The sequence below is a fragment of the Camelus ferus genome, chromosome 23 (genome assembly GCF_009834535.1).
Source record: "Camelus ferus isolate YT-003-E chromosome 23, BCGSAC_Cfer_1.0, whole genome shotgun sequence".
NCBI lineage: Eukaryota > Metazoa > Chordata > Mammalia > Artiodactyla > Camelidae > Camelus > Camelus ferus.
The window spans coordinates 16,065,987-16,126,934 of record NC_045718.1 but is presented as its reverse complement, the minus strand read 5'-3'; the positions used below and the strand labels follow the sequence as shown (position 1 = coordinate 16,126,934).

General features: G+C 41.0%; 2 protein-coding genes and 2 non-coding genes across 6 annotated transcripts; 2 read left to right on the top strand and 2 right to left on the bottom strand.

Annotated features, from left to right (window-relative positions):
- Window positions 1-560: 560 nt before the first annotated feature.
- Window positions 561-6,880, top strand: RAB29 (RAB29, member RAS oncogene family). 2 transcript variants are annotated; one of them, XM_032467034.1, is made up of 6 exons: window positions 561-676; window positions 987-1,229; window positions 3,189-3,260; window positions 4,080-4,261; window positions 4,550-4,671; window positions 4,965-6,880. In XM_032467034.1, the coding sequence occupies exons 2-6, from the start codon at window positions 1,106-1,108 to the stop codon at window positions 5,074-5,076; spliced, it is 612 nt and encodes a 203-aa protein (XP_032322925.1). In that variant the 5' UTR covers window positions 561-676; window positions 987-1,105; the 3' UTR covers window positions 5,077-6,880. The 2 variants fall into 2 exon arrangements, with proteins under 2 accessions (XP_032322925.1, XP_006182343.1); XM_006182281.3 differs by having other exon boundaries at window positions 582-676; window positions 982-1,229.
- Window positions 6,881-10,112: 3,232 nt separating this feature from the next.
- TRNAA-GGC lies at window positions 10,113-10,185 on the bottom strand. Its single transcript has one exon. It is a non-coding gene; the product is annotated as a tRNA-Ala (tRNA).
- A 6,992-nt stretch (window positions 10,186-17,177) lies between these two features.
- NUCKS1 (nuclear casein kinase and cyclin dependent kinase substrate 1) lies at window positions 17,178-44,676 on the top strand. 2 transcript variants are annotated; one of them, XM_032467033.1, is made up of 7 exons: window positions 17,178-17,433; window positions 30,688-30,737; window positions 32,374-32,479; window positions 35,239-35,294; window positions 38,868-39,020; window positions 39,938-40,084; window positions 41,001-44,676. In XM_032467033.1, the coding sequence occupies exons 1-7, from the start codon at window positions 17,417-17,419 to the stop codon at window positions 41,198-41,200; spliced, it is 729 nt and encodes a 242-aa protein (XP_032322924.1). In that variant the 5' UTR covers window positions 17,178-17,416; the 3' UTR covers window positions 41,201-44,676. The 2 variants fall into 2 exon arrangements, with proteins under 2 accessions (XP_032322924.1, XP_032322923.1); XM_032467032.1 differs by having other exon boundaries at window positions 17,181-17,433; window positions 39,935-40,084.
- Window positions 28,406-28,477, bottom strand: TRNAG-ACC. The gene has a single exon. It is a non-coding gene; the product is annotated as a tRNA-Gly (tRNA).
- Window positions 44,677-60,948: the final 16,272 nt, after the last annotated feature.

The following is a 60,948-nucleotide window of genomic DNA, read 5'->3' as shown; positions in this document are numbered from 1 at the left end:
GTGGTGGTGTACGACTAGGGATTGTGGGAGTGAGAATGCAGGAACCATCTGTTATTTTCTGTCTATCTAGTTATGGTAATACCTAACATTTAACGACACGAGTTTTTCTAACAGCCAGTCTCTTAATCGAGTCCCTGAATTTGACTAATACTGGGTTATCTGAGAAAAATGTAAGAGCTAGCCTTCATTATGTTCACGAGATCCTAGAGTTGTCTATCTGATTGAAAGAATAGTAAATGGACTTCACTTGGAGCATGAGGGACGAGGCTTGAGCTTTTATTAGTGGAGTAAGGTATGGAATCTGTGGCATAATTTTTAATCTTAGCTCCGTAACACTTTTAGAGATAATGAGAAATCTATCTAAGGACGGATTTAGGCAAGTTAGATCATGGTCAAATAAATCGCTTCTTAAGGATCTTTCCGGAATCATTTAAAAATAAGATTCCAAAGGGTTGAAGGAGTTTGAAACTTTGTGTAGGTTTTTAAAAGCAAGAACAGTGCATAAACTACACCTCCCAGGAGGCCACGCGGGCGAGTCTCCACACACGGCTAGTTCTCTTCACCGCGAGGTCAGCTGGGAAATGTAGTGTCCTAAGCAACCCTGCACGTGACGCACGCGGAGGAAGGCGAGAGGGAGCGCGCCGCCTGGGGTGGTAACTGGGTCCAGCTACTCAAGGTGTGAGCGGCTCTTTCCCCAAAGTTGGTTTGTGCGGTGGAGGGAGGGCCCCATCTTCTCCCCAACCGTAAAATGAGCTGGCCCGGTTCAGATGCTCGCTGGAGCAACTCTGGGGAAGTCCCGGTGGGTGAGGCACCCACCGTGGTGCTTCATCCCATTTCTCGGCAGCGGGGCCGCGAGGGGGAGAAGGTGAGAGCAGCCGGGGGCTCGGAACTTGCGCCCTGCGCCCCACCCAGGCTGCGGCCGCGCGGGGAGGAAGCGCGTATAGGTTGAGTGCAAAGTTTCCTTTTTTGCTTTCTCGTCAGAGCAGCCCCAGCGGGCGGTGGGCAGGAATGCCGAACTTCAGTTTGAACGAGGTCTGGAGCCAAAGGGGTTAAAATAAGCGACTCCCCCACTTCCCGCCTCCCTAAAACGTCTGTCCCGCTGGCCATGGGCAGCCGCGATCACCTGTTCAAAGTGCTGGTGGTGGGGGACGCCGCAGTGGGCAAGACGTCGCTGGTGCAGCGATATTCCCAGGACAGCTTCAGCAAACACTACAAGTCCACGGTGGGAGGTGAGACGTCGCTGCGGGGACGGGGTAGACAAGAGGCCGGGACCACGAATTCGAGCTGTGGACTCGAGTTGGATGGGGGAACGGGGAGTTTGGTGTCCTTGGGTCCTTCCTCGGGTCAGGAAGTAGATGTCTGGGATCCTGAAGGGGGTCATCGCTGGGTGTTGGATTTGCATTCCTCTCTTGGATTTCCCCAGTTAGGTTTTCCCAGCCTGCGCTGACTGCCAGGAAAGAAATAGAGCAAGGGTGTGACGATGAGAATGGGGAAGGGAGGATGAGAAGATGACTAGTTGCTGCCTTTCGCTAGGGAACTGTGAGCCGCAGTCTCCTCCTGCAGCCTAGCCTTCCAAGCGGTCACGGGCAAATCTCTGCGATCAGCAGAGGCAGCAGAAACCCTCCGGGAGGGCCTAGTTAGGTGCCAGCTGGGGCTGTTGTCCTGCCCCTCAAGGGAGTTCCAGGCACCTGTTGAGGGAATAGAAGGGTGTTTAACCTGGCCTCAGGGAGCCCAGCTTTGTTTAGGGGAGGTGGGAGTGATCGCGTGGGAGAGCCACTTGGCCACACGATCAGATGCTTATGAGGGCTGATGAGCTGTGTGTTTTTTGTCCATTGATTGCTTAAATAAAGACAACCTAGGAGTTCTTCGTAGAATGTGAAATATGCCACTGCTCTGACCTATCTTTCCACCGCCTTTTCTCTCTCCCTGAGGAGGGGAAGAATGAAAGGAACACCAAGAGTTAATTCATTTCTTCCCAGGGGTGTGGCCTTTGGACTCAATGTCTTTTCTGAAGGAGAAATGCCTTTTAATTAGAAGTTTAGATGGGGAGAGCTGGTGAAGAGGGAGAGTAACAAACATTTATTTATCTCCATTAAAAGAACTTTTTTAAGGTTAAATAAAACTTTACAGTAATGTAAGTTTTGAAAATGTGTGCTGGTGTTCATTGTGGAATTTTTAAAAATTAACATGCCTTTGCATTGCAATGAAAACATTCTCCTTAAGAACATCCAGCAAAATTAAGGGTTTAAAGTTTCAAAGATTGTTTCCTGACTACTCTGCCCCTGCCCCCCAATAATATGAGGGTCCCTGTTTCATGAATTTGGTTTAATAGTGTCCCATTAATTTTTAGCAATTGCTCTAGCTTTCCTTTAGGGAAGAATATAATTGACTGGCTAATTTTTTTCTAGTTTTCCCCTAAATTTTCATTTAGTTTTCATTTCCCCTAGCTAAATTTCCCCTAGTTTTCATTTCTGTCACAGATGTGGAAAAATATGTTTCCAAACCTTGGAAATGATACTATTTCGGTCCATATCAGAAAGCTCTTTCCTCAGCCTTGACTCATGGGCTCTCAGCATCTATAAACACAGCAATAGATTCCAGCACAGCTCTTAAGCATCAGCTTCTTCCTGGGAATCCCTCTGAGACCTTTGCGCTTTATCCCATTCCTGTCCAAGCACCTGCCTTATGGAGGGTGTAGCATTTCCCCAAGGGTGTGTTTTTCTCATAGTGTGAGTGGATTAGAAACCAGCAGTAAAATTGAATGTGGAAGATGCGAGTCACCACATTTACCTCATTTCCCCCTTCTACTCCATCATCCCCTCTCTGAGAAAACCCCCTAAATCTCCCAGAAACTGTTTAACCTGAGATGAGGAGTAGTTTTCATAATTACTCCCACCTTCCTATCCCCAGTCTTAGAGACAAGTAGTATCAAATAAGTTGGTTTGACCGGAGAGTAAAAGCTGGAGACGCCTTGGGAGAGTGCATGTGTGTGAGCTCATCCCCACAATTAATACATGAACTCAGCTCATCTCAAGTCTGCTGAGGGGTTACAAATAAATAAACAAATAATAAATGAATGGGATTGGAGTTGTGTCCCCCTAGGGTTGTAATTGCATGTTTGATATGAATTTATCTGTGGATTTGTTAACAGTAAATTTTATCCGAGTATATCTTACGTATATTTCCAGTGGATTTTGCCCTGAAGGTTCTCCAGTGGTCTGACTCGGAGATGGTGCGGCTCCAGCTGTGGGATATTGCAGGTAGGCTGGGAAGACTGGGCAAGTACAAGGGAAGAAATTTTGGTTTGACCAGCAGGCTTTCAGAGAATAAGTGTTCTGCAAAACCAGGTGGGTTTTTTTGGGAGGGGTGGTTTGAGGGCGAACAGGGTGTATAGCTCAGTGGAAGGGCACGTGCTTAGCATGCAGGAAGTCCTGGGTTCAATCCCCAGCACCTCCATACAGAAAAACAAAATAGAACAAAAAAAGGTTTTTTTAAAAAAGGAGGTTTTCTGAAGCTGGAATGATTAAGCTGCTCTGAGGATATATAAGCTGGAGATGTTGTAGGTGTTTTTCCCTGAATAAACGTAGAGCAGTCTCTGTGGGTGGAGGGGCTGGTGAGGTGGTGAACCCTCCAGAACTCTCCAGGTGGACGCTCCCACAGCAGGAGAACGGTGCGCTTTCTAGGTTTCCAGCTGACCATGGTGAGAAACAAGAAAATAGAAACAATAATAATAAAAGCTGACCCTTATCTATTTTGTGCCAAGTACTTTTCTAAGCATTTTAGAATCTCTGACCCATTAATCCTCACTGGTAACCCTATGGTAAAAGCTACAGGCCTTTCCCCCCACTTTACAGATGAGAGATTTGAAGCACTGAAAGCTTGACTTGTCCAAAGTCACATAGATAGTAAATGACAGAGCAGGGATTTGGAATTAGGCCTCTGGGTGCAGAATCTGGGCTCACCCACTATGCCTCCTGCCCTCTTTCCCACAACGAAGGTGGAAAGGGCAGGGTGTCAGAGAGTGTCCTGAGACTGGTTCTCAGGATGACCTTCTCAAGAACTGTCTGCTGTCTTCCCAGGGCAGGAACGCTTCACCTCTATGACACGACTTTACTATCGGGACGCCTCTGCCTGTGTTATTATGTTTGATGTTACCAACGCCACTACCTTCAGCAACAGCCAGAGATGGAAACAGGACCTGGACAGCAAGCTCACGCTGCCTAATGGAGAGCCCGTGCCCTGCCTGCTCTTGGCCAACAAGGTATGTGGTTAGTCTTGGAAAATGGCCTCTGGTCTCAATCTGTGGTCAGAGAGTAAGCGTATCTAAGATGCACTCTGATCCTGGGTATCCACCTCCCCTTCTCAAGTTGGCAAAATCTCTGCCTCCTTTCAAGAGATGTTGGGACTCTTTGGGAAGAATGTTGATTGTGGATTTTGGATGGTGCTGTTCTAGCCACTGGGGGAACTGTTTCCAGTCCACAGGTATCCGAGAAATGTTCCTATCCTGAGGAATTTTATGGTATTACCTTTTATTTATTTTCTTTGCCAGTGCGATCTGTCCCCTTGGGCTGTGAGCAGAGACCAGGTTGACCGGTTCAGTAGAGAAAATGGTTTCACAGGCTGGACAGAAACATCAGTCAAGGAGAACAAAAACATTAATGAGGCCATGAGGTGAGTAGCTCATGCTGTTTGGGGGATAGGCACGCAGATTTACCCATCTTCCAATACAGCCTCTTGGACCTTCTTTTCCTGTTTCTGAGCAAGCAGGAACAGACCGAGCCACTGAAATGCCAGCTTCCGAAGGTCAGGGATGATGTCTTCTCTCCTGAGATAACTGGGGACAAACGGGCATTTAAACCATGTGGCTTTACTGAATGCCATCTGGTGATAAGAAGAGACAGCGTCTGCCATTTCTCCCTTTTCTCCATCCACCTTCTCAGACTTATTGTTTATTTGCTTTTTAGAGTCCTCATTGAAAAGATGATGAGCAATTCCAGAGAAGATATGTCTTTGTCCACCCAAGGGAACTATATCAACCTGCAAACCAAGCCCTCCTCCAGCTGGGCCTGCTGCTAAGAGCGTTTGGCTTGTTTTCCCTCCCAGTTCTACGAGGTCTTTCTCGTCCCTTCGGCTGCCCACCCAGCAGTTTTACTAAGTACATTTCAGCTGCCCCCTCCCGACTGTCCAGAAAGGAGGGCCATCATCACTCAGTAAAGACACCTGGGACCGACTGTGCATTTCTGCCTCTTGTGCAAGTTGCCTCTCACTTGCTGTGGCCCAGTTAGTGCCTTCTGTACAAGAAAGTTTGTCTCATCCCTCAGTTTGTGATCTGGGATTTCGTGGGAAGGATTAGAAGTCAGCAGCTCTGGGTTTTGTTTGTTTTTAAAAGAGGTACTGGGGATTGAACCCAGGACCTCATGCATGCTAAGCATGTGCTCTACCACTGAGCTCTACCCACCGCCCTGCCACCAGCAGTTATGTTTTAAGGATCATACTTCTCACCTGCCTTTGAGCATATTTTTCTGTTTGATGTACATTGATATCTCAGTCTAATAGGCCTTCAGGTTGCAAGGAAAATGAGATCAAAGGTCATTTCCCAAATTCCTTGTAAGTCATTGCTTGGACTTTGAATTTAAACATCTGATTCTTAGATGCAGAAGGAGTGGGACTGGATATCTATGGGTTTGGGGCCACTGGAGGTAAACCAAAAAGTCACTGCATTCTTTTAAGCTTCTAAAGTCATAATTAGCTTTCTCGTCTTGGTTTAAGAATAGTCAGCCTTTTAAACTGTATATCTTGTGTGATGAGGACATTTCTTTCCCCAAAGAAATTAATTCTCACATTAAGGTTTCCTAGTGTTGCTCTCCCAGTGGGATGGGGGTGGAGTTTGCAGGTTTCTGGGTTGAGGTCTTGCTGCCTAATGCCCTGAAATAGGTCTGTTCTTCGCAGCTCCCAGAGTCTGAATGGAAGAAGAGAGAGAGGTTAGCAGAACAAAATCCTGTGGGGCAACTTGCTTAAGAGCACTTTGGGTAGCTAGCACTTAACAGCCATAGGAAATAAACATTGTGTTTATACCTTTGCCTGGAAGTGGAGAGTAGACAGAAAATCATTAGGTAATTTAAGTGCTAAATTGGGTGGAGTTTTTAGTATCAAATCACTTCTAGACAGTTTAATTCGTTAAATTCTCACAGGATGGTGATTTATAACCAACCCAAAGTTATGACTATTCTTAGTGCCCTCAGAGGTATAGAGTTCTTTGAGAGACACTTATTTATATAAGTGTCCTAAGTCTGTGGTTCCCAAATCTGACTGATCAGAACCACCTGGGAAGTTTGTTTAAAATTTAAAAAATAAAATGCTTTAAAATTTCTGTTTCCCAGCCTCAAACCTACTGAATCAAAATGTCCAGGGGTGAAGCATGGGAACTTGGTGGTGGTGGTTTTCAAAGCTCCCCAGGTGATTCTGATCAGCTTGGTTTGGAAGCCATTGCTGGAGAACTTGGTAAGGATACAGAGACCCAGGCTTTCTCTGTGGAAATGATCTGGGCTTCCATAGGCTCTGTTAGCCCTCCAAATGGTTTTGATACACACCAGACTTTGAAACCCACTGTCCTAAGAGAGAGCAGAGGCCAGACATCAAAAAGAGCCTTCAGTGGCTGGTTGGTTTTTAATGCCAGTTATAAATTTTGCACAGTCTTTTGAGACATTCAGGTTCTTTTTTGTATTACCCTTTCCAGGTAGAGTTTTTATTACAACGATTCTGCAAATAATAGTGGAGTAACAAGTTCTCTGTGAAAAGAAAATTGATTTTATATTCATTGGTTTGAACTCTTGCAAAATCACAAATAAATGGGAAATGCATATTATAGTCATGGTCGTTACTGGCCTTTAGTGTGAGTTTGTTAAAGTATTACTTTATACTGAGAGTATTGTGAAAATGGAAACTTTATTTTTTAAAATAACTTCTTTAAAAATGAACGTAAATGTTACTCTGTTTATCTGTAAATTTACTAGTACCGATTGCACCATTCAAATTCAGTACTTGGTGTAACTCCCCAAATACTGCTTGTTAGTGTGACCATTTTAAAAAACTGAAAATGCTTTCTTTTCCCACTTGCTGACTAGGATATTCCTGCTTTTTCAAGCATTGCTGGAGGCTGGCCTGCTAGCCCTTCTGGATTTTCTCTCCCAATTGGTGAACATTATGGGCCTGAAACTAATTAAAGAAGAAATTGAAATATAACTAATTTCTCTCCATGTCCCCATTCATAAAGAAAAGGGAAAGCAATTAAGATAAGGAAGAAGAAAATATTTACATGATTAGAAGTGTGATTATACTAAAAATAATTAGATCCTATCATTTGGATGCAACCTCTTGGGTAAAATTGTTTGGAACATGGATATCATTGTAACCTTTCCTTAGAAAAATGTCCATATTTGAGACAAGGTGCCCCTCCAATCATTCAACTGGTTTATGGCCGAAAAGAAAACATAAGCACTCCCTGCAGAGTGTTCTGAGAGACCCAAGGAAGGGCCGAGAACAGAGCTGTGGGATGGTGACTGCCCTGGCTTGCTACTTTGAACAGAATAACTGAGTGATCAAGCCGGGAAGGGGACCACAGGTCAAGGAAGGCCCCAGCAGTGAGGGATGGTTTGCTCTTTTGCACCACTGATGAGCTGGAATTACTCCAAGATGACTTCCCTAACTTCATTTTCCTTCGCTATTGCTAAGGAATATTTAGGTTCCTCATTTTTTCCTTTTCTTTCCAGATTTAACTCTTTTCCTTTGGTGGTTTTTCTTCTGTCCTCAGGACACTGTCCCATCTAACATGAGGCTTTTCCTGCCTGTCATCCTTTTGTAGGCAGTGGCCTGCTTTTGACATGATCTAAGGCCATGGTTAGAAGATGAAAAAATCTCCATGGTAGCTATTCCATAAAACCCAGTGATCAGATGCTCAAGGAAACAAACCTATGTCCTTTTCTCCTTCACCCCACTTGGTTTATTCTGTATAGGAAGAGTCCTCAGCTTAATAAGTGAGTCATTTATTAAAGCCAAATAATCCCCCAAAGCTGCAAGTTGGAATAGGTAGGAAGCCACTAGGAAATGCGTGTTGGTAAGAATGCTACATACATTTTTGATTAAGCCATAAATACTAGACACTTGAGAATATATCTGCATGTGACCTCTGTGGTCATTAGAAAAACCTGCTTCTCTTTGGCTTTCAAGCATAATCTGAATTCTCTCCAGTTTTATCTGCAGAGTTTCAGTGTAATAATGGTATTTCTCTCCCTTAGGGTGCTCTAGGGAAACAGATCTAGTAAGATGTCTGTGTGTGTGTGTGGGGGGGGGTGTTTATATACACATACACAAAGGGATTTATTATAAGAATTTTGCCAGTGTGATTACAGGAGGTTGGCAAGCCCAAAACCTGTGGAGCTGATGTCCCAGTTCAACTCCTAAGGCTGGCAGACTGGAAGAGCTGGTATTGCAGTTTAGAGGCCACCAGGCAAGATAATTGTTTCTTACGCAGGACAGGGTCAACTTTTTGTTCTATTATGGCCTTCAACTGATGGGGTGAGGCCCACCCACATTAGGGAGAACAATCTGCTTTACTCCATGTACTGATTTAAATGTTGATCTCCTCCAAAAACACCCTCACAGAAGCACGCAGAGTAATGTTTGACCAAATATCACTCCATGGCCTAGTCAAGTGATGCACAAAATTTACCACTGCATTCATTTAATATTACGTTATGCTGTGGTGGTGCTGTTTTGATACCTTTTCTTCACATTCTAATTTGATTTACACCCCAAGTCCATCCGATTAGAAACTAACTACATATTAATGGGAGTAAAGAGGAGAAAGCAGACAGGAAAGGAAGATTTTATGATTTATCCTGATATGAGAAGGGCAATGCAGTAGTCCTGGATACCAATATCTGATTTGGTACAAACTCTTCCCTCAGATATGCGAGTTGTGTGTGCTTCTTACACTATCTTGGAAATAAGAAAGCAAATATTTCTTCCTACTTTATGTTTGAGGGAACAAGTATCTCAAAGTTTGACTGACTGAAAAGCAGCCGGTTGAATTTGTAATAAAGCCAAGACATAACTGCAGATCTTCTAATTTCCCCGTCGCCATTCTGTCATTTACTTTCTGGGAAGCATCTGACCTGAAAAACCTATTTTAGAAAACTAAGCCCAGACATTTAGAGAAACAGAACTGTCCCCTTCTGGGTTTGAAACTCTTGGTCTGTGTTACATAGATTTTGAGACCATGTTCATGTGTGGAATAAAGACATGGGTAATTAAATTTGGGACCAAATTATGTGTGGCTTGAATAGCATGCAGTGCAGGTATGTCCTGAGATGTTTGACATGTTCCACTTACTAAGATATGCCACCCAAATGCAATGAGTGTCTTTTAATTTTGATTATCTGCTTTCTTGTTTGCAAGTACAGAGATTTTTTAAATCTATTTTTTATTCTTATCCATTATAGTTTATTACAAGATACTGAATATAGTTCCTGTGCTGTGCTGTAGGACCTTGTTTATTTTATATATGCAAGTACAGGGATTTTGACAGTCATTCCATTTTCAACTGTTGCTGCCAGTAGTAACATCTGAGTGTTTTTGGAAGCCAAGTACATATTCTCCTAAGCACTTCACATGGATTTATTTTTATTTTCACGATGACCCTATGATTCTACATATATAGAGACTTAAGTCACAAAAATTAAGACTTTGCTCAAGGTTAGACAGCTAGTGAGTGGCAAACTGACTTTTAACCTTAAGCAGGATGACTCCAGAAACTCCCTTTACTACATACAATACACTGCCTCCCATTTTGTATGTGTGTGTTTTGGTGGTGGCATCCTTAAAGTTTACCCACATAATAAACTTTCAGTATGGTGAAAATAAAGAGTAATTTATTAAATGGGCATACAGGTTTTCAAATACTTTTATAATGAAAATTTTCAATCTACTCATTAAGGAAAATGGAGAAAAGAAGGAAAATCCAAACCACCTATAGCCCCACAACCCAAACAGAACCTATTTACATTTTGATAAATTTGTGTTCAGTTCACTTTTTTAACTTTTTTTTTTTTTAATGGAGGTACTGGGGATTGAACCCAGGACCTCCTGCATGCCAGGCATGTGCTCTACCACTGAGCTATATCCTCCCCCATCAATTCATTTTTTAATGCATGGATTTTTTTCATATAATTGTATTCACACTTAAATCATTTTTGATTACATACCTTTTATGTATCCAGTTTACAGTGGGGGGTATAAAGATCTATGCCATAGAAGTCCAAAGAAGGAGGTCAAAAAAGATTTCTTAAAGGGAAGTGAGACATGAGATGGATATAAATCAAGAAAGAAGTGGGAAAGGATTTCAGGTTGGGAGGAAAGGAGGTTTAGAATTTTTTACACAGGTTTAGGAAGTAGCCATGACCAAAGGGCTCCTGTTGTACAGCAGTGGGAAATAAGGTTAGAACGAGCATGGATAGGTTGTATAGGTCATTAATTTAACCAGTAGTGACATACTTACCATGTACCAGGTACTTAATTAGATGCATGGGATGAAGGCCTGGGGAAGAGAAGCTTTCTGTCCAGGAAGGGCGGTCCAGAACGGGGCCAGAATGTAAAAGGACAGCATCTCGCTGCAGGAGGCTACTTCTTACAGTGATGGAGGACAAGGAGGAAGGTCAGGAAAAGCCTTCATGGAAGAGAGGGCAGTCCAGCTGGAGGAGAGCTGCCAGCTGGAGAACAAGAAGAGACGCAATTTTAGACAGAATAAAGTGAATAAAGGTATGAGGCCACGCAATAAACAGCAGAGCTTGCTTGAAGGCCATGCCAAGGCATTGAACTTCACCTTGTAGTGGAGAACTATTAAGGGTTTAATTGCTTTTTTAATATTTTTTTCTTATTGAAAAATACATAAACATTATTAGTTTTGTTTAATGGCTTAAAACAATAGAAATTTATTTTAGAATTCCTAGAAATCTAAAATGGGTCACAGTGGGCTAAAATTAAGTTGTTGGCAGGGCCGCATTCCTTTCTAGAGGCTACAGGGAAGAATCATTTTCTTACCTTTTCTGTCTTCTCGAGGCCATCCACGTTCCTTGGCCCACGGTCCCTTTCTTCTGTCTTCAAAGCCAGCAAAGGTTGGTCAAGTCATTCTCACATCTTGTCTTTCTGACCTTTCCCGTCCCCATCTGCCACTTTTTAAGGATCCTTGTGATTACATGGGGTCCACCCAGATAATCCAAGTTAATTTCACATTAAGATCAGCTGATTAGCAACCCAATTCCCCTCCCCACATTCACAGGTTCCAGAGATTAGGTCATGCACCTTTTTTCAGGGACCATTATTGTGCCTACCACAGATGGGAAAACTGAGGAATAGTGGGTTAAAGAACTTGTCTGGGGGTCACACAACTAGCTGGTAGTAGAGCCAAGAATAAACATTATTTTTAAGATTCAAACGATGCAGATATTTTGTTAGAAGGAGATAGAAGTCTTTTGTAACCTGACTTCTGAAGACAACCTGATTAGGAGTTTGAATATTCTTCCAGGTTTTTCTCCACATATGCAGTCTCAACTATACCACCACTTCCCCTTAAAAAAGAGAAAAAAGTCTCATATGAGGCTCTCCGCAACTTGCTTTTTTTCTTTTTAATGTATCTTGGTCATCTCTCCATGGAAGAACATACAGTTCTACCTCATTCCTTTTCATTGCTGCATAGGATTGTTTGGATGTATTACAATTTACATGACCAGTTATCTACTAATGGATGTTTGGGTTCTTTCTTTTTACTCTCTTACAAATAATGCCACAAACTAACATCTTTATATATTTTTAAACTTAAATGAAATCTTCTTTAGGAGCTCCTAAAAGTGAGTCAAAGAGTATACACAGTTTAAATTTAAATATAGTGCCAAATTTTCCTCCAAAATGTTGATACCAACATATACACCCACCAAAAGGATCTCAGGGGCTAGTTTTTACCTATATCTCCCTTAACAAGACTATATTCAACTTTTACCAACCTGAGAAGTAAAAAAACAAAACAAAAAAACTTTTGTTTTTTTTTTTTTTTGTCATGGGTGAGCGTATATTGGAATGTGTTCGTCATTTGTTTTGTTAGTCACCTGTTTGTATCCTGTGTCTGTTTTTATTTTGTTGTCTTTTTCTTAGTGCTTTTGTAAAAGCTCTTTGTATTTTAAGGATATTAACCTTTTGTCACACATATGGCAAATGTTTTCCCCAGTTCATGGAGAGATTTTAAGCAGAGTAATATTAGATTTGTGCTTAAGAAATCTCTCTGGTAGTAGCTTAAATGCTAATATAAAGCGTTCATACTTTATTATGGGAGCTATAAGGATGTATTGAAAATTTCAGTATAGAAATGACATGAACGCTGTGCTTTGTCTGTTACATCTACCACAGATTACAAAAAGAGAAGAGAAGGGAGAAACAGTAGTTTAAGCATGAATGATTAGCAATGGAAATGGTGAGTGAAAAGTGAATTTGAGGAAAGCAGTGAAGAGAGAATCAAGAGGTTTCCACTAAGAGTGAGATGTCAGGACAGAGTCAGTAGTACCAAGGATTTGAGCTTCGGTGATTAAGGATGCCGCTGACAGAAATAGAGGAGTCAGGAGGAGAATGTGAGTAGGGGGGATAATTGGTTTGGCAGAGATAAATTGAGCTTGTGGATATCCAAGTGGAAATGTGTGTTAGGCAGTCAGGATACTGGGCTGGAACTCAGAGAGAGGCAGAGAGGCTGGCAGTAGTTGGTGGAATCATGCCCACACTGGGTGTGCTTGGAATAGATCAGTTCTCCTTGGAACGGATAGGAGATAGTGGAGGAAGAGCGACAACACCTTGGACGTTCACGGTGGTGAAGGATGACTGTCATCACTTCTCACCGCCACCTTTTCTCCATCTGTAAGCTGTGGGCAGCCTTTGTTAACTCTGTTCCCAGGGCTCAAGGTTTGTTGTATTCTGTTGGAGGAATAAACCAGCTGTTGGATTTGGGATTTTTCTTTCAGAGAAGACAGTATGAGTCATTCTATCTCCCACAGTGCTTCACAGTGTACAAACTGCTTTCACAAGGGAGCCCTTTTTGTTATTGTTGTTTTGCCAATCTTATGAAGTAGGTAAGGACCAATAATAATTATTCCTATTGTACAGATGAAGAAGCAGAGGTGCAGTTTAAAATTTGCTGAAGGTCACCGAGGTAGTAAATCACTGTGCTCAGGGCCTATATTCTTGATTACAATTTCAGTGCTTGAGGCCTCCCCTTTCAGCAATGTTCACTTAACAGTATTTGTTAGTGGTTTAGATGGATAAGTCCTCAATGTTACAAGGGTAAATTTTCTATAGATTTTACTGGTGTTGAGCAAAACAGCAAGTATTAGTCTATTGGGTTTTTCTTCCCTTCAATTTAAACTGGATGTCAAGATTTACATCCTTTTTGTTTTAGTAGCAGAAATCCCCCTAAACTTACCTCTTAATATTCTTAAAAGTAGAGAGGAAGATGGAAGTCTGGAGCAGAAAAAATATACACCTGAGAAATTAATTAAATTTAAATTGACTTTGGGTCCAGTCAATGTGACCCGAGGCAAGGGATCATCCTCCTTAACCATGAACCTATCTCCAAGCCAGTTATTTGGCTTCTGCGGTTGCAGAAGAACTAACCAGACACATGGCTCTTCTGTCCCATCCTTTCTTCTGAGTGTTGTGATAGGTCAGAGAGTCAACAGGTTGGAGGTAGAAGATTGAAAAAAAAAAGTCCAGAGAATCTGTCTTTAACTTCCTGGCAGGGTCTTCAAAGCAGATGCCTTTCCTAACTATGTAAAGTGATAGATGGGTTAATTACCTTGATTGCAGTAGTCATTTCACAAAGTATATGTGTATCAAATCATCACGTTGTACACTTTAAATTCATACAATTTTATTTGTCAATTATACCTCAATAAACCTAGAAGGGGAAAAAAAAAAAAGGACAGGTACCTTTCTGAGTTCCTGTGGTCAGTAGAAGCAGTGTCTATGTTTAGAGCTGGTTGGCTGTCTTTCATGAGGACACAGAACTGTGAGTGCCCAGCACAGAGTAAGTGCTCAAAATTTTTTACAATGCTCCCAGCTACTATAACATAGCCTTGAAGGAAATGGGTCTTTGTTAGGGGAAGAGTCATGAGTCCCAGCCACCCAGCATCACCACTTCTCATCATCTTTAACATCTGCAGAGGGGAAGGAAAAGTCTACTTTTCAAAATATAACTAAAATCATAGGGGAAATTAAGCATTGGGTTTAAAAGACCATTAAATCTCATTTCCAGGGAAAAGGAATAATTGTCTTTCCATCTCTTGAGCTTTTTTTGTTTTCATAATTTCTCACAGTTTTATTACATATATTATCCCTTCAAAGTTAACCGATGGTACTTCTAAGATCTAACTTAGTGTATGATCAGTGTCTTTCTTCAGCTTCCTACAAACTAGTTGTGGTTGAACAGGTGACCAGGGCAGATTTGGGGGGAATGCACTGAAGGGAACTGAGTTGGAGATTGTATTCCAGGTCCTCTTAACAGCCAGGGAGACAGTGCTAGGGTTCTTGTTGGCATAATTTTGTACTTGTCCACTAAAAAGTAAATTCGAAGTTCAAGTCTTAAGTTACTTCCTTCCTGAGAGACAGTGTTTGTTGAAATACCAAAAGAATAAACAATTTGTTTCCTTCAATTTAAACTGGATGTCAAGATATACATCCTTTTTGTTTCAGTAGCAAAAATCACCCTAAATGGAGGGAAAATGTTAGCTGAAGCTGAGGTGAGGAGAGAGAGAGGATATGACCCTCACCTTGGAAGAGGAAAAGCCTTCATGCAGTGGCCATCTGAATACTGGCCTTGAAGTAAACTATAGTGCCAAGGTCTGGAAGACCTGCTCTGAACTTTCCACCTGTCTGGACATGTAGACTCTGGCCAGTTCTTTTCATTACTTAATAAATGAGTAACAAGGATTCCTCTGTCTCGTCTCACAATAACAAATAATGGTACTTGCTAAAATAATAGCAACCTGACCTAATAAAACAGCTTCCAATAAAGTCACTGGTGATCACTGCACTACACCAGTCTCTGCAATGGCATTTTGACAATAATATGGATGACAGTACATTTAGTCAAAACATACTTGGATACCCATTAGAATGACTACTATCAAAAAAACAAAATAAGTGTTGGCAAGATGTGGAGAAACTGGAACCCCTTTGCACTGTTGGTAGGAATGTTAAATGGTGCACCTGCTGTGGAAAATAGTATGGAGATTCTTCAAAAGATTTAAAATAGAATTACTATATGATCTAGCAATTCCACTTCTGAGTACATACCCCAGAGAACTGAAAACGGGCTTGAAGAGATACTTGTACACCCCGTTCATAGGAGCAGTTATTCACAAAAGCCAAAATGTGGAAGCAATCCAAGTGTGCACTGGCAGTTGAATGGGTAAACAAAATGTGATACATACATACAATAAAATAGTATTCGGCCTTTGAAAGGTAGAAAATGTTGATACCTGCTACCACATGGTTGAACCTGGAGGACATTATGCTAAGTGAAATAGGCCAATCACAAAAGGACAAACACGGTATGATTCCAGTTAAAAGGTTCCTAGAGTAGTCAAATTCATGAAAACAGAAAGTAGAATGGTACCAGAGGCTAGGGAGAGGGAATGGGGAATTAGTGTTTAATGAGTAGAGTACAGTTGGGGAGGAAGAAAAATTTCCAGTGATGGATGGTGGTGATGTGAACGTACTTAATGCCACTGAACTACACACTTAAAAACGGTTAAAATGGTGAATTTTACATTATGCATTTTTTTTTTTTTTTTATTACCAACAACATCAGGGGAGAAAGGATGGAGTGACATGGAAGAGGAAATAAAACTAACGCTTTACTGGCAGACTGTGCTACTCTCTTCCAGTAGGGAAGCTGGATTTTACAAGAGCCTTTCAGGAGGTGATAGTGGTGGGTTGGTTGGTTGGTTTCTTTATGGAGTGTATCTTCAGTTGGTTATTAACAGGCTCCCTGCGGCAGTGATTGAAGTCTATTTTACAAAGGTGGGGTAAACTCTGGCCTTTACTATAGGGGTTCTGAGCTCTGCCTCTGAGAGTTTTATGCATCCAACAAATGTTCATTCATTTAAATGGAATGATCTAAGTTACCCTCAGTTATTTGATGGGAGTCTAGGGCCAGCCCCACCCATCCCCTCTCCAGGGATCAGGGATTGAATTTAACAAATACTTACATGGCATTTACTGTATGCCAGAGACTGTCCCAAAGCCTTTCCATAATAATCAACTCATTTAATCCTAATAATCCTATGAGTTAAGAACTGTCGTTTCCCATTCTACACATGAGAAAACTGAGGCACAGAGAGGTAAGGTTAGACAACTATTAAGTGATTAAGTGGTAGACCTGAGGTTCAGACCAAAACACTTTCTGGCCCAGAGCTCGTGCTCCTAATCATCAGGCCCATAAAGTAATGACTGTGAGTGGGACTTTAACAACCCTGGAGTGATCTCAAGGTCCAGAATGGAGAATGGAAATTGGTGGTGAAGTTATTCCTTAATTATGATCCTGGCTCTCTGCACCAGCAGCGGTTGGGCTCTTGAGGACTAATGATGAAGCCAAGAGAAAGGGGTTGTGGGTTTAAGGTCAAAAATTTTGAACCTATGGAATTTCCCTCCAATTGAGAAGCAGCCCATTACTGACGAATCAGCTGCCTATCCCACAGGTTTTGCTATTCGTACAGTTTCCAGATGATCAAAGCAGGCGAAATGATACATCATTAAACTAACCCTAAACGACACTGAACCCTTCATAAAGCGTTTTTCCTAGTCATCCTAAGATGCAACACAAGACGAATCTGCAACTCTGGAGTGGAAACCAGGGGGCGGGCCGAGCAGCGACCATTTTTGTTTTGCGGCCGTGCGCTCTCAGAGCATCTTGACTAACAGGACCTCAAGGAGGAGGCGGGGCCTATCAGTGAGCGGGGCGGAGCCTGGGAGACGTGATGATTCAAACGGACTAATGAGCTCGGCGCATCTGGCAGAAGCCGCCAATGACCGGTCGTGTTGGGGCGGAGCCCACAGGCCCTAGCGGGTTTGGGTGTAGGGCGGCTTTGGCGCATTTTCGGCTGGTTTGATTCATCCATTTTGAAGAGACGGGGGAGCGGGGGGCTCGTCTGATTAAGGGGCCCTGAACCAAGGAGCGGCGGAGTTTGAGAAGCCAGCAGCTCGGGGTTCGGCGGCAGCAGCCCCATCGGCCGAAGTTGGGGGGGGTGGGGCGCCGAGCGCGCGGGGTGGGGGGGGGTCCTGGTCTTTGGCTTCTCGACTCGGTCCTGTTTCGACAGCGAACATGTCTCGGCCTGTCAGGTCAGTGCGGAGTCCGAGGCCTGGAAAGGGTTGGAGCGGGTTGGGGTGAGCGGTGAGGGAGTGGGGGACAGAAGCCTAGAGTCGGCCCTCTCCCGTGCCACGCGCGGCCTCCTCCCTTTCGGGGCCCGCGCGCGCCCTTGAGCGTGGGGGGCCTTGCTGGCGCGCGGGGCTGCGCGGGGGGTGGCGGCCGCGCGCCCTTGCGCGCGCTCCTCCCCGCCGCGCGCCGCTGCAGGGCTCTGGGCTGCTCTGCTGCCTCCCCCACTCGCCGCACTGAAGCGGGCGGGGTGTTCCTGAACCGCCAGCAGCCGGAGGGGGAGGGGTGTGAAGTCAGCGCCCCCACCCAGGCCCCACCTCCTCCGGGCCGGCCCCTTGGAGCCCGCCGCGGGGACCGGCGGACTCGGCTCGGCCCCCACCCTAATTGAGGAGGGGCGGAGACGCCGTGTTGCCTCTTCCCTCCTCTGCTTGCGTGGGGGTGGAGGGGACTCTGCCCTCTTTCTCTAGCGGACGGGGGTGTTCCATGGAAGGGGGGAGGGGCAGCACTGCCTCCGGGCCACGCCTCCGTCCTCCAGGGTCGCTGCCGGGCCCCGCCTCCCGAATCGGGCCGGGCGTGGGCGGGACCCGTTCTTTCCCCCTCCGGCGAAAGTGAGAGTTCGGGAGTAGGCCCTGGAAAATGACTGCTGCCTATCCCCTAAGTCGGAGTTTCAAGCTGGTTAACCCTTCCCCACCTCCCCCACCCCCGCCTTGAGTTCGCACTTTCCCTCCGACTAGAAATGTCCTTCCTCGGGGAAATGTCCCTACTCAGGGAGGTGCGGGTTAACAGCACGACCCAAATCCCGTGTGGTTCTCGTTCCCGCTACTTCTCTCTACTCCCACCCGGCGTACACGGCTTGGATGTTTTTGTAACCCTCTCTTTACCCCCGAATAACTCTAATAATAAAGGGGCTAGTTTCGGTTAACCGTTAGACTTCATTCTGAGAATTTCAACAAGTTTGTTGTTCCCCAGCGGCCGGTGGAATCGCCCTTTGCCGTCCTGGCTATTGTATGGAATGTGCCATTTATGGAGGGGTGTGGCTTACTCCAATCTGTTAAGGCCTTAAGGAGGAGAGCTGTTGCAAATAAATGTGATTTTTAATGTAATGTCTTGACGCTTTCAATGTAAGGAATTGGCTACTTTGCATAGTGTTTTCTGGATAAATAGGTAAAGGTTTAGTTTTTTAATGTTTTTAACAGTTGTTGCTTCCCCTTCTTCATTCCAAGTTTTGTGAGAAACGGAAGTATTTTGACCTAGACCTCTAAAGGGAGGTTTGGAACCCAGGAGAGGGTTTTTGTTCCACACCGTTCTGTCTCCTGACTAGATCATCCGTCTCCAACTGGTGGTGGTATGGGACTGCACACTCCTACGCTCGGGGTGGGCAGGAGAGTGCTAACTAACTACCTGACTGCTTTTCTGCCTCCTAATTTCAACCCGCATCGCCAATAACTCACCATCGCCACCGAAGAGTTTTGCCGACTTTATGGCACGGAGTCTTAATATTTCAGATGATAGTATGCATTCTTTTTTGGGGGCATAATTGACCACTGTATTCCATCAGTTTATGTAGAGTATTTTCTTTAGGATCAGGACGAATAGACTATCATAATAAAGATTTGTTTCATCTGGATTGGATCTTCTGTCTTCTGGGAGTAAATTACTGTGTGGTGAAATTGGACTATTATTTTTCTCTACCTTTTAACTGCAGTTTACTAGGTTTTGATAACTTTTAATTTTATTATTGTAACTTTCTTACACACCTACCTGAGTTTGTGTTCCCAGATATAGATGTTGGAACACGAACAGAACTTTTTTTACTTGAAAGCTTGGATTTTTTAATATCACCAGGTGGGGATAAATACACTAAGCGCATTCTATTCGCTTTTTGAAGGCATTGGGATTTGTGCACAACTTTTTTCTTAATCAGTATGTTAAAAGTAATTTTAACTCTGTTTATTTGCCCCTACTTGAAGAATGAAGTTAATATATTGTGAGCTTTTTGGGTCGCTTTCAAATTATTAATTTCAAAGCAACTTGGTTTCTGATTATATATTTTAGTGATGAAGTCTCTTTGTAATTTTTTTTAAAGTCTTTAACATACTCTTGACCAATAATAAAGCAGAAATAATTAAACTTGAGTTTGGTGGTTTGTTAAATTTTGCAATAAAAAAGTTCTGTCTTAGGGAAGTGCTTTTGTTTCCAGGTGTAATTTAAGAATCTGTGTGCTTGAAGGAATTGAACAAAAAAAAGATAGATATTGATCCAATATCAGGATGATCAACCTTGTATAAAAACAAACCAAAAAAAAAAAAAAGCACGTGTTGGAGATTAAGTGTCCACTCACCTTCTTTTGGGATGTTTCTGCCCTTAGGCCTGTATAAAATTTTGAGGGTTTTCTGGTTTTCATTTTTACTGTAACTAGTATTCATTTTTATTTTAATATTAAGCATGTAAAGAAAATTTAGAAATGTACTAAATGGCTGCTTGACACCAATTTCCAAATGAAGGGAATGATGAACTGATAGCTACAGCAGGGTTTTCTATAGACATTGCGCAACACATACCGAAGTGGTTTTGTTCATACGGTATTGGCTACCTTCACCTTTTACAGTATCTGCCTCATGTATAAATGACAGCTCAAATATTTTAGGCCTTGGATTCAAATTTATAGCATAAAATTATAGTGTTAGAGCCAGAAAAAAACTTAGGCAAATTCATTTTACAAGTGACTTAATGTGGGGACCTGGACAAGTGCAGTACCTTGCATCACACCCTAGTAGGTTCCAAGATTGGGCCTATAACCTAGATTTCTTAATTCCCAGTCCTGCTTATCCTCGCCTTCCCCCTTTCCACGTAATAATCGATTTACCTTCTGCCAGATAAGTATTGATGTTACTGTAGCATATGGCATTTCTAACTTTTCATAGTGCTTTCATGTTACCTCTTGAGATAGGAAAATGCCATTACTTGTAAAAGGTGAGAAAGAAAGCGCAGAGATTTACTTACTGACTTGCCCAGACTAGAAACTAGGTTTTTTGGAATTCAGCTTGGTATATTCTCCATAGATCCTCCTCCCTTCCTGAAAATGGTCCAAGTCACTTAGATCAATCCGTTTACTCCTTTCTTTGTAACATAAGTGTACTTGATATCTTGTCTTCTGTTTAGTACTTGAGATTGCAAGGAACTTCTAACATGAAAGTGTATATGTGAAAGCGTAGGCTCTTACTGGTTGATAATAGAATTTTTTCAGCCATGTTTATAATTATGTTGAGAATATAGCTTTCCCTAGATTCCAGATTGCTTTCTTTCAAAAAGAATTTTGTTTGGAATGTGTCTGGATTCTAAAAATCGATATCCTCTCTTACCAAAAAATTAGTTTCAAAAGTCTTTATTAAAGGAGGAAACTTGGAAACCTGAAAGTTCGAGATAGCTTGGAATTTTTGATAACCAAGTATACACAGGAAGACACTTAAAAAATTAGTATACTAGTAAATGTGGTTTTAGGTCAGCCTGGTTCCTTGTATCTCTTCTTAGTCTCTGGTCAGGTTGTGTATGTGAGAGAGAGAAAGGGTGATTTTTATTAACCTTGGATCTGTACGTTGATTACTACTTACATGTCACTTTCCTCTAAGAAGACATAAACTCTTCTGTAGACTTTACCTTGAAAGATACCTCACATAATTTGCAAAATTAATGGAGTTAATTTTATAACAACTCTAAAGTAGTCAACATTTCCCAACATACATGTATTTAATCTGAAAATTATAATCAGACAGTGTAAAAGTTCAGTTTTTAGAGTAACTTGCTGAAACAAACATTTACTAAGAGTAAATGGAGAGTCAGGTACTATAGTAAAGGGTTTCACTTTATCGTGTTTTATCTTTATTACAACCCTGTAATAGAGGATTTTTTTAAATTCCCATATGACATATGACAAAATAAGCTTAAAGAATATGTTACTCAAGGTCACAGAACTATTAAGCAGAGTCAAGATTTGAACCCAGGTTTTCTGAATACAATACTGGTATTCTTTCTGTGGTACCATTCTTTTCCTTCCTAGTGTTTGGCATGAAGGTGGTCAAATGCTATTTCACTTAGTAATGTCTTTAGTGGCAAGTGCATTCTGTATACACGTTTTTTTTTTAGCTTTCTGTAAAAAATATTTGAAGGGAAAATATAACCAAAATGTTTTAAATTGCAAGTTTTTAAACTCAATCTTTAAAATAATTTTCAGAGATAAGTTTTAATTCAAAGTTGTTTTTTGGAGTCAAAGGAACTATGGTGTAGAAATAATGGTAAAAGCTGGATTTAGATTGTATGAGTCTTACCTATTTTCCTGTCTACTAGATTTACATCTATTATATTTGATTCCATATAGAATGTATTACAGGTCCAAAGTCCCTAGTTTGAAACCATTGGGGGCTATATGTGTTTGAAAGTTCAAAATTTTTCAAAAATTTAAAAAGAATAACAGGATGCCTATACTGTATGTGTGATGTACCATTACCAGTGAGTCTGGGTTAGTGCTCCTATAGTCAAACATAGTAGTATCTCTGTAGTAAAACTTAGGAGTTTTCACACTAAAAAAAATTCCTAAAAAGCCTTCATTGTTTACCCGTCATGCTTACCACTATATAAGTTATGAAAAAAATTGGTTTTCAGAGATTTTTGAATTTCTAAATTGTAGATCAGAGACTGTGGACCTTTAGCAGCAGCAGTCCCTTTCTCAACATCACCTGAAACTCAATAGGGCTATTGTTACCGAACAACTCATTTTGTACCAGTAATTCTGCCAGGTACTTTACACATTTTCCAAAATCTTGAGACAACTCTTCAAACAAGGTATATATTATCCCTATTTCCTATATGAGATGGCTGAGGCTTGGATAAATTAAATAACTGTCTCCATTCACCTAACCATTAAGAGATGAAGTAGGAATTTAGGTAGAAGTTGTGGCCATCCCAAAGCCAGTGTGATCTTTCCCATGAGACACACTGCCACAGGGTATTACTATTTCTCATGGTGGTAGCACACTTTGCCATCTTTGAAAGGAGTTATGTTTCATAGTAGGACCTTTGTGAGGAAGACCAACTTTAAAGTGAGGTTGAGGGGTGTGTGGATGGAGAAGAAGACAATTTTTTGGAAGGAACAGGAGACTGACAGAATTAAAGTAAGATACACCTGAATGTAGAGGAAAAAGCAATGAAGTAGTATGAGGCTTTTGTGGGAAGAAACATAAATGTTAAGTAAGTGGTGTTGCTTTAAGTGCATACATTTCATAATTCAGAAGCATTTCCCCCAATAGATTCCAAAGCCACCTAAAGGACACCAGAAGAAAATTAATGGTTTCATCTTACATATACCTATAGACGCAAAAATGCCAAACAGAGTATTAGCTAACTGAATCCAGTATGTGTTTAAAATACAGATGATCAAGTAGGATTTGTCCCAGGAACAAAACTTAGTCTGTCCCTGATTGATCATATTAAAAGACCAAAGGAGAAAAACCATAGGATTTGAAGTTTCAGCACTTACAAAGCTCACTAGTACTTTACAATTAGAAGGAAATTAAGATTAATTAGAAATTAGAGTTGATTTAACTTGACAAAAGTTATAAACCAAGGTAAGTGGTTGAGTTTTTAGTGTTTTAAAGCATATACCAATAAAACTAATGAGAAAGTAATTTTGAGTAAGGAAAGGGAGATTGGTTTTCATCTGTTTTACCAAAAATATATAAAAGCAAGGCCACCTTCTGTGTAACTGGCACCATCATGTTACATCTACATTGTAGTCCATGTGAATGGCGCCCCTCTGGAGTTAATAATATTTTAGAGTCTGCACAGCCAGATTTAGAGTTTGCAAACTTTGATCACCTAAACTTCATAATGATGAAGTTATTGAGCATGCTGAGAAGTGTTAACTTCTATTTGCATTTTAAAATTCTTAGCTGCCAAGATAGAAATAAATGTGATCTCATTACCCTGGATTATGAAGAAGTCGCTTCTTGGATTGTTGAGACTGGAGATAACACTGAAGAGACTGTCATGTTGTGGACAATGGGAGAAAACATTTGATTTAGCACAGGACCACTTGGTCAAACTGGGGCATCTTTTTTTTTTTTTTTTTTTTTGTCTCAAAAAATGTTACTGTCTAGGTTCAGGAAGTGGAACTGATTGTTACAGAATTGCATTGCCTTATTTTTAAATAACTGGTATCTAAATAGCCATAATTATAGGTCTGAAATATTTAAGGTAAAGAGACCACAGGTTGCCAAAGGGTGTTTCAGCTGCCTATAGTGTATTTTCAGGTGCTTCTTAGTGCATATCTGTTTGTTTTGAATTGTGCACCTGTTCGGTTACCTGCAAAGCAAGGTGATCTTCAGGAAGGTTTCATCTGTCAAGATAAAATGGCCCAGAAGATAAACTATTGAAAAACTAAAATTTGGCTCCTCTGAGAAGTAAAAATCCAGCTTGCTATTCATTAGGGTGGGATAAGATTGCCTTCCACAGATACGCTACAGCTGGAAGATTTATTGTCAGTTTACAACTTTAGAGCTTTAAATGAGAGGTTCCTGGACACAAAATTCACATCTACCTTCTTTGCCAAGAAATGGGACCCAAGGTCCACTTGGCAGTCCAGACCTTGATGCTGACTCCTTTTCACACAGGCCTACAGTGCTTTGAGCCTACCAAGACACGGCTTCATTTAAATTTCAACTATATTCTACCCTTCCTTAAATTCTTTAAGTTCTGTTTGGTGAGATTCTCTACATTTTTGATGTCCCATCACCTTTATTGTAATGAGTCAGTAAACTTGACTTTGTTGAGTTACAGATTTGTCCCTGGTGGTTGGGTTAAGACAATTAGAAGATTCCACTGAGGTTTCCAAGACCCTCTCTGCTGCAGACAGGACTTAATTTGGTAATGTGCTCATCTGAGACCCCTTTAATCTCACTTGCTTGAGGTTTTCCTAATTGCATAGGTTTTGCACTAAACTGGGAAAAATCCAGCCCATTTTATTTACCCAGTACTTTGTTATTATACTTGTTGAAATTTGTATATGTGTGGTTTTTTAAATAAAATATTCTCCTATGTGGAGAGAATAGGGTAGATCTGAATATATTTTGAGAATAAGGAGTGCCATGTGAGAGTTAATATTTATTCATCTGGACTAAAATATTAACAAATTGATTTAAAAAAGATTTAATAGGGGATTGTGACAATCTCCTATAACAGATATCCCCAGCTTATTCAGAACTCCTTTACTCAACCCTTTTGTGCAGAAATTAGAAACTTTTTCCATTTGAAAAACTTTCAGGTGCTCTTTCCTATAATGTTCTTGACTTAAATTTTTTTTTTTGAATTTTTGCTTTCTTGTATCTTGTGACTGTTTCTGAGTTTTGTTTAATTGTGAAAAGCAAAATCATATGATGCAGTCAAAGCAATACATCGTAGCCCAAAGGAGCCTGAAGCTCAAGACAAGTGAAGCAGTTGTGAGAAATTGCCCTGAACTGAGTTTAGGTATCCTGGCTCTGTGAACTAACTTTCTTATACCCTGAGAAAATCTGGCATATGAATAATGTTGAGGGATAGAAGAATGGAGAGAGGAGAGGTGAATGTCCTAAGTTTCAAGGGGAGGGAGGAATGGTTGTTGATATGCAGAAACTTTAATATTCAGCCTTGAAGGAAAAAGTGGAAGCTGTCATAAATGTTAAGGGCTGCTCTGTGGAAGAGGGTTTATTTTTATTTTGTGTGTGTTTGTGGGTTTTTTTTTTAATTGAAGTAGAGTCAGTTTACAATGTGTCAATTTCTGATGTACAGCACAATACTTCAGTCATATAGGAACATACATATATTTGTTTTCATATTCTTTTTCACCATAAGTTGCTACAAGATATTGAATCTAGTTCCCTGCACCATACAGTATAAACTTGTTGTTGGAAGAGGGTTAGATTTAGACCATGGTGATCCCAGGAACTAGACAAGGTTGAGTCAGTGAGTGGACTTCAGAAGCAGATTTCACCTCGTTGAAAAGAACTGTATCATTATTGAAGTTTTCTTAGATTAGGTTGCCTTTGAAGATCATGAGAAGTTCTCAGACATTCCCTTCTGGGGACATTTGTTGCTAGAATAACACATTAGGGTAAGATTGGATTAGATTGTCTAAGGTCCAGTAAGTAGCTCTAGTACAGCTGGTGTATCATCCTTCCCTCTGTCCTCCCACAGGCTACCGAACTGATAGATTTTATGAGTGCTTAAGCTTAAAAAAGTGATTTTCTTTAAAGGATGAATTAAAATAGAAAGAGATGTTATACTTTTGTGACCATGGATCAATAACAAGTCATTTTTTGTAAAGGTAAAACAAAAAACTACTTTGGAAATCACTTTTTTATTCTAAGGCAGTGGCTCTCGAGACTTGATGAGGTTCCAATAAGAAGTACACTTTACATTGCAGTTTGCTGCACACAAGAACACAAACACCTGAAACAAGTTCCAGGAACTTACCAGTTATTTCGGTACAGTCTTACCTGATATTTTCTGTTTGCTTCTTGTTCTTTTAAAATGCTTTTTTCTCTTAAAATGATTTGATTTCAGGACTGATAGATTGAAAAACATTGTTGTAGATGTTTACTATCTAGGTGATTAGTGAAAAGAGTTATGTTAGCTATTTTGGGTTTCTCAAAACTCAGAGTTCAACTGCACTTTTAAGTGCCTAATAAGAAACTTGCTGAATTCTAGAAAGTTAGCTAATTTTTCATCATCTCTTCATTGGCCAGAACAATATGACTTATTCAGGGTAAAAATGGAAGTATAGACAACTTGATAGAGCTCTAAATAATGCAGTAAGTTGTCTGAAAGTCTCTGATTTCCCTGAGAAAATGGTTTTGTCCCCTTTAAGTAGTATAAATCTTAGGGTGTCAATAATTTCATGTTGGTTTCTATTTTAAAGTTCTTCCTCACCTGGAACTTACGTGTTTCTCCCTATTTTGATGTGGAGGTTTGTTATAAAGTAGCACTGGATTTTTGTGGTTTTAGTTGTTTCCTCATCTGCAAGAGTAAGAGGATTAGATGAGATCATCTCAAAGGTGTGGTAATTTCCATTCTCTGAAGTACTGTTGATCCTTGACTCTTCAGAAAGTTAATTTTACAGACCTCATATTTCAGGAATACCCTTGTTTTGGTCTTAGACAGTTGCTGCTATAAGGAAGAAAAGGTATTTTGGGGGTAGGCTTACCAGTATTTAGTAGAAAGAAGTTGATGATTAAGAAAGTGGAAGAAATAATGGCTGCCATGCATTGGGGAGTTGTGCATCTGTCACTTGGAGCAATCTTGAGAGAAAGGTATTGTCGCTCCTATTTTACAGGTGAGGAAGCTGAAGTTCAGGGAGGAGAAGTAACTGGCACAGCCAGGATTTAAAACCCAGTTTTAAAAACCTGTGTTTTAACCTCTATGCTATTTGGAGAAATGGGTGGTTGTCCTCCCAATTCTAGTTTTTGATACACAGAAGAGTTGGTTTAGCTTTGACATTTAAGTACTTTGAGGAAATAAGAATACTTATTTGTTTTCAGCTAGAAGTAGAACTTCCTGTGCCCTTAGACTTAAATGTTACTCTTAAGTGTTGCACTTCTGTTTCAATGTATCTTCTCAGTTTCAAGTTTGCATAGGAGTAAGTTCATCAAAAATGTATTTCAACCCTAAATAAGGCAAATCTCTAAGTAGTGGGAAATAGTATGCTTTAGACAGCAGAAAATGAACCAAATTATATAAACCATTATAATGAGTTATTGTGAATGACCCTTGTTATTACAGATCTTTTATTTAAATTATTTTTCTTTTCCCTTTTCCGCATTTATAGACACTTTCTTAAACTTTTTGATACTTTTTCCCCCCACTAGTTACTCTTAAGACAAGATTGCTTCTAGTCATATTTTGCTTTACTCGGGTTTTACAGTTTTTGTGATAAATGACATGTATTATGTAAGATAATACTGGCCACGTTCGCATAATTGAAAGTTAAAATATTATGTTTCAAGAGGAGGAGTAGTCTTTCAATTTAATTTTGAAAATTTTAAATTTAATTGCTTTTATAATGTTAGCATGGTCTACACGGCATTTTTGTAGTTCTCCTTCGTTGGAAAACAGAATAGAAAAAAATTACTAAATAATTACCTTGTAAATTTCTTAAAGTTTTTTAGTTTGTAGAAAACTAAATTTTCCTTTGTCATCAAGGGCAGTGGGATTAAACGTCTGATAGGTTGAACACTCCAGTGGCACAGACCTCCTCTCTACTGACGCTCTTTCCCACCCGAATCCTTTGCAGATGGCAAGTCCGTTCCGTCATCAAACGCCTTTCTTGAATTTGGTGCTCCAAATTAAGGAGAGACAACCCCTGTCCTCAAAAAGCTCGCGTTTAGTAGATTATATAGTATCAAGGGATTAAAATTGCTTAAAGGAGGTGAGGTTGTATGTCGAATGAGCAAGAGTGGTATGAATAGCATTCTAAGCCAAGGAGCTGGCGGCACAACCAGGTTGTAAGCAGTGGCATGACTGGTGAGGTTACAGACCTCCTGGGTTGCTTGATCGTTAAGTGGCAAGAGATGAGATCTTAAAAGACTTGGAGGAGACTGGCTTTTATCCCCTGAAGTATTTTCTAAAACTAGGTTTCTAACAGAGCTCTTGAATTTGGCTCTAAGGGCTAAAGTTTCAGAAAACATTGGAGTGCCTACTTTTTACCTTGTTCTGCACCAGAAATGTGGACATGACATCACTGAAGAAAACAAACGGTCCAGCAATGTGTGTTAAAATGTGTGCTGTGCAAAAGGATAGTTGACCATTTCCAACTGAAAAAGTCTTCTTTTATTAAACTTGTTTTGGTTTGGTTTGGGGGTTTTTTTTGGTCGGGGAAGGTAATCAGGTTGGTTTGTTTTTTACTTATTTTGATGGTGGTACTGGGGATTGAACCCAGGACTTCATGCGTGGTAGGCAAGTGCTCTACCACTGAGCTATACCCTCCCCCCTTTTTTTTATTAAACTTTGATAATTTAATTTTATAGAGTAATTTTTTAGATCTGTCAAGCAACTTAGGTCATTAGTTCCAACAGAGGAAGAACCGAGACCCAGAGAAATGAAGTGATTTGCTTGAAGTTCTAGAAGCAGAACCCAGCATTCTTACTAACAGATTTTATACTTTTTACTATAACATAATTTCTGCAGTGTTTCTAGTGATAGACTAAGGAAGTAATTATCATTAGCAAACTATTAAAAGTTCTTTATGTTGATCCCACACTTCATCTGATCACCAAAGCTAACATGTTTTTTCTTTTGCAAGTTAAAAATCCTGGTTTATTCAGTTGTTTTTCATGTGATATACACGTCAACATTATAGTTACCCTTCTTTATGTAGTCTTGTAGGATGTATCTATTGATATTTGGTACCCAAAAATTGTACCAGTATTTTAGTTGTGATTTCCACTAGCATGGATAACCTAAAATTACCGTGCCTCCAATTTCAGAATGTGTACATTAATTATTTGAAATTAAAATTTAAAACTCCCTCTTCTGGATACCTTCCCCTGGTTCCATGTCCCATCTTCCTTGATCCTAAGTAATGCAGAAAATGGTCATCTTTGCATTGTGATCATAATACTGTTTTTCATGGCATCTGTCATTAAACACACTATTTTGCTGGAATATAATAAGCATTTGATTATCAGCCCCCAAAATAAGCTTTTTTTAGAAAAAAAAATTTATTCTTTTTTTAATTGTAAGAATAACATAAAATTTACCATCTTAATCATTTTCAAATGTACAGTTCAGTAGCATTAACTACATTCACGTTTTTGTGCACCCAAATCTCCAGAACTCTCCTGTTACAAAACTGAAGCTGTAAGTACCAATGACTCTCCATTCCCACGACTCCACTCCCGGCAACCACCATCCTACGTTTTGTCTCTGAATTTGACTACTCTAGGTAACTCATAAACATGGAATAAGAGTCATATTTTAAAAATTAACTTTCCCAATAGAATGGTATCTTTGATATATTATATAACTCAGTTTCTTATAATAAAACATAGTTCCAACATATTTTACGGTTTTACGTCTTGACTCATTGAGGCAATAACATGAGAAGATAGTTCATTGTTGGTAGACTAAAGAAAAACAGAAGGCACAATTCCTTAAGAGCCTTTCTTTTTTTCTCTTTCTCTCTTAAATCAAGGGTGAGGCTCTACTTTCCTCCACATCTAAGCCCCAAACGTGTTCAGATTTCACCCCTACCCTGTCATTTTTGCATATTATATAGAAGTCATAACTATACTTGAATTCTGACTATCTTGTTTTTTGCATTTAAATGGTGTTTTCATCTGTAAAACCGGGAATGTTCCTCTGCTCAGGTTAAGTGCAGTTGGTGGCCTGTTTCTCTTAGTTCTTTCAGTTCACTTATTCAGTTTCCATTCAGTTACAGTGCCTCTAAGTCTCTCTTAAATGCTAGACTGTTTGGTTACTAACATGGAAGTTTTCATATCTCTCTAGGGGAGGAATTTTAAACTTCTAAGTTTAGACTATAAGGTAGGAAAATTAAGATTTGTTTGAGATATTAAAGAAGCTTTACCTAGTAAGAAGTACTTAAAAATCTTTGAATCGAGTAGATACATAAATTTGTACCTTTAATAAATGCTCATTAATAAAAAGCATGTTTTGAATGAATCAATTTTTTCCATCCCCTTCTATGTAAGACTTGACTGTCACCACAGTTTATATATTATAATTAACTGTATTATATTTGAGTCACTTTGACATGAAAAAAACTCAGTAATAACCTTGCTTATCAGGTGTAGGTGTATGTGCATGTGTAGCAGTAAAAATAACATTTACAGTTTGGGTTTGTGTGATATTGTCTCTCTATAATGAATATACATGGTAGTTTGATTTATTTTACTATCTTACGTACTCGTGGAAGGTGAAAAGTTGTTTTGTGGGAAAGGATAGTGTTTGAGCCATCCCTGAGATGAGCAATATGAGAATTGTAGTTTGAAATACTTTCGGTTTAAGCTGCACTTTCCTGTAAAAAAGTGACAGTTTTTGGCTGATGGTAGGGGCTTATTGAAAAATACTTTTCAGAGAGCTAGTTCTAATTCTGTTCATGAAGTAAATGTGGGTTCTAATATCTTATAAAAATCCTATGTTTTTGTGATCTTAATTAGAATCTCTTCTTTCTACAGAAATAGGAAGGTCGTTGATTATTCACAGTTTCAGGAATCTGATGATGCTGGTAAGTTTTGCGGTTTCAATAAAATGTAAGTTGGCCTGACTAGTGGAAGAATAGCCAGCTTATATACTTTTTCATTATTCTTTTGGAATAAGTTTTATTTTTTATTTTTAGACTATTGATGTATGTAAATTATGTCAGTCTGTGTCACCCAAAACAGAAGGTGAACTTGCATGGATTTTAACTTTTCCTTAGTAAATTATTGATAATAAACATTTGAATACTTCTTTTTTTCCTTATCTGGTTTTGGAGTTCAGAGTTGAAATGTGCAACAATTCTGCTGCAATGTTTATCAGTTGATGTATCTCCTGCTATAATCACAGTAAAACCCATACTTTGTAATAGGGAGTATATAAGTTTTTTGCATAATGAAGTAAGATGAAACTATTTTGTAAAACACCTTTGATTTGTGAACTCAGAATGAGTAGTGTATCTTAAATCTTAGCCATAAAAGTTTTCTTTAGAATATGTCCTTTCACTTTCCAGATGTATTTACTATTCTTTTTTCTTTCTTTTTTAAGCCTAATTTTATTTTATAAAAATAATATTATGCACTTTGGGAAAACTTAGAAAAGATATGTATAAATAAGAATTTAAAAAATAACATAATCCAACCTCCCAGAGTTAATACTAATATTTATTAAATGCTTGCTAAATGTTTGCATTTACCCATTTAATCCTTAGGTCAGTCCTGTTAAAATGGGACTATATGTACATATTGTTGTTTTCATTTTACAGATAAGGGAACTGAGGCAGAAATATTACTCAAGGCCCCTTAGCCAGCAAATGGCCATTTTAACCTTTTTATTTAAAAAGCCTTTTGTCCTTTTTTTCCTTTTAAAAATATAGTTGACATCTTGCTATACAATTTCGGATTTTGTGTCCCTCGTACCCCCCCCTTCCTTTCTTGTGTTACTAAAAGTTTATGGTTGCTAATGGTTGTATGATATTCCATAATTTATAATTATTCAACCATTTAATAATTGCTGAAGCTTCAAAATATTCTAGATCCTCATGATTATATATAGTGGTGTAAGAAACTAGTTTTTCACTATACCTTTTTTTTAAACTATAGTTTTTTACTACACCTTTTAAGGCAGAGTTATTTTTCTTTTGTTTCATAGAGCTTTTGAAATTGGAGGTATTTTCACCAAATGTCAGAGTATGCTATGTATAATACTTTAGTTTAAGTGTAATTTAATTGATAACTGTGTTAGGACTATAGAATTGTGGGTTCTTTACATTCTAAAATACTTGTAATATAACCATATTACTATAATAGTTTCCAAATAGATATGAAGATATGGAAACATGTAAAAATCTTTAATAAATTAAAAGGGTAAAAAAAAGTAAAAAAAAAAATTTAAAAGGGTAGAATATAAAATAAGAGATATTTGGCTGCAGGTAGATTAAAATATACACATGAAGACTGGAGGGTAATATGCAAAAATTGGAAATGATTGAGTTATGGTAGAATGGGTAGGAAAGAATTTTTTTTTTAATGAAAAAAGTATTTAGGAAATCCTGACCTCTCACTTTTTAAATCACATGAGAAAATTATCTCAGTAAATATTGGTGGTAGTTTTGACATGTAAAAATCATAGTACAGTTCACTGAATTTGAAAAATACTCTATTTAGACGAAGATTATGGAAGAGATTCAGGCCCTCCAACTAAGAAAATTCGATCTTCTCCCCGAGAAGCTAAAAATAAGAGGCGATCTGGAAAGAATTCACAGGAAGATAGGTAAGAGGTGTCGTTAATGTGTTTCTTCTTATGCTGTCATGACTCCGAGAAGAGGGTTGTCTCTGATTTCTAAATGAGTAGAATCTCCAGTTACTTTGGGAAAGTGCTTACTGTCCACTCAGTGTTGTTCTGCATATTTCATAGCACCTCAGGCAGGGCCTCTGAGTCTCGAGGTTAGCCTCTCGGAGGTCCTGAGGCTTGCTTGGACTCAGCCTGGAATCCAAGGTGAGCTCCAAAAATGCTGGAATGCCTTTGTTGCTACATCGAACCTTTGAACAGAGACAGAAAGATTGTTTAAGTATGTGACTTGTTACCTAAGAGTAGTACTGACATTTACATTGTGTGATGGCAAAGAATAAGTGACCTTTTCTGTTCAGTCACAGATCACTGGCAGAATCATAGCTAAAGCTTGGAGTCTTAAGTTGCATTTCCTACTGGGTTTTACTGTCTGTAATCAATTCTACTTTGTTTAAATAATTATTTTAAATATTTTGGACAGTTTCTTTTCCTTTATTTCTGTAAATGAATTCAGATGACTTAAGGCCTCATGAAACCAAGATATTGTAGTTTTCATCTCTGCTCTTAACAGGTATACACGTGACACTCTCATCCTCACTGTAGCATAACTTTAAGACCTCCATGACGGTGGTGGTGGTGCTGGTGGTGGTGGTGGTGGCGGCAATGGTAGTTACTGTTTATGATTACTAAGTGCCAATATCTCTGCGCTAATTTATATTCATTATCCTATGATTCTCACAACACCTTTATTAGGATAAGTAATATTAACTAAGAGGGGTCAGTGATTTATTCAAGGACCAGCAAATGGGCCAGCAGTTCTTAAAACCATATCTGCTGGACTCCAAAGTCTGTTTTCTAACTATTAGGCAATACCACTTCCAAACAATGCTGTTAAGTATAAGCAGTTAAGAAATGATAATAATTGTTGCTAGTTCTTCTAAGATACTTACTTTCAAGCACTAAAATCACTGTCATAAAGCCCTAGGCAAAAGTCTTTCATGCTGAATTCACAGAATGCTAAATTTGTAGAAATAACAATAATAAATGCGTTTACCTAGTATTTTCTGCTTGCTTTAATCACTAACCTCTGGTATTTTCTTTCCTGAAGAATTTCAGAAATGTGGTTTTGAGGAAAAAAGTAAGACAAAATTATACTTTTGGGAGACAACTCTTCCATAGTTTCATACTATATCTCTCTAATCCAGTTTTATACAGCAGTCCAACTTAGAACTATCTTTCATTATATTCGTTTATTATATTTCTCCTAGGAATGAGCTTCTTTATGGCCTGTTATAATGTCTCATTGATGTGATTGATATCTAGCCTGAATTTTTCCCTGTCGCTTAATCATGTGGTTTTTCACTTTCTCCTAAGTGTCCAAGAATGATTGAAATAAATACAACTTTTATTGCCATTTGTATTAAGTAGCTTGTATGTTTATTCTCTCAGATCCGTATCATGTTGATTTTTCTGTTGGGCTCTACTTAAAAGTTCAGCTTTTACTTGACCTTGCTGTAACAGGGCTCAAGGATTAGTGGTCTCTATAAATTCAATAATAAAAGAACTAGAGAAAGTGGTACAGTTCTTCATCATTGTAATAGACTTGTGAATTAAATGCTTATTTTGCATAAAATATTTATATAGGATAGTCACAGGTTCAGAATTCTGGTGTGTTTGGATCACATTACTTACTAAAGAAATGTGTTTGATTTTTCGCTTTGTCTGGGAATCTTGGGTTCAATAGTTTGTTGTTTGAGTGCCGTCTAGATTATGGGAATACCAAAAGAGATTTACCAGATCTGTTGTTTGAGAAAAGAAAGCTATGAAGGCAGTTTTTAAGTATGACTGTTTTCGTTTTTGTTTGTCAAAATTTCTCATGGAATCATAAAATTTTAGCACTGAAGAATACCAAATGATCTGCCTAAGATCATACAACTAATTAATTTATGACAAAGATGGAACACTAGAACACAGATTTCCAAGTTAAGATTTGTGAGGATATAAAATGTGCATTTTTGTGACCTAAAAAGTTATTTTGTAAAATTTTCCATTGAACTTTGAATCTCCTTACCTTCTTATTTTACTTTGCAGTGACCTTTAGCTCACTTTTATTTTCTCCATGATAGTAGTCAGGTCTGTGTGTTGAGGTTTTTGATGTATAGAAATATTGGAGGCAGAAAATATTAGGCAATAATGTTAATTGATTTGTTTTCATTTTGTTTTAGATAAATTTTTTGGCATATTGTAATCTTTATAACTGAACTCCATTTTCTTTAATAATTATATTTTAGGTTTTTTGCATCTATATTTGGTGCTGTCCATGTATTTGCCTGCTTTACCACCACTGATATATTATGTGACTTACTTTCAGTATAGTTATACTCTGCCTCTTACAGCACAGACTTTTGTTCTTATTAAATTTCTTGTGAACCAGGCCTTCTCCGTAGGTGAGAAGTTTTTAACCTCTGTTGAGATATCTTATTTTTTTCCTTTGGGTCTCTGGAAGAAGCAGTGTTTTCCAAAAGTAGATAAAACTGTTCAAAAAACAGATAAATTATTCACCAGCATCCCTGTGAAGCAGGGGAATAATGGAAGCAATTTGACCCCTCAGCATCTGTTTAAACATTTTATGTATAAAAGAGGTTTTCTTTGGTGTTCTTCTACAGTCAGATGCCAGAGATCTGTGTCCTCTGAGATGTTGACCTAAGACTTTTAAACTTTTCCCCCCTCTCCCTTTATAGTGAGGACTCAGAAGAAAAAGATGTGAAGACCAAGAAGGATGATTCTCACTCAGCAGGTACAATTTTTAACATAATAATTGTAATTCTTATTTATATACTTATTATTAGACATTTTGATAAGTGGTTTATAATAATGCCAGGCACTGTCGTAAATACTGCATTACACACGTTACATGTTCCATCTTCAAAGAGCTCAAAGTGATTCTCAGTCCTGGTGGCTTATTACAGTTTCCTGTGAAGGTTTTTTTTTTTTTTTTTTTTTTTTTAAACATACTCCATCCCATCCCAGGACTTCTGATTCAGTGTGTCCAGATGGGATGTGGAGGCTTGGATTTTTAAAAGTATTTACACATTATTCTGATGCATAGTCAAGATTGAAAACCATTTACATGAACAAATAAAGGATATCAAATTAAATAGAATAATATGAACTTATATACAGTACTAAGTGAAATCGAGATATAAAAGGGGAGTGATGGCCCTGGGTTAAAAAGCAAACAACAGTTAGTGTCAGTCCTACTCTTTTTAGCTGAAAGTAATTCTTTGAAACAGTAACCATGGAGAAAGTTTTTTATAAGAATTTTAACTTAAAAGAATTAATGAGATTTCTGGTCAAAATGGTGGAGTAGTAGAACCATGAGCTCACCTCTCCTTGCGACTGCAACAAAACCACAGCTGACTGCTAAACAACCATCAGGATAAAAAGACTGGAACCTAGCAAAAAAGATCTTCAACTGGAAACCTAAAGAGGGAACCACAGCAGGATGGTAGGAGGGGCATGCTTGCAATATAATCGGGCCCCATACCCCCTGGGTGGGCAACCCACAAGCTGAGGGATAATTAAGTTGCAGAGGCCCTCCCACAGGAGTAAGAGTTCTAAGCCCCATGTCCCCAGCCCAGGATTCTAGCATTGGGAGGAGGAGGAGACCCCAGAATATCTGGTTTTGAAGGCCAGTGGGGCTTAACTCCAGGAGCCCCACGGTACTGGGACTGGCTGGACCCTGACTCTTGGGTGACAAGAGAGGAGTGTCCTGCTGGGATGCATAGGATGTCTCCCAAAGAGGGCCACCTCTCCCAGGTCGAGAAAGATAACTAACCTACCTAAAAATACAAGTAGAAGGATAGACAATATGAGGCAGCAGAGGAATATTTCCCAGGCTAAGGCACAAGGTAAAATCCCAGAAGAAGAAATAAGTGATGAGGAGATAGGCAGTTTTTCTGAGAAAAAGTTTAAAGTAATGATGGCAAAGATGTTCAGAGAACTCAAGAGGAGTATAGAAGCACAGAGTGAAGTTTTTAGCAAAGAGTTGGAAAATACAATGAAAACTCAACAGAGTTGAAGAGTAAAATCACTGAAATGAATAACACACTAGAAGGAACCAAGAATAGACTAAACGAGGCAGAAGAATGATCAGTGAGCTAAAAGACAGAATAGTGGAAATCACTACTGCACAACAGAAAAAAGAAGAAAGAATGGAAAGAAATGAGGATAGTTTAAGAGAACTCTGGGACAACATGAAGCACACTAATATTCTCATTCTAAGTGTCCCAGAAAAAGAAGAGAGAGAGAAAGAACCTGAGAAAATTTTTGGAGAGATAATAACCGAAAACTTCCCCAACTTGGGAAAGGAAACAGTCACCCAAAGTCCAGGAAGCGCAGAGAGTTCCACACAGGATCAGCCCAAAGAGGAACACATCAAGCTTGGCACATAGTCATCAAATTGACAAAAATTAAGGATAAGGAGAAAATATTAAAATTAGCAAGAAAAAAGCAACAAATAACATACAAGGGAACGAACTCCCATAAGGTTATCGGCTAATTTTTCAGCAGAAACTCTACAGGCCAGAAGGGAGTGTCAAGATGTATTTAAAATGATGAAAGGGAAAAACGTATAACCAAGAATACTCTGTCTAGCAAGGCTCTGGTTCAGATTTGATGGAGAAATCAAAAGCTTCACAGATAAACAAAAGCTAAAATAATTCAGCACCATCAAACCAACTTTAAAACAAATGTTAAAGGAATTTCTCTAGTCATCAAACTGTAAGAAAAGAGAACAAAGAGAAGAAAGAGGGGGAAAAAAGACCTTTAAAAGATTGCTTTGGCAATTTGGCATCTTTTGTGGTTCCATATAAATTTTGGAATTGTTTGTTCTGGTTCTGTGAAAAATGTCATGAGTATTTTGACAGGGGTTGCATTGGATCTGTAGATTGCTTTGGGTAGTATGGCCATCTTGATAATGTTGATTCTTCCAATCCAAGAGCACAAGATATCTTTCCATTTCTTTGTATCATCTTCAATTTCCTTCTTCAGTGTTTTACAGTTTTCAGAATATAGGTAACCTCTTTGGTTAAGTTTATTTCCAGGTATTTTGTTTTTTTTGGTGCAATGAAAATGTTTATGCCAATTATAAAATTCTGGTTTTAGAAGTGAAACAAACAAAAAAGGTGAATGAAGGGCCACAAAAAGCAAAATACCCTTTTTTATGGGTGAGTTGTATTCCATTGCCTATATATGCTACAGCTTCTTTATCCATTCATCTATTGATGTGCACTTAGGATGCTTCCATATTTGGCAATTATAAATAATGTTGCAGTTAATAGCAGGGTGTGTGTATCTTTTTGAATTAATGTTTTTGTTTTTCTTGTATATATGCCCAGGAGTGGAATTGCTGGGCCATATGGTGGTTCTAATTTTAAGTTTTTGAGAAACCACCATATTGTTTTCCATAATGGCTGCACCAGTTTACATTCCCACCAATTATGTACAAGGGTTCCCTTTTCTCCTCATCCTTACCAACATTTGCTAGTTGTGTTCTTTTTGATAATGGCCATTCTACCAGATGTGAGATGATGTCTCGTGATTTTGATTTTCATTTCCCACAGCTAAATCTTAATACGGGAGCCCCAAAGTCCAGGAGAAGAGCTGTAGGTAGAGGCTAATACAGATGTGACTTGGTCTAGAGCCGGTTGGTTGGCAGCCTGCTCTTTAACCAGATATATTCACAAGCACAGCTGTGTGTTGAAAAGAACTTTTCATTGATAGACTATAGTATAAGAAAGTAATTTTATTTAACTTGTATTAAGATCTAATTGATCTAAATATAAATGTGTTTTAAAATTTTCCCTCAAACCCCTCTAAACTGAAATGGTCACACTTCATTCATAAAGGATAGTAGCTTGACATTATTTTAGCATCTGTATGTTTTGTATCTTAGAATAAATATCATTGGAAGATAGCCTTCCCGGTTCTACTATTTAAAAATATTTTTCTAACTTTAGTTTTTAAAAATTGTGAACGTAGATTTGACTGCAATTGAGAATTTTAGGGCAAAGGAATGATGTAAGTTTAAAGTATGTTGTAAGAAGCATGTGTTCACACCTAAATTCAGCTTTATTACTACTTAAAACTCCATGCCTAAGTTATTTTATATGTAATAGTGGGAATATAGTCTTATTTAAGTTCATTCTTTGAATTTTAGCTCTTTTGTATATTTTATAGGAATTTTTAGGGATAGAATTTACCCTTTTTGAATGAAATAAAGCTGCAGATTGTATCTTACACTGGCTTTTCTTGTCAGCTGTCAAACCCATAACTCTTTGATCACTGCATTATAACTTTGATATTGCAGAGGACAGTGAAGATGAAAAAGAAGATCATAAAAATGTGCGCCAGCAACGGCAGGCAGCCTCTAAAGCAGCCTCTAAACAGAGGGAGATGCTCATGGAAGATGTGGGCAGTGAAGAAGAACAAGAAGACGAGGATGAGGCACCATTCCAGGAGAGTACGTACCGCTGGCCTGTTACTCTGGTCGTGGTTGTAGTTGGTGACCTTGATTACTTCAGCATTTTTGTGGATGCTAAATGTTACAATCAGTCCCTTAAATTAGATCCTCACTATTAAGAGAGATGACTGTTTGATATCTATTTGTATTTTAAAAGATTCAAAGATTCCTATGATTATGATGTGCATCATTTATACTGAAATACTGAGTGAACAGTTGTTAGAGTAACAGTTACCTGGTGGGTGTTATAAGATTTGGTAGAGAAGGGCATAGACCTCTCTTGACAAACGTGTTAATAGAATTTAGATGTTTCAAGGGGGAGGGTATAGCTCAAGTGGTAGAGCACGTATTTAGGATGCACAGGGTCCTGGGTTCAATCCCCAGTACCTCCATTAAAGAAAAATTTAAATAAACCTAATTACCTCCCCATGCCAAAAAAAAAAAAGTGATTTAAAAAAAGAAAAAGAATTTAGACGTTTCACAAGTTACTTAGATTAATTAATTACATGTATTTTTGCTTCGTATGGCGTTTTCTTAGTTCATTTGTTTATAGTTGGGACAGACGCACGGAATCAGTGCAGTTTCATTTCCCTGGTCTCGTCAGGACTATATGGGAACGATGGAACTACCGAAAGTTGTTTGATGGCTTTATGTTTTATCCAGGTTGTCTTATCTCTTCCTGTTTCAACCTACTCCTAAAACAAGTCAGTCATGACCCTCATGTGCGTGCTAAACCATTTTAGAGGTGGGGCCAGTGACAACTCCAGCCAGATCAGTAGTACAGCTGCAAATAGAACCCAAGAGTGTTTGACTCCTAAATCCCATCCTGCAGTCACTCTTAGCACTCTCTTCCTTTGTTCACTTGGAAGGATGTGTACATTAAGTTGGACGTTGAAATTCTTCTTTCCTCTCAGAAGATTCCGGCAGTGATGAGGATTTCCTAATGGAAGATGATGATGATAGTGACTATGGCAGTTCAAAAAAGAAAAACAAAAAGATGGTTAAGAAGTCCAAACCTGAGAGAAAAGAAAAGAAAATGCCCAAACCCAGGCTAAAGGCCACAGGTGAGCTCTGCAGAAGTGAAATGAATTATTGCTTTGAAAAATCTCAAGAACCAATAAGCTTCTCTACAGAAATCCTTCATTAGGGCTTGGCCTTGGCCACATACTTAACAAGAATCAAGGGATCCTGCCTTCCGTAGTTGGAAGCAGCACTGACTTAGTCATGAGGACTCCAGCCCCTGCAGCGGTCCGGTGGCTTAGCCCTGTCCAGCTACTGCTCTGCGTAAGGCAAGGCTTGAGAACGACCTATGTGAATCAGGCCCAGTGGTAGAAACACCACACCAGCGTAGCTACTACTGCCCTTTTTTCCCCTTTGATACCACAGTCTCAACGTCTAGTCAACATGAAATTGTGAAAACACACACCTGTAGCAATACATCAGCGCTCTGTGTTCCGATTCCTACACCATCCTCTGTGCTGACAGACTAAAACCACAGCTGAGCACTTAGATTCATTTTTCTTTGAGCCAGACATTCTCCGGGTCGAGCTAGACTGTCACTAAATCGGAAAGCTGGATTTGCTTTTCGTTTTCATTCTGGCAGGTAGAACTTTTTACTCATTATCTCTTGCTGTTGGGAATGATGGGACTATCCAAAGTTGCTGGTGGCGTCAGTTCTACCAGATTAAGTTACATCCCTTTTTCTTCACCCAATTTTTAAACGTAACTAATTTTTATCATGAACAGGTTTTAGTTTCACAAGCCACTAAGGATGATACGCAGTTTCTTTAGCATCTTTATTATAGACATTACTGCTATAACATGATGGTGTTAGTAAAAAAGTGTTTGATACCCACGCTGATTTTTAGAAAGTTGCGGTGTTGTCTTTACAGATTTTTTTCTTACCGATTGTTTTGTTTTGTAGCTGATGTTTATTAAAGACATTTTCTTCCCTTCCCCAAATGGGTATCTTTCTTTCAGTGACGCCAAGTCCTGTGAAAGGCAAAGGGAAAGTGGGTCGCCCCACCGCTTCAAAGGCATCAAAAGAAAAGACTCCTTCTCCCAAAGAAGAAGATGAGGAACCAGAAAGCCCTCCAGAAAAGAAAGCTTCTGCAAGCCCTCCGCCCGAGAAGTCTGGGGATGAAGGGTCTGAAGATGAAGCCCAGTCTGGGGAGGATTAAAAGTGATAATGGTTTGGGGAGAGATTTTATTTAAAAAAAGAGAAAAAAAAAAGAAAAAAGAAAAAAAGAGGGAAAAAAAAGAAAACCTACTTAAGATAGAATATGGTTTTGGCTATGGCTTGACTCATGGGCTTTCAATGCTTTTTTCCTTTTGTTGAAAATAACATATTCTCTCTCTCTCTCTTTTTTTTTTTTTGTAAAGAAAACCATTGTATGTTTAATTTACCCTTTTTGTCTATTGGTCTTCTCTTTGTCACCGCCCCCACCAACCCACCCGCTTTCCCAATGAAAGCCATGTCAGATGAATCACTGGATTGACTGCTTCATCTTTTTAATTTTGATGGAAGGTATACCACAGTTGTAAAGCAATAAGATTTGAGGTGAACACTATGGAAATTTTGCTTTTTTGCTAAATGGTAGCAAGTTGAACAGTAATCAAAAAACGTAGAGGGCTTTAGTTAAAAATGATTGCTTCTTTCTCTACCTGGACTTTTTAAAAAAATTAATTGTCCTCTAATACAAGTTTATATATCTATATACAAAAATATGGATGTCTAAAAAATCATGACTAAGCTTCCACTGATGGGGCAAGTAGGAGATAAAGGTGAATTCTGAATTGTTACTAAAAGTATTCATATTTTTTACCTTGGGGCAGGGTAGGGAATTGGGTTACCTGACCTTGTTTGAGGGTGTGGGTTTTTTTTAATTTCATCACTTGTTATCTCTAAGAGACTCGGAGCCAGTGATCCTTCTATCCTGCTACAGTCTAAGGAACTTAAAATGCAAGGGCCGCCAAAACTTAAATCATTTTTTATTTCCTATTTCATTCTCTGATGGTTCATGTTTTAAAGTATATATGTATCTATTCTGTTTCTTGGATACAATTTTACCAAGGATCAAAAAAAAAAAAAAAACAAAAAAAACCCTAGAACTTAAATGGCGAGATCTATATATCACAGTGGATTTCTTCTCAAACTGACAATGTTTAGGTTTTAAGTAAATAAAGTACCAGTTAATGTGAAACTCAATCACAAAGACTTGAGATTTTTCCTTCATGAAAACAGAATTGAAATTCTTCTGTGCCATAAATGTGCATTTAGGTCCCGTGAGCCATGCTGTTTTTATTCGGGGGTAGAACGTTTTCTTTTCCATACACCTGTCTCCCCATATCTTCATGGAAATACGGCATGAAGTGCATCTCTCGGCTTCCTGCTACTGGAAGGATACGACTGCACGCCCCGTCCCCCAGTGCCTGCCAGCTCTGCTCGAGGACGTGAGCTGTCCCGGCTCTAATCTCACTCCACATCCTGTGCTCCATGGGAGTGTGTTCAGTGCTGCTCTGACTCTATTCAGTTAGCTTTTGTCTTTTTACTAGGGCCCCTGCTTACTGCTCCTGTTGCTTAAAACAAAAGTTTAAGGGGCTCTGTGGGGCTGGAGAAACCATGCATTCAGGAGGCCTGTGTGCAGTTGGTAACAGACTTTTACATGCATTATGGAGGCAGGAGACAGATCTGTAGTTTTGATCCTCCACATTCTGATAACCATGAGCTCATGGGAGCAAGGTTTCGGGGTCTTAGTGCACTAATAAGTTGAAAAATTAGTGAAATTTAACCTCTGCCTTTTTCTCTAGATTTGCTTCTTCAATGTTTACTTACGTGGTTTTCCTTCTATCTTTTAAGTCACAACGTATTTTTCTCTCAAACAACCTGGCTTTCTTGCAGATGGTCATAGAACAAAGGTTATTTAAGGAATATTTTTACTCTGATTTTTAAGACATTGTAAAGAGTATCCTTACTCTGTGATTCCTTTTTTTTAAGAAAGCACCAGTGACAGAGAGTCGTTTCACTGTTACACTGTGTGTGTTAAAGAATGAATTTGGAGATTTTAGTGCTTGGCCGAAATGCAAAACTTAAACATAGGTAGCAATTGGATTATTATCTTTCATGATGGTTAACTTTACAGTTGTGAACTTTGCAATGGGAGTGTTAAAGATGATTCTACTTGCTTTCTGGGTTTGTTCAGGTATTTTAACAAGGTTTGTGTTCACATGTTAAAAAGCCTCTCAGTGTTTCCACCATGCACTTCTCTTTTTAGGGGTTTATAAATTTAAGTCTTACATTCCTAGTAACATTTGCGCTTTCCTTAGATTATGTTTCGTGAAGACTGGGGGGAAGGGTCTTTTAAAACTAGCCGTGGTATTTTATGTAACACAATCTCTATAATATATTAATCTGCACTAACATCTCTGTCATATACGCACATCCTTTAGAGGTAATCACGTCTTCTAGGTTACTTGTGTGCATTTGGTTGCGCTTTTTCTTTGGGGATCCCTTTTTAAAAGATTAACTCATGAGACTGAAAAATGTATTATATATATTTCTAATAGACTGGACAAAAGGATCTGTGTCCCCAAGAGAGACAGGCTCTGAATGAAATGAAGTGTTTTCTCCACTTCTTACTGATGATCTCAAACACCCTGGCCTTCCCTTCAAATCATGCATGCAAGTAGGACAGCTGTGGTGTCTCAACTGGAAACAGGTGCTCAACAGTCAGGCTTGGTCATGGTACCAGGACAGGTTGCAAGGCATAAGCTGATGGGGACTGGCCGTTGGCAGCGCCCTTGACTAAACGCCCCCCTTTTCTCTAGTGTGCCTGTGGTGAAATGGCGATAGCGTTCACTGTCTTGTTTGCAGTGCTCAGGAAGGGGGCCGTTCACTCGGAAAGTGCTTGTTTGTGTTATCTCAGTTCTCCAATGTTGGCCTCGTTAGGTTTACCTCTGGGATGTGGATTTCGGCAGCTTTGCTGACTGACACTACATTCTGGTTCTTTCTTTCAGACTTCCCTCCCCAACACATGCACGCATGCACGCACGCACGCACACACGCATAGCTGGAAATGGGTAGCTTCCATCTTATGAAATCTATTTGTAGCTCGCTGCTTGCTGCTAGCCTTCCCCACCTCAGGTCGGAATCAGTGGAGTGGGCCCAAAGGAGACATGTTCCTTTCAGTAACGGTAGATTTGTCCTGCTTTCTACAACATCTCCCTTTCATATCTCCACTTCCTGTTGAGTCCATGAAGGAAAATTAATGGGTGTGTCCTCGTTTAGGGAGGTCATGAGTGGAAATCTTTGAACCTGGAAGAACAGGAGTTGATTTCCCTTGATAGATTTAATACTTTTTTTTTTCTTTTCTCCACAATACCTGGTTTGCTCCAGATTCAACCCTCAGTTCAATACTTAATTTTGGTTCTGGTTCAAATAGTATTTTCTTATATGTAACTAATCAAGGGTGGAATTTGAGGTTACAATCCAGTAAAATTTTTGACATTCTTAAGGATATGATCAACTAAACTGAACTTGACACTGTTTTTTTTTACATTAATTTTGTTTTGTTTTTTAATCCATGAACATTCAAGGAACAAATGGATTTTCGAGTACTGGTTGGGGAAAGAGCAGTGCTTTTCTTAAAAAAAAAAAGTTAAGGGTGTTAGAAAGGCAGGAGCAGAATTTAATAGCAGGAGCAACAGGAAAGGCTTTATAAAAGACCGTGTGGCCACTGTGGCTGTTCTACAGAAAGGAAGTTTTGATCTGAACAGTCCTTTCTGTGCCTACATCACCAGTAGCTGCACTGAGAATAAACTATCACCTTAGGAGTTTGGAAAGGAAGAAACCTGGCCTGTTCTTAAGGGCCTTCAGACAGATACTTAAACAGAACGAGTAACATACATTCCTGTCAAGGAATGAGGAAACTGGAACAAGCTGGCTGCTCTTCAGGTTAGAGAGCTGTCCTTTTCTCTGTACCTGGAGCTGAGTTTATTTGAAAAGGGAGTTAGTTTCTTTGAATATTAGGACGTCAAGCTAGTTATAGCCGAATTTCAGTGTGCAACCCATTTCCTCTTTTTCTTGAGATAAGCTTGATACAAAAATCACTCTAAATCCTAAATCTCTAAATTACACTTTTTTTCGAGCCTACTTCACAAAATTCACAGTGGTGCTGACTGTGTATTAACCACTATTGGGAAAAGTCCTGTAAACCTGCCTGTTGCCATGCCCATGGAGCGGTGGAACTGGTGACATCTGTTTGAGCATGCTTTGTGTGGCTGGTGGAGTGCCGCCGTCGTGCATACACTTTGTACATCAGGGGTGAAGGGAGGGTTTTCTAGATTATGGGAGGGTGGGTAAAATTGGGATTTTTTTGTTGTTGTTGTTCCTTTTTTGATGGGGTGTAGGGGTGTAGTACTCAGCTTATGCCCTAAATAACTTGTATAAAAACCCCTGAAGTATTGTGTGGGTGTGTGTGTGAGTGTGTGTTTGTTATATGTCTGGCAATTAAACCTTTGTCTTCTGGAAATTAGTGAATTCTTTTCTTTTTTTCCTCCAGAAGTATTTGTTACAAGATTTGTAAATAAGAGCTCTACTTGGTTTGTTTACCATGAACATGTTGCAGCAAACCTTAGACAACTAATTCCTGCAAGATTGAAGGAAAGACTTTAAGATTTGCCAGGTTAAGCAGCAGCCAAGTTCTCAGTAATTGTTTGCCTTGATTCATCTTTCAGACTTCATTTTGCCAGCTCTAAAATTCCCCGTCTTCCTTAATTTTAGTCCTTAATCTTTTACGTTCTGAGCAGGAAAAGTAAAAGAGAAGAACCTGCTTAAATATATTTAATTGTCCATGGACTGAAACCCGGGCATCCCTTAATACTACAATGTTGCTAGATATACGTGATCAGACACCAGAGGGTTGGGCATTCTTGCAATACCTTAACAGTGCTGAAATCTGCAGCATGGTACTAAGGAAGTTAAAGTTTGAATGTAACCACTTTATTTAAAAGGTTTTTTTTTAATTTAAATGAAATGGGGTTGAAGTGAACATGATTTTGTTGACCATGTTCGTGAATTATAGACTCAACATGCATTGGTAGACTTGTGTGATGGTCTTTTGTGATACTTAATTTCTACATATCCCAGTCTCTGTATGGATCTGCATAGACAAAGAAAAAACAAACTCCTGCTTTCTTTTATTGAAGGGTTTCCAGGACTGCGTGTCTGTTCCTGAGCTCTGTTTTAAGTATGTGTATCCTTTGCTTGTATTTTGTATTAAAAAATAAGAAAAAGAATCCTTTATTGTTGAGCATGTTGGCATTGTCCCCTTTATTTTTTTTTTCTCTTTTGGGGACATATGAAGCAAGTTATTCTTTTTCTGTATCTTTTTTTCTTTTGTAAACTTTTTTTGTTTTGTTTTGTTTAAAAATGGCTTTATAAAAGGGCTTTTGTAACCCAGATGTGTGCTCTGTGTACTTCTTATAATACCCTCAAGCAAATACCCTGGCTTATTATACAGCTGATCACCTTGGCCTGTCCCATCCCAGTCCAGCCTGATTGGGGGGGAGGGGCTGCTATCTAAATGAATTCTTTAGAAACTAGCAGTGACCATCACTGTTGTTGGTAACAAGACAAGCATATCTTGTCTTAATACTTCAGAGTATGGAATCAAGAGACAGTAGGTTCACTGACTTTTGCTTAATCAAGGGAGCACTGGACTGGGTACATGAGGGTCCCTGTGAGCATTTTCCTCATGTTCATGTCCAAGGTTATGAAGTCTGATGGAGGGCAAGTTTCTTTCAACAATCCTATCATTATATATAATAAAGGATAATGTTAATACTCGTAAAACAGACATTTGCGTTCAGTTTCAAATACCTGTAAGAACCACACTATCTTGCAGTTTATCATTAAATACTACTTCTTACCTGGAGAATATGGTACAAGATACTGTAGCTATTAGGACTTGCATCCTTTTCAACCTTTTCCCTTATTTACATTCTTGCCTTGTCATCCCAATAGTGTAATTGACATAAAACTCACCTTGGCTTCGAAATTAAGTGCCTGTTTGCATGCTGTTATCCCTTAGAGACTAGCTAACTTGGCATTTATTTCTTACAGAGTGGCTTGTCCCAGGTCAAAGTTTACTTCAGAAGGCCGCTAACCAGCCACTTGTCCTCACAGTCTGTGGGTGTTTTATGATTGACATACCAAATTTCTGTTTCAGTACAATGCTGAAGAAACAGAGTCTGGTTTAAAGGACTTCGAAAACCATCAGGTAGACAGAGGCATAGAGGTTGGGTGGGTTTGGTAAAATACATTTCGAATTCCCTCAGCTTCTATCCATGAGCATTATTGCACGGTAAATTGACAGTTGTAGTTCAGCCCTTTACAGTTTATGAGGAGTTTTTATTTACATAGTATCTCATTCGGTTTTCCCAACAACTGTGAGATTGGTCAGATGTTCCTCTAATTCTGTCGAAAATAAACTGGCTCAGGTAGGATGTCTGACCTGGCTGGCACGTGGTACAAAAGTTTGAATCAGGTCGTTCTGTGTGCTTTGAATTGTCACAGCTGTTGGTTCTAAAGCCAGCTCCCGTTATCCTACATAAATGTCCCCTTGAGCCTTCCTAATAATAACCTACTGGGCATTTGGCTGTTTTTTTAGCATCACTAAGTTAACAGTGATACTTGAATCAAGTCCAGTGAATTACATCAAAGATTAAATGGGAAAAATGTCCTTTCAATGAGATATGAACATTTCTCATTAAATGCTTAAATTTACTTGAAAATCCTGCTGTGGTCCCTAGATATGAAGCTTCAACTTATGTAAAGGCTTTTATGGCCTGATTATGTTTTAAGTAGTGACTAAAAAGAGGGAAATGTGTCATCTTGACTATACCGCCCTTATCCTCTGCCAGTAGAGGGCGGTGTTGGCCTTCCATACACTTAGCTAGTGGGCCCATTGCTGGCCCCATCTCGTTTTTAGGTACTGTTCCTCGAACTCTGCGTCCACTGTATCAGGACACCCTACCACCTGCTTGGGTCAGAGATGTTCTGTGATCAGTGTGCCCACTTAACATCCTGGTGTATGCAGCAGCAGTATTTTCTGGGTTTTAAGTGCAAAATAGGATCTCTTGATTCATGCACGTGCTGTTCCCTTTTTTACAGCTCCCAGAACAGATGTGGATAACTTCCTAAAATGAAAATACATGTTGAGATTTCAAAATGCAGCTGTGAAAGCTTGGCCCTGTTTTGAAACATGTATTGCCTTTTGAAATTGCCCTCCAGTTCAAGAGGCTTGTCTCTTGCACAGACAGCACTGATACAAGTTTATGTACATACTGAGACCTCTTTTTAAGGTAACGTGGTACTTTGTGTTCCTTTATCTTGATGGCATGCTTCTCTTTCCTCCATTATCCTAATAGAATGGACAGGTACCCATTCGACATGCTTTGGCTGGGCCGCCACCTGGAGAAATCAGCGTTATCCTTGGGTGTGCCCCCTGTTTCAATATTAGACTTGGACAAATATTGTGAAATAAATGCTGTGTTGATTCTGGGGTCAGTGTATGAAAGAGGGCAGCCAGAGTTTACATCCTAGTGAAGAAAATAATCACTTAAAAATATGATAACATAAAATCTTAAGAGTAATAGCTTGCCTTGATTTAGCTCATGGCACCTAGAAATGATTTGTTTAAAAATCTAACTTAAGGAATAAATAAATCAAGGACGATTACATGTATATATTACTGTTATTGGTAATGTTTTAGCTATTAGCTGAAGGTATGTATATAAAGAGAGATGGACACACACACAAGCCATTTTATTAGAACGTGTAAGACCATTCCTTGGCTGGTGTGGAGGTGCAGAATGTCATGTGTCTAATAGATACACTTTTTCCACCTCGTAGGAACAAGAATACGTAGTCTGTGTAGTCAGGAGAGCCCTGACTACAAGACATTAGGGTAGAAGGAGGTAGAAAGTCACTGAAACAGGAAGAATGATGGCATAAATTTTAGGATAACTACTGATTTGATAACTCTAGATGATTGGTTATGTGGAAAAAATTGATTCTCATCGATGAACTCAACATGTATGGTGATATAATTAATAAAAAGTAGATTGTGAAACACTTGTCTTTACCCAGAAAGTGTATAGAGACAGTGACACACACTGGATCCTCGCTTTGTGGACTATAAATTGGTTCTCTAATTCGATCCTAATGGAATAAAGTCCTGAGCATTTAGAAAATATGGTTTTACCTCGAACGTAGTTAAGAAGAATGACACAGCAAAGCTCTTTTATGAGACACTAAATGTCTTTAGGAGTCACCGAGGACTCAGTCAACATTCTGTTTAGATCTTGGAACATAATCTGGGGCTTCAGTAACCTAACTTCATTTCTAATGCATGCAGCATCTCAGTTACAAACTTCAAGCTCCCCGTTTGGTCCTTTGCTCCTGCCTCTGACCTAATTCACCGCTATCTCTCCTCTTCTTATTTTTGTGAATGAACAGCTTCCATGGGGTTAGCAGTTTTAAGGCAAATCCACTGTTTGTACATGTGCCAGGCAGCCCTAGAAGCGGCTGGGAAACCAGCTGTCCTGTCGAGAGTCGGCCCGCAGCGGGCCCAAGGACAAGATAAACAGCATTTCCTGGTAATCCTGGAACAATGCAGAGCTTAGATTCCAAAGCTCCATTGTAGGGAACTGCGGCTGTAACTTCAGGTATACAGGACGCACAAGCACCCAGTCAGAGAGTGGTGGTTGCCCTAGACCTTGCACAAGAGGCTAGTCTTGGGCCATCGCAAAGCAGGTCACTCCTCTCATCCTCCGTTCCCTCATTCTCTTCCCACGCCTTCAAGTGAAGCAACAAGACCTGATGTTTGGGTTACTCACTCCTCAGCAGTCAGCAGCACTGGGCGGCCACTGAGAAGCGGATGCCCTGCTCTGGGAGATGTGAGTCTAAGTGGGGACACCCTCATAATGCCAGACAGTAGAAATGGGAGTTCCTAGAACATCTCTTGCTTCTAGAATTGACCTCTGAATTAGCCGGCAATAGTTATTGACGATGAAAATTATGGTGCCTCTATTCCAAACCAAAAATCGGGACCTGTAGTATGACAAAGTGTTTTGTCCTAATCCTCACTGGGAAAAAAACAGTCTAAGATACAGTATGGACCTCAGAATATTTGCATTTCTGTGATATTTTTATGGTGTAAGGAACTAAAGCATGAAATATTTAAAATTGGGTTACTCAGGAAATGCATGTGACTGGTACAAAAAAATGCAACAGGTGTTAAGCAGCAGGGTTGAGAATAGCACAAAATGCCTGCTAAAGCAAGAGCAAGAGTCTGTTTTATTGAGGCCTCCAGTCGCCTTTCCTCATTTTGCAACCTGCTTTAAGAGAAGCTTTGTGGCTGGTTGTGGATGAAGCAGAGCAGTTTACAGGGTGATCCTGGGCAAGTCACTTACTAATCCTCCCCCCATCTCTCCCCAGCCCATGCCGATTCTCCTTTTTATACAATGGAGATAATAAGGGATGACTTTCCTGGCTTCGAAGGGACACTGTGAGAGTGAGTGAGGCTGTGTGCACCTAACCCCTGGTAAGGAGGCTCTCTGGCACCCAGGCTGCTGCTGGCTCTGTAGACAGACTGGTCTGGTATTGGCAACAGTCTCAGACAAAAGCAGCAATGTGCCTCTAGGCGAGGTACGTGGCTGGTAAATACCTCATTCCTGCAGAACTGAAATCTTTTGCTTTGTCTCTGGCATACAAACGAGTTATTTATTAATAAGAACACTCTGGCAAAAGGATAAACTTTAACCAGCCCACAAGGTGGGGTGGCTTTAGAGAAGACGGAATAGTGACAGTCAGTCCCAAGTCACCTCCTCTAGCAAAGGGCTTTTAATAGTGGAAGTACATAGAACTGATCGGCATTTGAGTGTTTCTTCAGCATCTCATATGGAAAAAAAATTCCACCCAATGATTACAAAGTGTATCCCTAGTTATGGGACATAGATTTCAAATGAAGGGACACTCATTTGAACCTGGAAAACTGATTAGAAATACTTATCAGGAGTCTATTTTTGGTGTATGAAATCACCTTATTCTTGTCTCTTTGGTTTTTCAAATTTACTGCCAGAAATGAAGCCTCAAGACTATGTCTTGGAGCCATTATCAGGGATAGAACCCAGGGCCTCAACAGAACTGCTTCACTGTTGCAGTGTGATACCCTGAGTTCCTGTGATATGGAAGCCTTACTAGAATGCTTTTTGTTGGGGGGGGGGGGTTGCCTATCAAGAGACCCTTTTTTAAACGAATAGCATCTTTGGAACTGAACCCCAGGGACCGAGCTACAAGACGGATGCCTTCCTCCTTCCCCGCAAATTCTCTTAAGTCTGCGGGGAAGAAAGACCCTATTTTAACAGATAGGGATGAGGCCTTTTTAAAAAAAAAAAAAATTGGTTTATGTAAGTTGAGTAACAGTCAGACTATATAAATACTGAAATTCTGGTCAGAAGCCTCTTATCTTGTAACACCCCCTTCCATCAGATTTTTAAGGACACCATTTGTGCTTCTTGTGCAGATAAGATAACTCGCAAAAGTTGAAAGTCCCTCTTGTCCTGTTATCTTGCCTAAGCAGATAGAACTGGTCACTGGGCTTCCGTAAAAATGTTCACTTTTCTTAACCCAGTTAGCATCTCTGAGTTCCGTGAATGTGCATGACACGTGCTTCCCCTCATTAGGCATTTTGGACAAGCGTCAGCATTTAAGGTCATGAGAACTGGAGTTTTGTTCCCTCTTAAGAGTATGGTATTAAGAAGACGAAGCTGTAAACTCGGATAGCTGTCTGCCCTCGGGCTTAGCTTTCACAACATTCTTGTAGAGTCAGAATGCGGGCTTTGACGCAGACAGACAGACAGACAGACAAGGCAGGTTCTCGGTAGGAAAGCACCAGTGGTGAAGGACCAGTGTGAGCAATAAAGAGCCCGGCTTCTTGAACCCCATTTCTCCACCTACCCTGCAGGCAAGTCAACCCTCGGCGTGTGTCAACCCGACTTTCCAGAGAGATTTCTTTGTTTGGAGGTGTTTGTTTCTTCTTCTGTTTTCAACGTACAAGTCCTAATTGAGAACACGGGCATTCGTTTTCTCATCAAGGTGGTAAAGTGTAAAAGACTAATCACTAAATGCAGCTGTTACATGTATTGGAAAGGAAGGTATTAAGGGTTCTGTGATTTGATACATTTGGCTCCTCATGGAAAAGTGCTTGAAACCAGTGGTTCTCAAAATGCCATCCCTGGACCCATCAGCTGGGAACTTACTCAAAATGCAGAATCTTCATTCAGCCCCATCTCAGGGGCTGTTGAATCAGAAACTGGGAGTGGGGCCCAACTGTTTGGGTTTAACAAGCCTTCCAGTTGATTCCCGTGCACACTGAAGTTTAAGAACCCCGGCTGGTTTAAATCATGACACGGGATCAGCTGGACTAGATCCTTGCCCTTCTCATCTCATTAGAAAAGGCAATTTGGCCTCAGTGGTACTATTGAGACAGACCAGTCATTGTACCTGTCTGGGTTTGGCTCCCCAGCACCAATTAAATCCTTTAGTTACATCTTTATTTGCCTTTCCTGGAAATAATTTTCTTCACTCTTGGATGCTTCATCCCCCTGTAGGAGTCATCAGAGCTGGAACAGACTCTTTTTGAGGAATCCCACTGTCACGTGCCTCCTCTGGTACCTCTACTTTTTACCTTGTGACTTAAGAATCCTGCCTGCTGTTGGACTTCCTACGGATTCAGGACATGGTTCTGTGGTTTTCTTTTTTTTTTTTTTTTTTTCCCCACTCACTTTCTCAGAAGACAACTTGACCTTGAAAATGTCTTTGACAAACCACAGATGTTCCTGTTCAAGAAAACATACATAGTAACATCCTTTAATAATCTACATCTCACCCTGGAAAACTCATTTTGACTGTTAACTTGTGGGGTTTGGGGCAATTTTGGGAGGGGTGCAATTTGGTTTATTTTATTTATTTATTCGTTTATTTTAACGGAAGTACTGGGGATTGAACCCAGGACCTCGTGGATGCTAAGCACATGCTCTACTACTGAGCTACACCCTGCCCCTCTTGGCTGTTAACTTACATACTTTCTCTTCCAACATTAAGTCTTAATAACAGTAGCTCTTGTTTTTGTGTGCTTATGTTCAAGGAATATTTATCATGCCTTCTACCATTGAATCCACAAAACAGTCCCACGAGATCCAGGAAATAACACTAGCCCCAGTTTGACAGAGGAAGAACCCGAGGTCTTGAGATGGTCAAATAATGTGCCCCAGATCACACAGCCTGACAAACGCAACATTCTGCAACTTTTTTCTTGACTAAGGTTAACGCTGATCAATTGCATTTCGGTCCCCTTCACTTGCTGCCCAGAATATCCAGCCTCTAGCAGAAAACATCAGGGAGCAGTGAGTTGACAAAAATAGATGAAAAGAGAGATGTAATGAAAAAAAAAAAAAGAAAAAAGAAAAAACTTTAAATAGATAAAAGTCAAGGACCCAGGTCTGAGTTCTGGTTTTCCACTAACCAGAAACTTACCTTACCCGAGTCTCAATTTCTCAGATTGTTAACTATGTCAGTAACATCTACTTCTCAGGGTTGTTATGAGGATCATAAGTGAAACTGCCCAGCAAGAGGCCACACAGTGGTATTTCCCCCGGGGGTTGAGAAGTTAATAATGCATCAATAGCACACGAGCCAGGAGTAGCCTCAGTTGCTAAATCCCAGTGCCTTTCCTTCACCCGGCAGAGGGAAGTTATGTTTCTCTGACTGTGTGTCTCTCGAGGCTGGGATGATGGTGCAATCCAGGCAAATCAGGGGATGGGTGGAAGGGTTGGAAACCACTGAGCCAGCTTGCCTTGGGGCCCTGGCTACCTAACCCCTGAGCCTCCCCAGGTGCCTTGCTTCAGGCACTATCTGTTTATTTATATTTGTCCTGTGAAATAGCCGGCAAACAGCAGGCTTCTTCTGTACATTTTGGTACTTGTGGATGGAGCCAGATGGGGGTCTCTTTTGGAATGCCCTAAGGTTCAGGAAGGGCACAGGCCAGGTCTGCCTCAGAACAACATTCTCTTGGCCGATCAGATCACCGTGGTTAGGTGATGGGGGGCGGTGCATGGTAGAAACATTTAATACAGAGGCTCTGACTAGGAAATAGGACTATAAGGAGGCAGGCTGGGGAGGAGGGTGGGATGGCTGGGAGTGGTGTGAGCTCCCATGTAGCCCTCCCCCTCCCTCTCTGACGCTGCAGTGGATTCCTATAGAGGAGGGAGGGGCTGTGGTGATGAGGCCTGGGGTTTCATCCACACCTTGGTGGCTGGGCTGCAACTGGCAGCCTAGTGTGGGCCTGGGGGGTCTCAGTCTTGGGGGAATCGCTGGTTCTGAGTGGAAAGCGACATGAAACATGAAGTAGGGAGGAAAAGATCCCAAAGGAGCCTCTTCCTCTAGGAAGTTGCTGATGGCTGGGGTGGTCCTGCATCTGCCTGCGTCCTGAATCCATCACAGCGTGCTCCTAATTTGACAAGATTTCAAAGGCATCCCATACATTCTAGGACACCTAGTATTTCTTCTCTGGGCGTGGCCTGTGTGTGCGCATAAGAGAGAAGCTGGCAGGGCATCAGTGTTTGTGTGTTCCGGAGGGTGGGAGGTGGGAAGGGGGGCAGCTCGTCCTCTGCAGCCCCTCCTCTCTTGTCAATGTAGCCAAAGGACACGTTGACTGCGGGGTCCTCCCATTTCCCCAGGCTAATTACATGCCTCTTTATGAAAGGAAATAGTTTCTCAGCTGAGCTGGGAAACCCAAGTTCCTGGTGCCCCCTCGTCGTGGGTATCATGGGAAGGACAAGAAAGGACGCAGCTGCTCGCAGTGCTCCCTGCCTTCGCTGCCCCCTCCAGGAGCGCCCAGCCCAACCTGCAGACGCGGACCAGACTGCCTCCTTCTCCCCGCAGAAGCCTCTGAACCTGTCACTGGGCATGGCCGTGACATGGATGCTTTGAGGAAACCCAGGCAAAGGATGCGATTAGGTGATGGATACAGGCTTTGTGGCAGAAAGGATCCTGAGGAAGTCAAGCTGTTTATTCACCGCCCTTCAGCTGCTGCCTGGGAGTTAGAGGGAGTGTGGCTGTCCCCACCCCTGCTGTGTACAGCTGCTACTTCAAGCTTGGCTGGGGGGTGGGGGAGGGAGGGAAGGGAGGACGGGACACAAGGGGGAGGCAGGGGAGGTTGGCTAAGGTCCTGGGACAGGGATGTAAGACCTTCCTCTCCCCCAGCGTCTCCCTCTGTCAGCACAGTCCCTGGGAAGTGGTTTTAGAAAATCACCCCACTTGGGACCATAGGTGAGAGGAATGTGGAGGGAGCAGCCACGGGAGCAGGAAACAGCTGGGCTGCTGCTTCCCTGGGAAGGTTACACACGAAGCAGATTCCAGGATGTGAGGGTTACGGGCACCATTCCCCTTTCCACTACTGGAGAGGACAGGCAGACAGACAGACACCAGGACACACAGAGAGAAAAGATCCCAGGGTCACCAGTCTCTTCGAGACCAGCAGTGACACGGAGGAGACTGGTCAGCGGGGAGGGAGCTGGGCAGCGTGGAGCCACACAAGAGACAACCTCTACGGCCACCCAATTCTCCTTTAAAAAAAAAAAAAAGCCAAAATTGAGGAGATTGGGATTGCGGAAATCAGGAAGAGGAGTGACAATTAACCTGAATTTGTGGTCTTTCAATGACCATCCAGCAATTTCTTCCCTGAGGAAAATCAGCCCACTCCTTTGTTATGTCTCAACTACATTCAACCCAGAGCTGGATAAAGAGGCAGCGGAAAGAAACAGGAAAAGTGGAGACTGTCAGCCCCTGGAGGGCAGGAGATCGCTCTCTCTCTCTCCCTTCTTTGCATTTGACATTTTTATTGTAAATTCACATGCAGTTACCATAACAATATAGACAGAGCCCTTGTACATGGTGCCCAGCTTTTGCCACGTTTTGCAAAACCACAGTGCAATATCACAACCAGGAAACTGCCCCCTGATACGATCCACCAATCTTACTCAGATCTTCCATTGTACTTGTTGCTTGCGTGTGTGTGTTTAGTTTCATAGTTTTATCACCTGTGTGTGTCTGAGCCATCACAATCCAGATTCTGAAGTTACAACACTACAAGGAAAAAGAATCCTTTGTGTTGCCTTTTTATAACCATGCCCCACCCCCATTCCTGGCAACCACGATTCTCTGCTCCATTTCTAAAGTTTTATTTCAAAAATGTTTATAAAAGGAATCATATAGCACGTGTCTTTTGGGGATTGGCTTTTCTCTCGGCATAATTCCCTGAAGGTCCATCCAAGTCGTTGTGTGCGTCAATAATTCATCTCTTTTTATTGGTGAGTAGTAATCCGTGGTATGTTGGTATCAGAGTGTATTTAACCATTCACATTTCAAAGGACATTTGAGTTGGTTCTGTTACAAATTACAAATAAGGCTGCTATGGACATTCGTGACCAGGTTTTATGTGAACATGGCGTGGTTTTCCATCCAGGGACACCATCTCATGGGCACACAGCAGATCCTTAGTGCTCCTTGTGGCTGAAAACCACCTGCTACAGCACTTCCGTCCAGGAGGCAGCGAGGGAGGACACGCGAATTACGGTGCATAATGGGAACTAACCATCAACAGTGAACCAAACATCAAGGCACTACCTGAACAAAGGATTGATCAAAAGATACATGGTCATCATGAGATGACAAACTGGGATAGCTGGGACAAGGTGGGCAAAGAAACCAAAGGAAAGTGTCAATCAATATACAGGTGAAGGAGAAAGAGGGCAACAGACAAGCAGCCTGTGACAGTGGGAACGATACACTAGGAAGTCGCAGGGACGCTGAGGCGGCTGTAAGAGTGAAGAGAAGAGGGGCTTGGGAAGCAGACCTGATTCAACTCCTGCCTCCACCACTTTTTAGCTGTGTGTTCTGGGCAAGTTACATGAAGCTCTCTGAGACTCTACTTCCTATTCAGTAAAATGAAGGTAAATATCTTTCTCATAAGAGTCACAGGAATAAATAAAACAGTATATATAAAGTTCTCAACTCACAGCTGCTGCTGCATGTATGTTAGTTTCCTTCCTCCCTCCACTCCTTACGGGGAAGTGAAAGGTAATAAAACCTGGAGCGGGAGAGACCGCGGGAGTCTGGTTTACGGGGAGCCTGCAGAGGGGCCCAAGCAGAACAAGGTGGATCTGAGCAAAGGCAGGGAGGCTGGACCCAGCAGTGGACTGGACTGGATGCAGGCGCCTCCCTGCTGCATCAGCGCTGACCACAGCAGAGCGGGAACGGGCAAACGGGGTTCAGCCCCAGGGGTCGCCGGTTCCGCTACCACTTGGCTGGAGACAGCATGCTGTTTTTCCTACTTTCAAGGTGAGCTTCTGTTTGCTTTATTAAAGGCGAGAGATGGACGGTGAGCATCCCTCATTGGGATGGCTAGTGATGTGGGCTAGCGAGGATGGACGCTTTCCCTGCCAAAAACATGCAGACCTTCCACCAACCGACCCCTCCTTTCAAATTCCAAACCCCAAGCTGCCGAAGCCCTTGGTGCCTCCAACGCGTTCCAGAAACCTCCTGGCCCCTGCACAGCCCTCCTCCCAGCCAGGCCTCTGATCTGACAAAAATGCTTAACCTTTTGATCCTATCATGGGACTGTCCCCAAGCCCTAGGCCACTGGAAAGGGAGAAAGAGAACCCTCCTTTCCTTGTTCCCACTCTTGTTGCTTTGGAACATGGAAGAGAAGGAGATCATAGGTTCTTGACACCATGTTCCCTGTTTCCATCTACTCATCCTGCCTCTGGTGCCTCCCAGGCCCAGGCTGGGACGAGAGGTGAGGCTGGGAAGAGCCCCTGGCCTTTGAAGCCAGTAGTTGGGGGGTGGAGGGCAACAGATCACGACCCTCCCGAGTGCCTTGGTCTTCTCACTCTGCCGGTTCTCTCTCCCATGGCCCTTTGGGTCTCAGAGGGCTTGCCTCCTCAAAGGTGGAGGTGGTGGTAAGAGAGACAGGAGAGGGAAGATGGAGGCAGAGTCCCTGTAGGTGTGGCCAGTCAAAAGGAGCCATCTCCACCCTGTTCAGTTCCCTCCAGGCCACTCCAGCGGTCACAGCAAATGTCTGGTTCTGCTCCAAACAGCTCTGGGCCCATCATCACACTTTTCACTGGCATAATTGACATTTCTCCCAGCCAAGCTTATGCCTCATACCAAGATGCTCTTTAAACACATAAATTAGATCATGTCGCTCTTCTGCTGGACTCCGTCTAGTGTCCTCCTGTTGCACAAGAATGAAATCCACACAGTCTGGTTGCTGCTCACTTATACAACCCCATCTCTGCCTCCTTTCCTTGCTCTGGCTCTCTTTCCATTCCTGGCACTCACCTGCCTCAGGGCCTTTGCATTTGCTGTTCCATTTTCCTCATCCATTCCTCTCAGATCTTCCTAAGTGGGCTCCTCCTTAATTTTCCAGATCCAGCTCAGATGTCATCTCCTCAGAGAGTCCTCTCTTCCTTGATCTCCCTCCCCAACTCTTCCCCCCAAGTCTTCTAACTCATCGGAAGTTATTTAGCTGTAAGTCTGTGTGGTTTCCCTACTGAAATGTATACTTCAGGGTGTGGGGACCTTGCCTGTCCTACCTACCAGCGTAAACCCAGCATCTAGAAGGGGCTTAACTAATATTGTACTGGATGACAGATGAATCCCCTGAGGTTGCAGGTGGGCTGGCAAAGGCCCATATATTGCCTGTGCAGCCCCAGACAAGTTGCTTTACCTCTTTGCATTTAATTTTCCTCATCTGTAAAACAGAAGTGCTACCACTTGGCTGCATAAGATTGCTGTGAAGATGAGAGAATTATGTGAAAACACAAAATAGATATGGAATAAGCACTGGTTTAAAAATAAATCCACTGGGGGAGGGATATAGCTCGGTGGTGGAGCGCGTGCTTAGCATGCACGAGGTCCTGGGTTCAATCCCCAGTGCCTCTGTTAATAATAATAATAATAGACAAAAACCTAATTACCTTTCCCCCTCAAAAATAAATAAATCCACATTATTATCCAAAGATAGTAGAATAGAGCCTAGACGCTCTGACACACTAACCCTTCACTTCTTTAATCAACTTTATCATTCTTTTTATTAAGGCAGCTGACACCACAGGATAACTCTAGTGGAGGGACAAACAGAAAACAACCACGGCTGCTTTTAATATTGGCCCATGAACGACAAAGGGTTTTTATATTTGTAAGTGATTGGAAAAAAAATCAAAAGAAGAAGAGTGTTTCCTGACACATGAAAATTGTATGAAAAATTCCAATTTCAGAGTCCATAAATAAAATGTATTCGGACACAGCCGTACCCATCGGTTTACGTGTTGTCTGTGGCTGCTTTTGTGTGACAAGGGCAGAGCTGAGTTGTGACAGAGACCACTGGATGGTCCCTAAGATATTTACCACTTGGCCCTTTAGAGAAAATGTGTGTGGATCCCTGGCTGATTCTAAAAAGTGAAAGGGCTTTTCTGAGGGGCTGCCTGGCTGCGAGGAGAGGGACAGTGTGGCCTCTGGGGACCGCTCTTCTGTCAGGGCTCCCTGCTGCTTCTCAGCCTCGGCCACGGCCACGGAGGCAGTGCCGACCTCCCGGAGTCCGGAGAGACAATACTGGGAGCTGCACACCTGGAAGCCTTTTGGAGAAGGACCCCCAGAGCGGTGCCCAACCAGAGCCCATTGCTCCAGCTTCTCTTACCTCTCTGTTTTTTTTTTTTTTTCTTTTTCCTAGAAGGTGGAAGGGGGGTGGTTAAGGTACCTTAACCTCTGGGATGGCAGCTCTCAAAGACAAGGGCGACCCACCCCAGGGAGGAGCCCTAGGTACCCTCTCTCCTCCCAGAAGCTGTTCCACATACACAAGGCAGGTCCCCGTAGAGAAGGCAGCCTGCGAGAGCCCTGGTGGATTCTCCTTGGGAAAAAAAACAGGAGAGCTAGCTGCTTAGAGGATGTGGAAAGCCTGCTCCTAATGACAGGCCTCTCTCTCCTCAGAGCGTATAATCACCTTGGGAGGCTCCCCTTTCATGGCAGAGGCTCAGGGCTGATGGAGCTGCGAGACGGCAGAGGCTGCTGTGTGGCCCTGGAGGTGGGCTCTGTGTGCACATTCACGGCTGTGGAGGGAAAGACCAGAGGCAAAATGCAAACGCGAAGGCTCAGGCCTGGGAAAAGGCAGGCTGCCGGGGGTGAACAGGAAGCCAAGAGCAGGAGGGATCAGGCTGCCGTCCTAAGGGCAGGGAGGGCCCGGGGAGCCCTAGTCCTTCCTCCGCCACCCCTGGGGGCTCACAAGGGCCGGGGCCAAGCCCCCACCACTGCCATGCTCCCTCTAAGGAGGAAAAGGCCTATTCTACCAAAGACATCTCAAGAGCAGAGACAGCTCTGTTCTGTCTCCCTGTGTTCACATCCCAGCACCGAGCAGCCTGCGTCCCTGGGACTCATCTTCCTTAGAAGCAGACATGGCCAGAGGACCAGAGGTCAGGCCGGGCTCCAGCATGGATGGCTGTGTGGCCCTAGCAAGTCACTTTCTACTTCTCTAAGTTTATGTTTCCACCCTTTAATAACACCTGTCTCCCGAGATCATCATGAGAACCAAATGACACGCTGCACATGAAACCACCTTGAAAACCATAAAGCCCAGGAAGGAATGTTCACAGGAACAAGCTGTGGCCTTTGTGCCCACATCACCCAACAGACAGAGTGAGCCTACCCACTGCCCTAACAGTGAGACGGGCTCTGAGTGGCTGAGTGACTTTGAAATAACCTAAGCATAGCGTGCCCTGGGCAGAGTCAGAGGGGCTGGAGGCCTCCATC

Excerpts from the sequence above, each read along its gene's own strand:
- RAB29 (XM_032467034.1), top strand. The coding sequence starts at position 1,106 with ATGGGCAGCCGCGATCACCTGTTCAAAGTGCTGGTGGTGGGGGACGCC. Across the intron at positions 4,262-4,549 it reads GCCTGCTCTTGGCCAACAAG|TGCGATCTGTCCCCTTGGGC; the intron begins GTATGTGGTTAG and ends TTTCTTTGCCAG. Across the intron at positions 4,672-4,964 it reads AACATTAATGAGGCCATGAG|AGTCCTCATTGAAAAGATGA; the intron begins GTGAGTAGCTCA and ends TTTGCTTTTTAG.
- NUCKS1 (XM_032467032.1), top strand. Across the intron at positions 32,480-35,238 it reads AAGAATTCACAGGAAGATAG|TGAGGACTCAGAAGAAAAAG; the intron begins GTAAGAGGTGTC and ends CTCCCTTTATAG. Across the intron at positions 35,295-38,867 it reads GGATGATTCTCACTCAGCAG|AGGACAGTGAAGATGAAAAA; the intron begins GTACAATTTTTA and ends TTGATATTGCAG.